At 34.9% G+C, this 72089-nt stretch overlaps 3 protein-coding genes across 3 annotated transcripts in view; all 3 read right to left on the bottom strand.

The window, feature by feature from the left end:
* Positions 1-1170: 1170 nt before the first annotated feature.
* LOC131638445 (uncharacterized) lies at positions 1171-2126 on the bottom strand (the record flags this gene model as incomplete). Its single annotated transcript, XM_058909007.1, has 3 exons — positions 1887-2126; positions 1603-1760; positions 1171-1500 (listed from the first exon to the last, which is right to left on the bottom strand). Coding segments are annotated over exons 1-3 (728 nt in total), but the record flags the coding sequence as incomplete, so codon positions are not given.
* Positions 2127-55611: 53485 nt separating this feature from the next.
* On the bottom strand, positions 55612-60087 carry LOC131638439 (thiamine-repressible mitochondrial transport protein THI74-like). The gene is made up of 3 exons (XM_058909004.1): positions 59042-60087; positions 58319-58739; positions 55612-56094 (listed from the first exon to the last, which is right to left on the bottom strand). Exons 1-3 carry the CDS (start codon positions 59609-59611, stop codon positions 55775-55777), a joined length of 1311 nt encoding a protein of 436 aa, XP_058764987.1. The 5' UTR covers positions 59612-60087; the 3' UTR covers positions 55612-55774.
* A 10971-nt stretch (positions 60088-71058) lies between these two features.
* Positions 71059-72089, bottom strand: part of LOC131638446 (putative receptor protein kinase ZmPK1) — a 2896-nt gene continuing 1865 nt past the window's right edge. The window contains exon 1 of the mRNA XM_058909008.1: positions 71059-72089. This exon is cut by the window's right edge and continues 1865 nt beyond it. Coding sequence (XP_058764991.1) covers positions 71529-72089 — 561 coding nt within the window. The 3' untranslated portion in view covers positions 71059-71528.

The raw sequence follows: 72089 nt of genomic DNA, 5'->3' as shown, positions 1-72089 counted from the left end.
TTGTTCTCATGCTCAAGATCAATGGCTGAGTATTTCTCTCCAACGACGATAAAGTGTTTATTCGTTTTTAAAATGTTTTCCCTTTTAAGCGGAACTACATTAGCTCTGAATTCTCCATTGCATCGAGGTATGTAGGCACAAAGCTTAACGCTTTGCCGAGCTTATTTTAAAAATAAAACAAACCGTTTTTAGCACACACACAACACAGATTTTCAAAAAGGTTCCTGTGGAGTACCACAGATATGAGGGGTGCTTTAAACCTTCCCCTCATATAAACAACACCCGTACCTAAGATCTCTTCTTTTTGTTTTAAAAAAACAAACTTTGGGTTTTATTCGTTCTTTTCCCTTTTCCTTTGGAAACAATAAAGCGCGGTGGCGACTTTCACTGAAATATTGATTCGAGTCAATCCTATGGCTTCGATATCAGATTTTCCCCGCTACACACAGGCGCATACTTCTGTCTTTCTTCTTCACCAAAAGAACAGGAGCTCCCCATGGAGAAACGCTGGGTTGGATAAAATGCTTAGCAAGAAGCTCTTCCAATTGACGCTTCAGTTCTCTGAGTTCAATAAGAGACATCCTATAAGGAGTGATGGAAACTGGGGCTGTTCCAGGAACAAGATCAATTGAGAATTCCGCTTCCCTTTCCGGAGGAAGAGAAGTGATATCCTCAGGAAATACATCAGGAAATTCGCACACCACCGGGATCTCCGACAATTCAGCTCTCACAGAAGGTTCTTTGGAAAGAACCAAAAGAAAGGATCTTTCTTGAGAAAAGAGATAATTAACCGTGCTGATTGTACCTTCTATCAACTTGGTAATTGCATCATCGGAAGAAGTCTCTTCAGCAGGAATGAATATGGCCTTCTCTTTGCAACCAATGTACACCGAGTTAAGAGACAACCAATCCATCCCTAGAATAACATCCAGCCTCTTGAGGGGTAAGCAAATTAGATCAATCGGGAAGTCACGACCATTAAAAGACACCGAACAATCTTTACAAATTAGTCGGGCTCCCACAGTATCATCCGTTGCCGAAGAAATAATCATAGGATTGGGTAATGGAGTAACTTCCAAACCAAGTCGGTAAACACACTCGGTAGAGACAAAAGAATGAGTGGCTCCACAATCAACTAAAACACATAAAGGTTGATTGTTAACATAGCACGTATCCGCAATGAGATTGCTGTTTCCCTTGGCCTTCCTCGAATCCAAAGTGTAAACACGACCTGCAGTCTTCTCAGGAATCCTCTTTTGTGGACACTGTGGAGCTATGTGGCCCTGCTCGCCACATCTAAAACAAATCACAGAAACAAACTTGCACTCCCCGGTATGCTTCCTTCCACACTTGCGACAATGGGGCGGTTGAGCCGACTGATCACCATAAACCTGCTTCTTCTTTGGTGGGGGATTACGGGGCCTCAAGTGTTGAGTAGATCTCCCTTGCTCCCTAAAGTTAGTCCTGTTCTGGTTCCTTTCTTCTTGAACCCTCTTCAAACTGTTTTCAGCAACATAGCATTGCCTCAAACATTCAGCATAGGTGGTGAACTCTCTTTGGGAAACACTATGAGCAATGTCGGCCCTCAAACCCATCATAAACTGATCAATCTTCCATAGTTCATCTAGAGCATAAACAGCTTGTCGGGAGTAATCAGCCAAGTCTTCAAATTTCTCTGCATATTCTGAAACAGACATGTCACCTTGCTTGAAGTTCTGGAATTCTCGCTCCTTCTGAGTCCTCACACTATTAGGGAAATACTTCTCCAAGAATGCTACTTTAAAGTGTTGCCAATCCTTAGGAATCTCTTGTGTGGTGAAATAAGTGGATGCAGTGTTCCACCACCTAAGAGCTGGTCCCTTCATCTTCTGAGTAGCAAAGATCACCTTCTCTTCTTCAGTACACTGAATGGCTTGGAACACCCTCTCCATACCAGCTAACCAATCATGAGCCAAAAGTGAATCAAGTCCGCCAACAAACTCTGGAGGATCCATCCTGAAGAAGGCACGAAAATCAGGTCCAGCTGCAGCTTGAGGAACAGGAGCTTGAGTAGGAGGCTGTTGTCCTTGCATGCCTTGCATCATTTGAGCCATCATCTGGTTTTGCTGCATCATCTGCTGCATCATCTGTTGCCAAGGCACGCCTGCACTTCCGGATGGTTGCTCGGGCTCCACATTCCTAGTTCTGGGCCTTCCGGGACCTCTGCGTTGCTCAGCCATCTCCCTGTCTGTCCTACGCATGGAATCAAGTTGATCAGGCTCAATACCATAAATAAGACATAAGGAATCATACTGATTATACACATATGAGGCAGAATTGTACTGCATTATGATGCGTCTTAGCAAAGTCGAGGATCGACCTGCTTTGATACCAACTGTAACACCCCACACATATTTGTCTAGAATAATATGCATAAAGTATTATAAATGGTTCATAAGACAACAAATACATAATGTTTTGCAGCGGAAAGTAGAAGTACATGAGTACATAAGCCGAATGTATCATGGCCAAAATACAAGTACATCATATCAGTACATATCCAAAATACAATAGATAGTAAGCACGATAAGAAATAAAAGAAATATCCAAGCATCGCCAAGAGATCTAATCCATCTTTCCCTTACTGCGATCTTGCCTCGAACCACCTGAAAAAATAAATAATTGGAATGGGATGAGATTACTAAATCTCAGTGAGTCCGCCTATCCTATTAGTCCGCTCGGATCTAAAAGGAACATACAAAAATAAACGAATCCACCATGGATTCGGGGTTATTCTCACTTCCGGTACAAGTACGGAGTAAACAAGGCGACTCGTCCACCATTGGACTTGTCTCAAGCAAATACACATTGTATAACAAACAAGTATGCAAACCCGCATCCATACACGGGGAATCCAGAAGTGTAACAACCTCGGCTAGATTATGGAATAAATGCATCCTCGATGAGTAACCTCCTGCTTATATGTCAAGGGACTTGTACAAGCACACTGCAAGACGGTTAAACGGTTCGCACAAGCCTAAATGGCCGCGAGATGACTTTTGCCTATATGGCATCATTGTTCCGTTAACCTTCTTCACGCTAGTGAGTTACGCCGAGTACAAACCGCCACCTTGACGCCTGAGCCCATCGGGCGAAAGCCTAGTATTAGTCTACGTGACTTTACTAGAGGTGAGTTACCACATTATGCATTAGCCTACATAGCCGCATAACCCCACCATACCGAGCACGCAAGTGTGTTAACGGCAAGTGAGTAAAACCCCGTACAGAAACTCACGAGCACACTGCAACGGTAGCTCAGATGCACACCATATCGAACAATACACATGAACGGGTTATTCCATTGGACTACACGGTCCGGGAGGGCTCATAGACTACACGGTCAGCGCAGCGTCCCAATCTAGCCTTCCGGCCACTTCGATTCAAGCATACAGAAATATGACATAAAGTCAAGGTCACAAACAAAACAATCAACCCGATCGTTTAACCCAAACGACGGTGTCTTCATATTTTCAGCACAGCACACAATAACATAACACAGTATTCGAGAATAATGAGGAAAACTCAAAATAACAGCATGATATTCATATGTTATCTGTGTCGCTCTTTACTGAAGGTATGTCAGATATATCAAAAAAATAATATTCAAACACCGAGGCTAATTTTCCTAGATAGTATACTTAATTAGCTTTCTAACGGTATATGGTACGCGTCGATCGGACGCACGAAACGGGAGATATGAATTTCCCCAATCTGCTGAATTTTCATTCTGCGCCCAGTGTAACCGGTTACACCAGGAACCGTAACCGGTTACGGTCACGCAAAATGCCCAGATTCTCAGTTTTTCAACAGCGTAACCGGTTACACCAAAACCCGTAACCGGTTACACTGAACCAGAACCATTTTTCTGCGTTTTTAGGGGTTCTATGACAGTTCCAAAGCTCTATAATTGATCCCCTGCACTACCAATACAGTTCCAACGAAAATGTAGCATACAACACACTTAGAAACTTCAGCATGCATGGATTATAACAGGATTAACATGTTTAGCAGTATTGATTCATATATTGATCACATTCCCTAAACCCCAATTGAAACCCTCACATGCAAACCCAAAGTATCTAACTAAGGACTCACCTTAGGAATGAAGAAGATGATGATGATGACAGAGTTGGAAGCAAGATGGAGATGATAGGAACAAGAATGGGGCAGAATCTGTTGCATGCAAGGATGAAGCTTGGACCAAGTTTGGAGACTTCTTTCTCTTCCTCTCCCTTTCCACGCTTCCTTCTTCTTCTCTCTCACAAAATTCTGGTTTTGGACCAAGGAAGGAATGAGGAACTTAAACAAGACTCTATTCTACTTAAGGGTGAAAATACCATTATACCCCTCCTATTGCCACTAATAGGTTTAGTTAGCACTAAAGACCAATTAGTAGAATATACATCATATTTATCCATCTTATTCTATACCAATTTTATTAGTAAACATAAAGATCGAATAAATATAATGTCGGGTATTACATATATATATATATATATATATATGAGGAGGGATCAAATTACACCCGAAGAGTTACACCACGAGTTACACTCGTTCAATAACTACATCTCGAAATAATATTTTTTAAATTCAACCGTTGGATTGAAACATAATATCATATAGATCATTCCTATAAAGCTTGAGCTTAATCTATAATGATTTACTATGTCATTGAATAACATCAAAATTAACGTTATATGAAAGCTCATTTTGACGTTAATCTTTGGATATCTTGATGATATAGTAAATCATTATAGATTAAGCTCAAACTTTATAGGTATGATCTATATGATATTATGTTTCAATCCAACAGTTGAATTTAAAAAATATTAATTCGAGATGTAGTTATTGAACGAGTGTAACTCGTGGTGTAACTCTTCGGGTGTAATTTGATCCCTCCTCTCTCTCTCTCTATATATATATATATATATATATATATATATATATATATATATATATATATATATATATATATATATATATATATATGAGGAGGGATCAAATTACACCAATATGTTACACTTATAGTTACACTCATTTATAATCTTTGATACTATTTTGATCTAATGGTTAGAAACAACTAGTGGGTGACTCAAGATTCTTACTTAAAATAGTTTTCTCCTATTTTTAGTAATAAATAATTTCCTCTCTAATAAATCATATTTCCCTATTTTCATACCTAAAATAGATTTTTCACATTTTTGTATAACTATCTAATTATACTTCATTTAAAAAAATCATAATGCTAAATATTTTTGAAAAAAATTTTAATTTTTTTTTAATTTTATTTAAATTTAATCATATTGAATTCACTTAATATAAATAATAAAGTTGTTTTATTTTTAAATATAATATATACAAATTCACAAAGTGTCTATAAAAAATATACAAAAACTAAATAATAATTAGCATAATAATTTTATTGTGAAAAAATATATATAATTGCATTTTAAATAATTGTGAAATTTTTTTCAAATAATGAATACACGTTTTTTTTTAATTAAAAAATTACATTTTTTTCTTAATAAATAATAAAAATAATGTATTATAATAAATAATAATAATAATTACGTAATTTATATTAATTTTTCTTAAAAATACGTGATTTTTAATATTTATTTGTAGGAAATGTTATTTTTTATTAAATAATGGTTTATCTCAATTTTAAACAAATGACAATTTTGATAATTAAGAAAAATTATATTCTACAAACTTATTTTAATTTTTAATTTTCAAATTATACATTTTTTAATATTAATAAATAATAAACGTTATATTGAAATAAAAAAAATTCTGACCTTCAATCAAATTTTGTTATTTTTATTTAAATAAAATTATATTATATATACTTTATATACACTATAAAAATTGTTATATTTTTAAATAGTGCGTTAAAATATAAAAACTATATAAACAGTAAATATAAAAACAAACAAGGATTAATGATTAACCCAAAAATATTATATAAAGTGAACAATGAAATTGATAATATTTTGTAATCATTTTTAAACATTTTAAAAAATATTATATATATTTTTTATTTTTACATATTTATGTGCTTATTATTCATTATTTATGCACATTTTGAGCATTATTTTTTATTCTATTTAAAATTGAAACAATTTTATTATTTACTTTAATTAATTGAATATAATTTTTTTAAAGAAAATAAAAACGTGAATTTTGTTTTAAAATAAGAATATGTTATTTTTTTATAAAGATTAATCTTGATTTTTTAGAAATATTTAAAATCACGTATTTTTTATAAAAATAAAATTTATTTATGTGTTAGAAAAAGTTGGAGAGATTTATTTAATTTTATAAGAATGAATTATGATTTGATAAGATAAAAATTATATATTACCAAAAGTAGGAAAAACTATTTTAAGTAAGAATCATGAGTCACTAACTTGTTGTTTGTAACACCCCATACATATATGTCTAGAATAATATGTAGTGATGCTATAAATGGTACAAGAAACATACATAAGCGGTAAAGACAAGAAATTAAAATCATATACAATTCAAGTTCCCAACTAAGATGTATACGATCGGCTTGTCTTCAACAATACACAGCGGAAAGATAACGTCTGACGAGGTCTTCCTTCCATTTGCTTGTCCACAGTCTTCAAAGCAATCCTTCAAGCAATTCGTCTACTTCTAACCTGTTCCTGAAAATATTAAGAGGATTGGGGTGAGATTACTAAATCTCAGTGAGTCCCCTTATCTTATGGGTTCGCTCGGTTCTACAAGGTGCATGCAATCAAACGGATTCACCGAGAATCCGGGTTTTCCTCACGGCTAGGTACAAATACAAACAAGGATACACCATCAATGGAAGTCCCATAACTATCCAATGAGGCAACAACAACAAACAGACTCACAGCCAACAACAAACAAGTACAGTTCCACGACTCACGACTTATGACGAACCACGCTGCTTACCCCAGGCAAGTCTTACTAGTGGCACTGCTCATCCCAGATAAGTCTTACTCGTCACGTAACACATGTAAGCCTGGAACCATACAACAATCAAGCAAATATGCAGACCCGTACCCATGTACGAGGAATCCAGGAGCAAGTTACAGCCCGCTCATTAGGCTACGCAATCCACACCCTCGGTGAGTTACACCCGTACATCGCATCAAGAGACTTGCACATGCTCACCGCAAGACCAATCAGATTCACTTCCTAAATGGATTCCATCCGAGATGAGTTACAGCCGCGACATTGCCTAAGTGGCGTCCGACCCCATCATTGTCTATACGCCGATGTGTTAACGGCTAGTGCAAATACGCCATCTTGACAATACGAGCCCACCGAGCGAAAGCCTAGTGACCTTGCCTATGTGGCATCACTAGAGATGAATCGAAGGTAATGTTGCCTACATGGCATTACCTCTCCACCATACCAAGCACGCAGATGCGTTAACGGCTAGTGGAGAAACGCCCTATAAGACCTCCACATGCACATCGCAATGGTAGCTCAGGTGTGTAGAACATACCGAGAACGCCAATGTGTTAACGGCTAGTGGAGAAACGCCCTGAAAGACCTCCACATGCACATTGCAACGGTATCAAGTGTTCTTGCAATTTACCCCCTAATAGCCTAGGCCTACTCCGATTCAAGCATATGCAAACACAACCAGGCCACACAAGCAAGAGTCTACGAACGTTCAACCGGAACGAACGAGAACAATAATAATCATGCCACAATATAATCCACACAATTGCATTTCTAAAGCATACATGCATACAATTTAGATAGTGATCATATCATGGTCTTATGCAATTAAAACACATATCAGAATGCCATACAAGTCATAAGAGGCCTTCGATTCCGATACGGAACGAAACTGCACTCATATGGGAGAAATACTAATTATGCATCAGACTAGTTCGCTACAGCGAACTGCCAGCGAAGCCCCGATTCGCTACAGTGAACGGTAGCGAGCTCCAGCGAATAAATCAACTCAACTCCCAGACTTATTCGCTATTAGTTCGCTACAGCGAACCATTCGCTACGGCGAGCCAAAGTTCGCTACTGCGAAGTTCTCAACTCAAGGAAAAGCCAGGATTCCTATAGTTCGTCTAAACTCCTAAAAATACGACCAAGGATTCAATACTCAGTTTAGGATAACATTATACATCCTAATATTTATGGTAACATCCTGGTCTAAGTTCAACACAAGGATAACATCTTATTGACATAGACTCAAGGCTAATTTGTGCTTATTCTAAAACCAAGCAACACCTAATCATGTGCCATAATTTATATCTGCGTCAAAAGCATGTTATCTAAGAAATATCTCATAGAACACTGAAAGACCTTTCCAACGCTTCTGACGGTGCTCCGTTTCGAGTTGTAGAACTCAAGTTATGGTCGTTTTAGTGAAAACACAATTATGCAGTCTGCAGGCATTCGCTGCAGCGAACACAGAGTTCGCTGTAGCGAACCTGACAGTGCAGAACACGGATTTTAGGTTCTAACAGCCATTCTTTGCATCTCAATCCATCCCAAATCAAACCCTAACATACAATGACGACCCAAGGCTCATACTAATCATCCAAAGCATAAGGAAGCATCATAAAACACATTATATCAAATGATTAAGCATGCAAGCATCAAACTCAATCCAACCCGACATGCAATAGTTCCCAAACTTCCTACCCAAGTTCTATCTAATGGAACTCACCTCAATCTTTGAAGATTCTGAATTGAAGAGGTTGAGAGGATGATAATGGTGTTCTCAAGGTCCTCCTTTGATCAAAACTCTACCTCCAATGTTGTCAAACCCGCATGCATGACTTCCCTAAAAATCAGCATCAGCCCCTCATCTTCAAATGCGTTTTTCTCCATGATAAAGAACATGCAAGAGGCGATCCATATATGCAAATTGTAGAGAAATTCGTAAGCTTTCCAACAAGACCAGAATCAACTCAATCGGAGTTACGAGTGAAGAGTTATTACCTGATTAGTGAGGGTTGTACCATAGTTGCGAAAATGAAGATGATGATCAAGATTTCTTCCTTTTCTCTCTTGCTCCCAAGTTCTTCCTCCTCTCTCTATGCTCTAATTCTGGTCCTTTAAGCCACACAAACCCTTTAAATGATATACTCTTCCTTTGGACCAATTTGCCCTCCAACTAAATGGTATTTACCATGATGCCATTTGGTTCAATTTTAACTAATTCCATTAGTTCCATTATGGTTCTTGCACTTAAGAAGGATTACCCTAAAGCCACTCTTGATTACTCTACTAATATCACATAATCACGCTTAGACCAATATGGGATATTACATTGTTTTTAACCATTGGATTAAAATAATATCAAAGGTTATAAATGAGTGTAATTATAAGTGTAACATATTGGTGTAATTTAATCCCTCCTCTATATATATATATATATATATATATATATATATATATATATATATATATATATATATATATATATATATATATATATATATTATGTTGAAGAATATATGAGCAGATGATGTAGTACACTTCACACAGAGACATAATTCTATGTCCTCCAAGCCCTGCGCTCATGGTTTTGTAGGGCGGAGGCAAGGTTTTAGAAACCGTGTGTCCATTTATAAAAATATTTGTAACTTATTTCCGTTTATAAAAATAATTTTATCAATAGTTGACTTTTTCCGTTTATAAAAATATTTGTAACCTATTCCTGTTTATAAAAACAATTTTTATCAACGGTAGACTTTTTTCCGTTGATAAAAATATTTGTAACGTAGTCCCATTTATAAAAATAATTGTATCAACGGTAGATTTTTCCAGTTTATAAAAATATTTGTAATTTATTTTCATTTCTAAAAATAATTGTATCAACAATTGCCTTTTTCCGTAAATATAAAAATATTTGTAACTTTTTTCCGTTTATAAATATAATTGTATCAACAATAGACTTTTCTAGTTTATAAAAATATATGTAACTTATTCTCGTTTATAAAAATAATTGTATCAATCATAGACTTTTTCCCATTTATAAAAATATTTATAACTTATTCCCGTTTATAAAAATAATTGTATAACAATTGACTTTTTTCTGTTTATAAAAATATTTATAACTTTTTCTGTTTTTACAAATATTTGTATTAATAGTTGACTTTTAACCATTAATAAAAATATTTATAACTTATTACCGTTTATAAAAATAAGTGTACAACACTAAACTTTTTCCTGTTTATAAAATTTTTTTGTAGCATATTCTCGTTTATATAATTGAATTAATTGATTAATATTTTAAATGTATCCCATAAAATTAAATATTAGTATTATTGATCAAATAATAATTAGAAATGTAGCATAAATGTCTAAATTCCATATAAATATTTTTTTTTCAAAATTTTATTTTTAATTGGTGTAAAACTCTTGGAATGCAAAGGTTTTGTTTTTGAAAACGTGAGATAATTTGTAAAGAAATAAATAAAAAATAGTATAATAATTATAAAATTCTATAGATTTTAATGACATAAATAAAATGTAGTATTTTAGAATCATTGGTATTGACAAGAAAATATAAAAACGTGATATTAGTACCTTGTAGAATGCAAAGTATCTTGTGGATAATAATTAGCATTGGAAAACAAAAAAGTTAGCAGTGTGGATTTATTTAACCGTGAAAAACTTTTAAAGATAGTATTATTATTATATATTAATTTTAAAAATATTATTTTTCCAATGCTTTATTTGTTTCGGTTAAGAAAACACATTGAAAGTATAATAGAGTTCGTTTCAATTTTTTTTTTTCAATTGAGAAAAGTACAAGCAGAATGAGAAATGTTTGTGCATGTTTACATCATGATTGGTTTTGCAGTCATAATTAATTTTATATTTAATAAATAGTAAGAAATAATTACCAGTTTGTAATGACAATTAGGAATATGAAAAATCTGAAATTAATGGATATTTGGTGTGAAAAATCTGAAAATAATGGATATTTGGTGTAAATATTAAATGTAATAATTATTAGGAAAAAATAATTCATTGCATATTGCATGTGGATAGTCTTCGATTCATTTTATACTGCAAGTGGTAGAAAATAATAAATTAAGAGGATTTTCTTACCTTTTGTAGTGTAATTATTTTAGTTAGATTATTAAGAAATAAAACATTCTAATAATTTAATTTATAATTAAAATTATTAATAATTTATTTATTGACAAAATTATATTTTTTACCATAAATTACATTAATTATCTATCATAAAATTATCAATTTAGTTGAACTAATTACAAATATTTCATTGGTGTAAAACTTAAATAAAAGGTATGATTATAAAATTGTTTTAATGATATAAATAAAAGGTTGTATTTTAGAACCATTGGTATTGATAGAAAATATAAAAAGTAGAATTAGAAACGTTTTGCAGATTTCCAATGAATTTTCAAAATAAAAATACGGCTACATGCTACTTCATGATTAGTTTTGCAGTCAAAATTAATTTAGTTAATTTTAATAGCATACTTTATTATATTAAAAAGTAAATTTCAGATAATGATGCTATAAATGCATAATTTCATTATAAACAAATATATATATATATATATATATATATATATATATATATATATATATATATATATATATATATATATATATATATATATATATATATATATATATATATATATATATATATATATATATATAAGATAAATTCTGAAAACTTATAAAAATTGGTGAGTCTATAAATAAAATTATGTCTATAAAAGAATTTTTGGCACATTTATTTGTTTGTTGTATGATTTTTCCTTTATCTCATTTATAGGCACATCTTTAAAGGAAATCAATGAATATTTTCTTTGTTAATAAGATTCTGCTAAGTAAAATATCACAATGAAATGAGAAAATTATTAAGTTTATAATTATATTATCTATAACACGAATGAAGCCAAATTCTAATGTCAACATTGATAACATAATTTTTACAAAATACTCTAGACAACTGCTAATTATAACTGCAAATATGAGAATAAAATATAATTTTTCCAGAGACTAAAAGAAAGCAGTTGTAACAATGTCATGGTGTCAATGACCAACTTTCCGTCGTCTATTTTAAATGGATTCTACAAAAGACATAAATACAATGTTAGAGATGTCAAGTGAATAATGTTACCCCTAATATTGAAATAGTATGTCTATATTGATCAATATTTATATAACAGTTGATATAGTTGTATTAAGTGGAAAAGCATATCGAGAAGAGTGGAGGACAACCGGAGAACGCCATGGATGAACCTCGAAAGCTATGGGTAGATGTTCTCAACAACAACCGAAAGCCTTCACACGGTATGAATCTTGATTTTATTGCTCCTAAAGTAGTAGAAGGGGTAACTGTGGTAGAAATTGAGGAAGAAGATATTGAATCTGAAATTAGGTATTGGGAGGATGCTCTTATCATGTATGTGTTAGGGGGAGAGTTAAGCATGAACATGGTAAAACAATTCATGATCAAGAACTGGAATACTGTTCAATTGCCTGACATACTCTACCATGATGATGGCTATTTCATCCTTAGATTTAAGACTTTTGATGAGAAAGAGGAGATCCTTATGAGTGGGCCTTACACTATCAAGAATATGGCTATGCTATTGAGGGATTGGACCCCTGAGTTTAACATGAAGACAGGTATGCTGAGAACCATTCCTGTGTGGGTGAAGTTGCCAAAACTGCCATTGAGATTATGGGGAGCAAAGAGTCTGAACAAAATAGGTAGTGCCATTGGTACACCTATAGTTACTGATGAGTGCACTGCCCATAAACTTAGAGCCTCTTATGCTAGAATGTTGATTGAGGTAGATGCAACAATACAAGTTCCTAAAGAGGTTACCATCAGGAATCATGAGGGAGCTCTGATGAAACAGCCAATTGAGTATGAATGGCTGCCCAAATTTTGTGGGAATTGTCAAACCTTTGGGCATAACTGTGCTACTAGACAGACTTCCCCAATCTGGAGGCCAAAGAAACAAGTAGAAGTAAATTAGCCTAATGAAACTACAACACATGAGCAGAGGGTGGAACAAGAGCATAGTGAGGCTGTGACAACACCAACAGCACCAGAAGTGATTGTGATAAATAATGCAGGGGAAGCTGTTTGGGAGACACCTAAAGCTAGAGGAGCTAATAATGGGAAAAAGATAACAACAAGTACTGTGAGCTGCAGCAATGGTTTTCAGGCACTAGAGAGTTTGGCTGACACTCTAGGGCAAGCAACCATTGATCCATGCTGATTTCATGGAACATTAGGGGGTTGAATAAAGCTGGCAAACAAAGAGAGATCTTCTCCCATCTCAATGATTTGAGGCCAGATATTTGCATTTTGATTGAAACTCGTGTGAAGCATCAGAAAGCCATCAAAATTAGGGATAACATGAGACTATATGACTGTTTTCTGGATAACTACCAACACCATGACAATGGGAGGATCTGGTTATGCTGGAATTCTACCAGCTACAAAATTCAGATGGTGAAGAGCTCTAGCCAATACATACACTGCAGAGTGGAGAGCATTGATGGTAAGGTGTGTTTTAATATGACTGTTGTTTATGCTATGAATACTATTGAGCAAAGGAAATTGTTGTGGAAAGCTATTGCTGCATTGCCTAGAGCCAATAGGCCTTGGTGTGTGGTAGGGGATTTCAACAATGTCCTCAAAAGAAATGACGGAATTGGAGGTAGAATGGTGGTGGCCCAGGAATTTCAAGACCTCCAAGATATGATGGATTTATGTGGGCTAAGTGAGATGGACAACACTGGTGACTACTACACGTGGCATAACAAGCAAGTGAATGATCCCATCTACACTAGAATTGATAGGGTGATTGGAAACCCTCTATGGTTTCAAGTGATGGATATGCATTTGAGACACCTTCCCCCAAGTGTCTCAGGTCATGTTATATTGCAGCTCACAACCCAGCATAGGATGAGGCCTCAGAAAAATCACTTCAAGTTTATTAACTGTACCACAGAGTTTGATGGGTTTCAGGAACTTGTGGTTGAAAGCTGGGCAACACCTATTGTAGGTAGTCCTCCTTATATCCTATGGCCGAAGCTGAAGAGACTCAGGAGGCCTTTAAGGAATTTGAGTAGACCCCTGAATGATGTTAAGAGGACCATTGTGGCTACTAGGAAGGATCTGGATGCCTTGCAACAGGATATGGGGAATGATCCAATGAACAAAGAACTGCTGCAGAAAGTGAAAGAAAAAACTGCAGAGATTTTACACTGGAATGAGATTGAGGAAAAAGTTCTGAGGCAAAAGGAAAAGGTGGACTGGATCAAGCTAGGGGATGAAAATAATCAGTATTTTCATGCTACCTTGAAGGCCAAAAATCATCAAAAAAGAATGTTCATATGTACGAATGATGGGTCTGAGATCACTGCTAATGATGAGATTGAAAAGGAAGTGTTGAAGCATTTTGGAGATCTCATGGGGAATGAGGATAGGACTCTGAACCAGATTGACATTAGAGTCATGAGAGAGGGCCCTCAACTATCTACTGCCCAGAGACAATTACTAATGCAGCCTATAAGTGAAAAGGAAATCTTTGAAGCTCTCCATGATATAGGGGATGCTAAAGCCCCTGGCCTAGATGGGTACAGTGCAAAATTTTACAAGACTTGTTGGAGCATTGTGAAAGATGATGTGGTGAACATAATTAGCTATTGGTTTAGACACAAGATTGTGTCTAAAGCTTTCAATAGTACTTTGGTGACCCTCCTCCCCAAGAAAGCCAATGCTAAGGATCTCAAAGACTATAGGCCCATAACATGTTGCACTGTTGTGTACAAAATCTACTCTAAAATCCTGACTACAATAATGGCTAGCATTATTGGATCTATCACCAGTCATAATCAGGCTGCCTTCATTCCAGGGAAACAAATCCACTCTCACATCTTGCTTGCTACTGAATTGATCAAGGGATGCACAAGGAAGCAGGGTACTCCAAGATGCCTTATTCAACTTGATCTCCAAAAAGCATATGATATGCTTAATTGGAAAGCCCTTGAAACCATTCTGCTGGAACTAGGTATTCCTGAGACTTTTGTCCATTGGATCATGCAAGGAGTTTCCACTGTGTCCTACAGATTTAGCATAAATGGTAATCACTCAAATCTTATGCAGGCCAAAAGAGGTGTTAGACAGGGAGATCCCATATCTACCTTCTTATTTGTTCTTGTGATGGAATACATGAGTAGACTGCTCAAGAAACTGCACTTAAATCCTGCTTTTAAGCATCACTCTAAGTGTAGGAAGCTGGATATCACACACCTTACTTTTGCTGATGACATCTTCTTGTTTGCTAGAGGTGACAAACACTCTATTGATGTGATGATGCAAACCATGGATACCTTTTACTCATCAATAGGGCTGAGGGTGAATCCTATGAAGTGCTACATCTATTTTGGAGCTGTGGACAATGATACTAAGCATGATATTCTGGCCAGTACAGGATTTAATGAAGGTATGCTGCCCTTTAGATATTTGGGAGTTCCAGTCACTAGCAAAAAACTCCACATGAATCATTATCTACCTCTGATTGAGAAAATCCTGAGTAAGATAAACCATTGGAGTGCTAAGCTGCTGAGCATAGCAGGCAGGATTCAATTGGTCAAAGTTGTAGCTACCTCCATTGCAAATTACTGGATGCAATGTTTTCCTGTCCCTAAAGTGGTTATCCAGAAAATCAACTCTGCCTTGAGAACCTTTATATGGACTGGAAGCTCAACTCCAATTAGGAAGAGTCTTGTAGCTTGGAGGAGTATAAGCAAACCTGTGAAGCAAGGGGGCCTTAACATCCTTAACCTGGATGTGTGGAACCAAATCACCATGATGAAACTTCTTTGGAATGTCTGTAAAAAACAAGATTGCTTGTGGGTCAAATGGCTGCATTCTTACTTCATAAAAAATCAGAACTTGTGGACTATGGAGGTGAGCTCTAATTCCTCTTGGATCATCAAGGGTATTATGAGCACCAGGAGATTGACTCAAGATGTGCAGAGATATTGGGACAGTAGTATTGAAACTGGCCATTTCACTATGGGGACTGTCTACAAGATGATGCATATGGGACAGGATCGGGTTAGTTGGTATGAGCTAATTGCTGGCAACAATGCAAGACCAAGGGTTGTCACTTGTCTTTGGATGGCATGCCACAGGAAGCTTGCAACTAAGGATCGATTGGCCAAGTGGGGTATGATACATGACAGGAAATGCAATTTATGTGATGAGTATGAAGACATTGGCCACCTATTCTTTATGTGTGAGAAGCTGAATTAGGTGTGGAAGGAAATCCTGCAATGGATTCAAGTTGCTCATCTTCCTCTTCCTTGGGATAGAGAGCTCCAATGGCTGCAAAACTATTGCAAGGGCAAAGGAAAATGTGTATGGATGATGAAGGTTGCTATTGCTGAAACCATTTACCATTGCTAGAGCTGGAGAAATGCAGTGTGTTTTGATAAGCATTTTGATAGTGAACATATTGTACATAATATCATAGAAACTATAATTCATAGATATTGGCAAAAGAAAAAAATATAGGGACTACACTGCTCAATTGATGTTGTGATAGTGTAGTTTAGGTTGGACCTTGGTCACTTGTACTTAATTGCCTTTTTGAATTAATCTACATATTTTATTGATTCAAAAAATCGAATTTTTGTATTTTTAGGATAAATCAAGTTTTTTCCCTCATTTTGTGAATGACATATATATTGGTTATTTAATCAACTTTTATTAAAAAAAAAATCAATTTTATTGCATTTAAAAAACGTTTCAGTATTTTCAAAAACACGATTTTACTGTATATTTGGAAAAGCTCGACTTTATAGTAATTTAAAAAAAAAACTCAATTTTTTTGTAATTTCCAAAAACTCGATTTTACTGTATTTAAAAAAACAATTTTATTGTATTTAAAAAAGATTTTTACTATATTTTCAAGAAACACAATATTACTGTATTTTTGGAAAAACTCGATTTTACAGTAATTTTTAGAAAAAATCCAAGTTTACTGTAATTTCATAAAACTCCATTTTACTGTAATTAAAAAATGATTTTACTGTATTTCCTGAAAAAACTCGATTTTAGTGTATTTTCAAAAACCTAATTTAATTATATTTTCAAAAAAAACTTGATTTTACCTTATTTTAAAAAAAAATCAAATTTGTTGTATTTTCAGAAAATGTGATTTCGCTATATTTTCAAAAAAAACTCGATTTTACTGTGTTTTTAGAAAAATGATTTAAATATATTTTTCCAAAAATGCAGTAAAATCGAGTTTAATGAAAATATAGTAAAATTGAGTTTTTGAAAATATAGTAAAATCGAGTTTTTTTGAAAATACAATAAAATCGAGTTTTTCAAAATTATAGTAAAATCGAGTTTTTCTAAAATTACTGTAAATCGAGTTTTTTTCGAAAATACAATCAAATCAAGTTTTTTGAAACTACAGTAAAATTGAGTTTTTAAAAAATTACACTAAAATCGAGTTTTTCCAAAAAATACAGTATAGTCGATTTTTTTGAAAATACAGTTAAATCGAGATTCTCCAAAAATACAGTAAAATCGAGGTTTGTGAAAATACAGTAAAATCGAGTTTTTTTGAAAATACAGTAAAATCGAGTTTTAAGAAAATACAGTAAAATCAATTCTTTTTTGAAAATACAGTATAATTGAGTTTTTTAATTTTCGAAAAAATGAATTTTTTATTTTTGGTAAAAATTCGACGTTTTTATTTTCAAAAAAATCGACTTTTTTATTTTCCGTAAAAACTCGACTTTTGTAATTTTCACAAAAAATAATTTTTTTTTATTTTAAGAAAAAATCAATTTTTTATTTAATGTTTGAAGTGTAACTATTTTTTCAGTATTTTTAAATTTTGAGATTGTGAGCAAAAATATTTACACAGGAAGAATACAATGAGATGTGTAGATGTGTTTTTTTAGAAACATATATTGTATTATTAATTTTTATTTAATGTCATTTATCATTATTATAATTATTATGGATAGTATTGAATAGTAAAATTTTGTTCACAATTTTTCTATTTTTATGTTTGCAATTATTTTCATATTTTCATATTTATGGAAGAAGTGTTTATAACGATAAAAATAAATAAAAAACTAAAATTTTAACGGGTCAAATTCATCATTGATCCATATATATTTATCTATATAATATAAGTAAATATACTTAAATGTAACACGAAAAAAATGTGTTATTTTTTAATTATTTAAGTTATTTATGCGCTTAAATAATTAATAATCAGTATATGAATTAAATGGCAATAGTATTATATGTTTATATAAACAATTCATAATTATACGCACAACTATCCAGAATATAATTAATGCTAACTCAAGGATTATCATATTTTTTGTATAATTAAAGAAAATATAAGTAAATATATTTAAAATAAAGTATGAATCCAAACACTAGATAAATGTGTTATTTTTTAATTATTTATGTTATTAATATTTTTCTTTTGAAATTATTTTTGATTTAAGATACAATATCTATTAAGATGATATATGAAAAATTGAACTATATCTTATTGATGTAAAACAGATTTGATAAAATAATTTTGTTTTTATTTTAAAAATATATCTTTCTTTAAAAAAAAAAATAAACTACTTTGTGTCATACCCCAATTTTTGACCTAAGATACCACCTCATACCATTTGCATATGCATCATTTGCATCTCTAACAAATTGCATAGCTTGTGTTTGCTACTTGTGCTTAGCAGGGTTTAATCAAGAAATCACTCATCAGTACAAGTAACAATCAATTAGGGTTTTGTTCTCCCTTCATCTCCAAAGAACTATCTTCATCAACAATCAACATTTGGTCCTCAGAGATTCACTTCAACAAACTCAACAGCTTTGAATCGACTGAATTAGGGTTTTGACTGAAGATAGCATACTCTTGACTTTTGCTCAGAATTTGACCTGATGGCTTGGGACATGACCTCAAGACCCCAAGTGCATCATTTTGACCTAATCCATTGGCTCAGAACATCTCCTACACAAAGATTGATCAGACAAATCCTCAGATCAGGGTTTTTTGAACTATCAGGGACTAAAATCAGGGATCACATTTGGGAAACCCTAAAAACCCCCAGGAAGTCAATCAAAGGTTTCAATCATCCTCAAATAATCCCTATGACAATATACAATGGAAATTACATCTCAATTCAAGACCTACAGGCATCAATTTCATCAGGTCGACAATTAGGGTTTTTGACCTAATTCACTGAGCAACTGACTTTTTAATCAGGACATGGTGCCACAACTCAAATCATGGTTCAATATCCTCTAATGCTTCAATATGATCCATTCATACTATTCATTTGGTGAGGATAGCCTGTTTCATTTGAAATCTCCAGAAACGCGATTCGTCTGAAAAGGTCAACTGTACAAGATCACCATTGACTTTTGGGGAATTTTGGTCAACCATGACTTTTGAAGTTTTGAATCATCAATATATGATATGAGAAGTCATTTGATCAAGGAAAATCAAGAAAATCAATCAAGAATCAAAAAGTCAAAAGTTTGACTTTTCATACTTAGAAAAATTTCTAAGTGTTTTTCATGGTTTTTTCCAAACTTTGGAAGGGAATAACTCAAAATTTCACCTACAAACTGAAAAAAACTTCCAACATGAAAGTTGTAGATTTTGATCCAATAAACAACTTTGACACATATAAATTTTTTCCATAAGATCAACCATTTAAGAGATATGGAGCTTCAAAGTTGGTACTTTTTGAAAACTTCACTTGAAATCTCATTTTCTTCAAAGTTCATGGATCTTTTTCACCCATTTCCTTAAAGGTCTTGAAGAAACTTCCAACTAGGGTTTTGAAGTATGTAATATGAGCTTTCCAAAATGTCCAAGAGCATGAAAAAATATGGAGTGTAGCCATGGTTTTGAATTTTGCAATTAGAGGTCATTATGCTTAAAGTTACACACCATTTTCACCAAGTTTCAACACTATATAGTCTATAATCCATACAATGACCTCTTGCAACTCCAAACGGCAAGATTCTTATCATAAAAGATTGGATAGGAGAGAATATATTGTCACTTGAGATTTCTAACCATGGTTAACATTTTTAACCTAATGCATTTAATGAAAAATATTCTCTTTATCTCTTAAGCCAAAAACCATCATTACAATCTCAACTTGCCAAGGCTCATGATCCAATTTCGTGGCCTATAAATAAGAGATGGAAATCACATCCAAGAGCACACCAAAACTTGTCCAAGAACTTGTTTTCTCATTCTTTCTTCATTTACAAGTTTCTTAGTTTTCAAAAGAGGTTAGAATCTCAAATTGCAAATCATTCAAGTTCTAACCAAAGGTGTCATTCAAACATCTTCTAAACATCATTTAGAAGTTGTTCATCACTTTAAACCACCATAAAATCAAGCCAAAGTCAGTTTGCCCACAAAAAATCCATACTTGCAAAGTTTGAGCCAAAACTTCCAAACTTGAAATTTACCCGAGCTTGTCCAAATCTATCACTTCAAACACTTTCCATACATCAATTAGAAGTGATCCAAACACCTGGAACGTTTCTGGATGTGGAGAAACACCATGGCCGTTTTCAGTTTGGAGTCAAAACAGGTGGAGGTCTGTAGAATGATTCAGGAGGTTTCAAGCAAGTTTAAAAGCATCAACATGATCCTTGAACATTCCTGAAGCTAACCAGATCAATTCCAAGCATCAAAACCTCAAGAACAATCGTTCAGAACTCACGGTGTACACACCTCTAACTCAACTTCGATTTTGCTTTTATACACGTTTTTAATCCATTTCAATTGCATATTTATGTTTGTTATGATGCATGGAACGTTTCTGGGTGGTTTAATTTGTGTTTAGTCACGAGGACAGAGATATGCCATTTTGGTTTTTTTAGGGTTTCGTTTTAGGTCTTTTTGCTACAGGTGGAATTGGCCAAAAAAGAGATCACCATTGGATTCAGGAGGCAAAACCAAGTCGTACCCTAGCCTTGTCTTGGATTTATTGTTGTTATCTTGCGTTTTTGAAATTTCAGGTGCTATGGCTACGAAGGTTCGACCGTGGGTAAAAGCCCATCTAAAACGACGGCCAGAGGTTGGGGATGATGGCGTGTCACCACGCCGTTGGCTGAATTCAAAATGGCGCGCGCGTTTTGTTTAAAGACTGAATGGATTCCGTGTGTTTGGTCCCACGTACATACCACGTGCTCTCTCAACCATCAGCCATCAGATCTCATTTAAACTCTCATCCAACGTTCAGAAACACGCCAGTCCACCATAGACCTTCAGCCTCGCCACACAGGATCCTGGTTTAAGTATTTTCTTAATTAATTTAATTTTCTTTGCATAATTAATTAAAAATACTTTCAAAAATCCAAAAATCATTTTAATTTCACTTTTAGGTTGATAAAATATTTAATTAATTTTTGACATGAAAATATTTTATTTTTCTTCATAATTAATTTATTTTGTTAATTAATTAGTAATTGTGTGATTATTTACTATTAATTAATATCAACCAATCAAAAAAAACCCAAAAAATTATTTTTCTTTTATTATTAAATTGATAAAATATTAATTTAATTTTTGGACCAAAAATATTTTAGTTTTCTTCATAATTAAAATATTTTGTTAATCAATTAGTATTCATGTGAATATTTGCTTTTTAAATTATTATTCAACCTATAAAAAAATCCAAAAAAATATTTTCTCTTTATATTTAGGTTTATAGTTGTATAATATAATTTTAGACATAAAAAGAATTATTTTTTATTGTTAAGTTTAATTATTTGTATAATTATTTGTTTAATTAGCATTATTAATTGACTTAACTTCATTCAAAAAAACACAAAAAATATCTTCTCTCAGATTATTTTCTTTTGAATTTGATATTGTCATATAATCTTTGTGTAAGTTTCATTTTGATTACTGTTACACATATCATTTGAATTTTCTAACTTCATCCGGGACTTCGAGATTATTTCTCTGTTGTTCTCTGTTTTGTTTGGTCTCCCATTTGCTGTAGGAGTTCTTGAACAATTACTGGAAGATCATAAAATGCTGAAAGCTGTGAGCTTATCCGACATTCTTTTCTGCTGGTCAGGATGCTTAACATCTGGATCAAGGTAACACCTCAAACTCAGAAATCCATTTTCTCACTCTTCGAGGTAAGCCTATAACTCAATCAACTGTTTTCACAACAGTAATCAAGTCGCTTTCAAATCATCCATTGTTTTTCAAAACAGTGGGGCCTCTCGAATATTAGAGAGTATAAGACCCACTCTTTTTTTCCTTTTTACAGTTTTTCTTTGTACAGAAAACTTTTTCAAAACAATACTTTTCAAACTGTTTTTAAAACAATAAATCTCACATCTTTTTTTTAAAACCATCCACCCTGTTTTATGAAAATAAAACAGGGGCCTCTCGAATATTAGAGAGTGTAAGTCCCATTTCTTTTCTTTTTTGTACAGTTTTTCTTCAAACAGAATAAACTTCTTTCAAAACAAACTTTCAAACAGTTGTACAAAAGCGAAACGACGCGTCTGTAAATAAAACGATCAACCATGTTTTGTAAATATACCACGGGCCTCCACGTAGGTATAAGTCCCAAGCCCTTTTGTACATACCCATTCTAGTACATGAAATTAGGTATTTCATTGTACACACACTGTTTTGTACATATCTCGATCAATTTGATTTTTAACTTTGAATAACAAACCAAAATGAAGGTTTCTTTAAATCTTCCCAAAAATACCATGGGCCTCCATGTAGGTATAAGTCCCAAGCCCTTTTGTAAATACCTGTTTACATAGCTTTGAATAAATTCAAGTGGACCTCTCCCCGAGTAAGAGTCCCGAGCCCTGTGTATACAAATGGATCATGCTTACAGGTATATTTCCTTCATAAACTCCATTATATACACACACTTTGTCATATATAACTGTTCATATAACTGTTCATATTTGTTCATGTACTTGTGCATATTTGTTTGTACTTGTTCATACTTGTGATTGTGTTATATACTTGTTCAACTTAGTACAACACTAGGTTCCCCATAGCCTCCTATTGGGCTTCGTGCAAAGAATCTCCACTAGTTTAGGTTAGGACATAGAGTATGGTTTCCCGGTGAAATCGCTCTAAGAGCTCAGACCAACTATACCATGCCTCCCCTTGGGCTTTGTACAAACGAGTGACCCTCCCATAGCCTCCTCTTGGGCTTACAATGCAAGGACCCTGGATTGTCCCTCCCATAGCCTCCTCTTGGGCTTACAATGCAAGGACCCTCGGATAGCCTCCTCTTGGGCTTCGTACAAGGACCCACGGGCTTCTTATAAGCATCCCCAATATCCAAATCAAATACCCTAGGAGATTAGACATTTTTCATCTCTATGCTAGGAGTATCTCTTTTATATCATCACAAACAATCAATCAATCAAATTCCTTTTTGCCACAAGGCTGGCTAATCAATCAAACCTTTTTGCCACAAGGCTGGCTAATCAATCAAACCGTTTTGCCACCATACTGGCTGATTAATCAAAGTTTTTTGTCACAAGGCTGACTTCATTGAAACTTTTGCCACGAGGCTGGCTGATTAATCAAAACTTTTTGTCACAAAGCTGACTTCATTAAAAGTTTTTGCCACAAGGCTGGTTAAACAAAAACATCTTTATCATTCTAAGCACCCTAAGTGGCATGGCCCCGGGCTTATAATGAAAAGATTTTCAAACAAAATTAAACAGATGTATGTGATGATATAGATTAGATACATCGAACATTTAGATGACATTTGTCTCTTTTCCTTTGCTTCCACTAGCATAAGTGGGAACTACGATTGCTCTGACTTTCTCAACATCCCTTTGAGAATACGTAGGCACAAGGTCGATCCTTGGCGAGCAAAATAAAACAAAAAAAACCATTCAAACCTTAGCACCCGTAGATCCCGAGCTACAGATGCTCTGATTCCCTCTAAGGGATATGTATGCAGAGGATCGCGATGATCTTTGCGAGCATAATCAAACAAACACCTTAGGTCCCACCTATTTCACAAGAACCTCTCAAGAATGGAATAAACAAAACAAAGAAACCTATAGAGTACTATAGATACGTTGGGTGCTAATACCTTCCCTTCGTATAACCAACCCTCTTACCCAAGATCTCTCCCCCACTTTTAAGGTTATTGCAACTTTTTTCCTTTTCCTCTTTTGGAAACAATAAAAAGTTTGGTCCGTACAAAAGAAAAATCATTTTTTGAGCACTCGAGCCCAAAGAAGGCATCAGGTGTCTCATCCCAAAAAAAAGACAACGATTTTTCCCCGCGACAGAAAAATGGCGACTTCACTGGGGATCATCTTTTTTATTGTTTCCAAAAAAAAAAAAAAAAAAAAAAAAGGTTATTTCTATTTGTTTTATTTTTATTATGTTCTTGTTTGGTTCTTTGGTTCTGTTACTTGTGTGGGTTCTGTTACAAGTGATACATTATGGACAAATCCTAACCCGGATTAAGTACACATAAGAATTAGGTGGAGGGTATAGTCATGTGCAGGCGCACGTGAGAATCCTTCCGCTCAGTGGAGGTTCCTTGTTTGTAATATATGTTTAGCGAGTTAATTGCGAAGACATTGTTGCTTTCATTGAACTGTAGAAGCTGAGAGACCGTAGAACCCCAACCCATCCTGGCCTTATTAGGTTGTGGTGCAGAAACTATTCAGGTGAAGACTTGGATTAGTTGTCATGCGGAGAACCACACTTAGACGAGTTTTTCTTGAGAATATTACTGGCTCATGAGTTTAATTGTGGAAAGCCGGTAATATCCGAAAGAAAAATGTAGACTCTGACGTATCAGTAGAACATGTTGTGCAGGTGATTAACTAGAACTATCCCATTCTTGGTTCTCTGACCTCATGCTCGTGACGCTGGACCTTTGAACCTGTGTGTACCATGTATTTGTGTTGCCATTACCATGTCTGTATTACCATGTATGTGCTACCATGTTTGCTTTACCATGTTTGAATATGTGGCATCCATGCATCCATGCATTCATACATCCATAAAAAAATAAAAAAAAATCTTTTTCCATAAAAACATGATTTTTCCAAACAATTAGAGAATTTTATTTGCAAACATTATAGGATTAGATTATGGAGTGGGTAAAAAGGCATACCAAGAGGTACGGTTTCAAAGAGCCTAATGTGGAAAGACTGAAAGAGTTAGCATCTTTTGTACAAGATCCTTCTTATTTTAGGAAAAGCCATGGAAAGCTTTTGCCTATTTTGAACACTCATGTTGATGAAGGGCTTCTCAAAACTCTGGTTCAGTTTTATGATCCCGTCTACCGGTGTTTTACCTTTCCAGACTATCAGTTGGTACCAACCTTGGAAGAATATGCCAATCTTTTGGGTATTCCTGTGTCTGACAAAATACCTTTCAATGGTTTGGAAGCCATTCCTAAGTCACCAGTCATTGCAACAGGAACTCACTTGAAGAAATCTGAAGTAGAGAGTAATTGGACTACCAAAGGAAACCTTCCAGGTTTGCCTTCACAGTTTCTAATAAAGAAAGCCTTTGATTTCATCGAAACTGGTAGCATGATAGCTTTTGAAGCTGTACTAGCCTTGCTCATCTATGGGTTGGTTCTGTTTCCCAATATCGACGACTTCGTTGATATCAATGCCATAAAGGTCTTTTTGAATGGAAATCCCGTTCCGACTCTGCTTGGTGACATGTATTTCTCCGTCCATCATAGGAATCACCAAGGTGGTGGAATTATTGTATGTTGTGCACCTCTGTTGTTTAAATGGATTGTTTCACACTTACCTAAGTCTCCCATTTTCACGGAAAACCGGGAAGGTTTGCGATGGTCTCAAAGACTTATGTCTCTTACTAATAATGATATTCAGTGGTATACCTTGGCTCGCTGCGGTACAGAAACCATTGAAAGCTGTGGAGAATTCGCCAACGTACCCCTCATTGGTACACAAGGAGGAATTAACTACAATCCAGTCCTAGCCCGACGACAACTCGGGTATGCAAATTCAACTAAACCCATTGGACCTACAGTGGAAAGTTACTTTTATCAGGAAGGAAATGATCCTCAGGGGTTGAAAACAAAAATGGTGAAAGCCTGGTACGACATCCGATGGAAAGAAAAAGGTGAGACAAAGAACTGTATCGCTACGAGCGCCTACACCTGTTGGGTAAAGAGAAGAGCAAGGGAGTTTCAAATGCCTTATGATTATGAAAAACCCATGTTCCCTGTGGTGTCTCAACGACCCAACATTCCCGCTATGGAGGAATACCAAGACACTTTGACCAAGATGAGGATGGAGAAAGACGCTTGGAAAGAAAAGTTTCGAAGAACTGATGTGGAAAATAGAAAGTTGAAGAAACAAGTGAAAGAACACGAAGAAACTCTCTATTATCAGGATGGATGGCTCATGAACAAAGATGAGAAGATCCGTCGGAAAGATGCCGCAATCAGAAGATACATCAAAGAAAGCAAGAAAAAGCTTGAAGGCTCAACTAGCAACGCTCCGATACCTGACAATTGGAAGAATGTGGTTGACAAGCTGAGAGCTGAAAAGGCCGAGTTGAAAGCTCGCTATGGGAAAGAAATCATGAAGCTCAAGCTGCACAATGCATTTGGTTCTTCGTCTGATGAAGATGCTTAGGATTGTTTAGCTTTTTTATTTATCATTTGCTTTTGTAAGGAGCTACGCTCCAATGTTGTAACATTTCCCATTATTGTAATAAAAAATGAATGAATAAAAGAATAGTTTGTGTTCAAATGTTTGCAAAGGAAATAATCTTTAAAATGTTTGGAAAAATCATAAAACTTCTTTTTGCATACATCATTCTGCATATCGAGTCTGTATAGAGTCTTATCTTTTGGATCTTTCTCCAATAGATCGTCAAGCTGTCGCGTCTCAAAGTGTCTCGACCACGCTCGCAATCAGATCACAGATACAATACTCGTTCAAACAGAAGAAGAGTAATGGAACACTCTGAACAAGAGAATATTGAGCTTCGTGGTACGGTGACCACCCTTCAGGAAAAGTTGGAAAGTCTCACTACTCTGGTTGACTCCTTAATGACCGCACAAAATCAGCCGCCGCCACCCAACAGTCAAGCAACGGTAACATCTGAAGTCACTACTCCAGTTTCTACAGTTGCATTCGGTATTCCATCTTTCTCCATGCCAGAAGGTTGGGGCACGCCTTTCAGCTTTGGTACAGGTTTTCGCCATAATTTCTCTGGGGTTCAAACAGCTACAACTGAAGCGCCTGCTGCACAAAGTTCACAGTTTACTCCAAATCAGGGGGTAACTTTTTCTCAAGTCACTATGGCACTTTCTCAGCCCACTATGACAGTTCCGACTCCTACGTTTCACACTGTTCCTTATGATGGCAATGAGATTTATCATGATCAAGGTGATAGCACAAATCAGCGTAATCTTGTAGGAGATCTCCAAGAGCAGTTCAACAAGATTCAGCTGGAAGTCAAAGCTATTCGTGGAAAAGATTTGTTTGGAAAGAATGCCCAGGAGCTATGTTTGGTTCCCAGTGTACAAATACCGGCCAAGTTCAAGGTCCCAGACTTTGAGAAATACAAAGGAAGTTCTTGCCCACAAAGTCATCTTGTGATGTATGCCAGGAAGATGTCTACTTATGCAGATAATCATCAGTTGCTTATCCATTACTTTCAAGACAGTTTGACTGGTGCCGCACTGAAGTGGTACACAGGCTTGGATAGCACTAATATTCGAACATTCAACGACCTAGGTGAGGCCTTTGTCCGACAATACAAGTATAACTCGGATATGGCTCCGGACAGAGATCAGCTTCGATCCATGGCTCAGAAAGACCATGAAACTTTCAAAGAGTATGCCCAACGATGGAGAGAAACTGCTGCTCAGATTAATCCACCGTTAAAAGAAAAAGAGATGACAAAGATCTTCTTGAATACTCTCAGTCCGTTTTATTATGAACGCATGATTGCTAGTGCTCCAAGTGATTTCACCGAAATGGTAAACATGGGGATGCGTCTAGAAGAAGGAGTCCGAACCGGACGTCTAACTAAAGAAGGTGGATCTTCAAGCGGAACCAAAAAGTTTGGAAGTGGTTTCCAAAAGAAGAAAGAACAAAGTGTTGACATGGTATCCCAAGGGAAGCCAAGAGGAAATGTTAATCGTCAACGACAGGTAGTTGCTATCGCACCAGCCGTTAATACAACACCGAATCCGGGATTTACTCCGCAGTTTCAACAACAACAGCCTCGACAACAGGCTCAGCAGTTCAGCAATAATCAGAATCGTGTACAAAGAGCTCCACAGTTTGATCCGATTCCAATGACCTACACAGAATTGTACCCTGCTTTGATTGAAAGAGGTCTTGTTCAAGCTAAAGCACCACCACCAGTACCTGAGAGACTCCCATGGTGGTACAAAGCTGAGGTTTCATGCCCTTATCATCAAGGGGCACCTGGCCATGATCTTGAGCATTGCATAGCTTTGAAACATGAAGTTCAGAGGTTGGTAAGATCTAATCTCCTCTCTTTCAGAAATTTGAATCCAAATGTGCAAGCAAATCCGCTGCCCAATCATGGAGGGCATGTTGTAAACATGGTGTATGGATGTCCTGGTCCGTATCGAGTCTATAATATCAATCACTCAAGAGCCAATTTGGTACAAATGCACGCTACTCTCTGTCGAGGGCAGAATTTTCGCCAGCATCACTATGGTTCCTGTAGCATATGTTGTGTAGATCCTCACGGATGTTCGATTGTGAGAAGAGATCTCCAAGTACTGTTGGATAATGGTACTATTCAGATCTATAGAAATAGGAATGAAAATGAAGTTAACATGATAGGATGCTATCCGCATGAGCTTTTAGTCTCAGATATCAACTCGGAAATGCCTACAGTTAACGTCATCGTTCCTCATTTCAACATGCCTGAGCGCCTGGAAGTTACCTATAACAAGCCGAAGGTCCCTGTTGCTCCTTTGATCATTTGTCTACCTAGACCTGTTCCTTATGACTCTGACAAGGCAGTTCCATACAACTACAATGCTACCATGATAAAGAATGGACAAGAAGTTCCTTTACCTACTCTTTCATCTGTTGTGAACATCGCTGATGTGAGTCGAGTAACAAGAAGTGGACGTGTGTATACTCCACTACCTTCAAAGCAGCCTGTTGCTCCTGCAACCGGACAAAATCCTGCCAATGTTCCAGTAGGAAATCCTGTGGAAACTCCTGTCAGTAATACAAACACTGATGTTGGTCAGTCTAGTGGAACCAATGTGAATCCTGACTTTGACGAAATTTTGAAGCTTATCAAAAGAAGTGAATATAAGATTGTGGATCAGCTTATGCAGACTCCTTCAAAAATCTCAATACTTTCATTGCTGTTGAATTCTGAAGCCCACAGGGAAGCCCTTATGAGAGTTTTGGATCAGGCTTTTGTAGATCATGATGTGACTGTTGATCACTTTGATGGGATAATAGCCAACATAACAGCTTGCAACAATTTAAGCTTCTGTGATGAAGAACTCCCCGAGGAGGGTAGAAATCACAATCTTGCTTTACACATTTCTATGAACTGTCAGTCAGACTCTTTGTCCAACGTATTGGTAGACACCGGATCTTCCTTGAATGTGATGCCAAAGACGACTCTTGCTCGTTTGTCTTACCAAGGAATGCCTATGAAGTTCAGTGGTGTAGTTGTCAAAGCATTTGATGGATCGCGAAAATCTGTTATCGGCGAAGTCAACCTTCCCATGACAATTGGTCCACATACATTTCAAATCACCTTCCAGGTCATCGACATTCAAGCTGCTTATAGCTGTCTGTTAGGACGACCATGGATCCATGAAGCAGGGGCAGTAACTTCTACGCTCCATCAAAAGTTAAAATTTGTAACAAATGGAAAATTGGTAACAATAAGTGGAGAACAAGCCTTGATGGTGAGTCATTTATCCAATTTCTCTTTCATTGGTGCTGATGATGTGGAAGGAACTCAGTTCCAAGGTCTCTCTTTAGAAAACGAATCTTCCAAAAAGAAAGCATCGATCTCTTCTTACAAAGAGGCGGTAAAAGTAGTGAAAGATGGAACTACCACTGGCTGGGGGCAAGTTGTGATCCCTACCAAGAATGAAACTAGAGCAGGTCTCGGATGTTCACCAACATTCTCAAACTGCACCAAGAAGGATGAAACCCTTCGTCCGATCAAAGAAACATTCATTAGTGGAGGATTCCTTAACCCAATTCCTCAAGAGGTTAATGTCCTTATCGAAGAATGTATCGAAGAAGGTCTACCTGATCCTGAAGAAGAATGGAAATGTTATCTCAATGACTCAGGATACATATCTCAGGAAGAACCACATCCTCCTTCAGAGAAATCCAAAGGCAAAGAAATTGAGCCTGTTCCTGCAGAAATCTGGGACACCTTGGGACAACCAAGTGGAAAATTTGATTATATGGTGAAATATACAACACCTGAAAGTTACAAGATTGCGATTGAGGATATTCAACCAACTGGATGGGGAGATTCCTTTGAATATAATGGTCAACCAGAAGAGGTTTATCAGCCCTGTCAATTTTCTCAGCAGCCTGAAATTACTGAAAATTTCAACTTCAATGCATCTGCCAAGATTGATAATCCTGATGATGGTTATTATCACATAAATGCCATTTTTGAAGATGAAGGGGAAGATGATCCCGCAGTTGACTTAGAAAGTGTCGCTGACAATGAGTCTCTTCATCCTGAAGACTGGGAAATACATCCTGAAAATTCTGAAGATTGTGACTCGTCTTATGCTCTTCAAGAAGTAGAAGAAGACCGTTTCAACTCTACAAAGAACAAGGTTGACAAACCAGGACCTTCAAATCCTGCTCGACCAGCGGTCAATGTCAATACTGAAGATCACTCTGGGGAGGATTTTCCTGAATACATAATACACAGAGGAGTTCGTTGCTACTGGAAAGCTGTCGACGTTCCGAATGTTGTTCGCCGCTCAAAGTAATCACTTCGCTGTTATTTTGACCTCCTGCCTTGCCCAAAGCAGAGAGATGTTTTATAGGGCTTTGCTTTTAAATGTTCCGCCCAAATAACTTTGTGTATAGGGCTTTGTTTTAAAAGTTTCCCTCTTTGTCCCGCCCAAGACAAATGAGTTTGTGTTTAGGGCTTTGTTTCAAAAATGAATCATAAATAAAGTGTCATTTTGAATTCCCTACATTATGTGTTTTTATTTTTGCTTTTTCTGGAAATGGTAATCCTAAAAAACCAAAATAAAAAACTTTTCAAAAAATCTGCATACACTCCTGCATTCATAAATTTTCTGAAATAGATATAAATCACATGTGCAGATTTACTATTGATAAACCCATTGAATGCAATAACCCTATGCCCTCTCCCAACTTTGAGTTTCCTGTGTTCGAAGCCGAAGAAGAGGAAGAAGAGGAGATCCCAGACGAGATTTCTCGATTACTTAAGCACGAGGAAAGAGCCATTCTGCCTCACAAAGAGCCTTTAGAAAAGATCAACTTGGGTTCTGAAGAAGACAAAAAAGAAGTGACCATTGGATCACTGCTTGATGCTGATGTCAAGAGTAAGTTGACAGACCTCCTCAAAGAATATGTTGACGTGTTTGCCTGGTCCTACCAAGACATGCCTGGGTTGGATACCAATATTGTTCAGCATTACTTGCCATTGAAGCCAGAATGTCCGCCAGTTAAGCAGAAATTGCGAAGGACTCACCCTGATATGGCTAATAAGATCAAAGTGGAAGCTCAAAAGCAACTCGACGCAGGTTTTCTTGTCACCTCAGAGTATCCTCAATGGTTGGCCAACATAGTGCCAGTTCCAAAGAAAGATGGCAAAGTCAGAATGTGTGTTGACTACCGTGACTTGAACAAGGCCAGTCCAAAAGATGACTTTCCATTACCACATATTGACATGTTGGTTGATAACACCGCTAAGTTCAACGTCTTTTCTTTCATGGACGGGTTCTCCGGTTATAATCAGATCAAGATGGCTCCTGAAGACATGGAGAAGACATCTTTCATCACCCCATGGGGTACCTTTTGCTACAAAGTGATGCCGTTCGGATTAAAGAATGCAGGCGCAACTTACCAAAGAGCAATGACTACTCTCTTTCATGACATGATGCATAAAGAAATCGAAGTTTATGTGGACGACATGATAGCCAAGTCCAGCACAGAAGAAGAACACATTGAATACCTTTTGAAGTTGTTTCAACGATTAAAGAAATATCAGCTTCGCTTGAATCCTAACAAATGTACTTTTGGGGTTAGATCTGGAAAACTCTTGGGGTTCATTGTCAGCCAAAGAGGTATTGAAGTAGATCCCGACAAAGTCAGAGCTATTCAAGAGATGCCTGCACCAAAAACTGAAAAGCAAGTAAGAGGATTTCTCGGACGATTGAACTATATCTCCAGATTTATCTCTCAAATGACTGCTACTTGTGGGCCAATTTTCAAGCTTCTCCGCAAAGATCAAGGGGTTGTATGGACTGAAGATTGCCAGAAAGCGTTCGACAGTATCAAGGAGTACCTGTTAGAACCACCAATATTGATTCCTCCAGTTGAAGGAAGACCACTAATCATGTACCTTACCGTGTTGGAAGAATCCATGGGTTGTATGCTTGGGCAACAAGATGAAACTGGTAAGAAGGAGCATGCCATCTATTACCTGAGTAAGAAATTCACAGACTGTGAGTCTCGTTACTCCATGCTCGAAAAAACATGTTGTGCTTTGGCTTGGGCTTCAAAACGTCTCCGCCAATACATGATCAACAATACTACTTGGTTAATCTCCAAAATGGATCCGATCAAATATGTCTTTGAAAAGCCTGCCTTAACAGGAAGGATTGCCCGATGGCAAATGCTGTTATCTGAGTATGACATTGAATACCGTGCTCAAAAAGCGGTCAAAGGAAGCATTCTCGCCGATCATTTGGCGCATCAACCAATTAATGAATATCAATCTCTCAAGGTGGACTTTCCTGATGAAGATGTCTTGTACTTGAAGATGAAAGATTGTGATGAACCGTTACCTGAAGAAGGTCCTGAACCTGGATCAAGATGGGGCCTAATTTTTGATGGAGCAGTAAACGCTTTTGGCAATGGAATTGGGGCAATCATCATCACTCCCAAGGGTACTCATATCCCGTTCTCCGCCAGATTGCTATTTGAGTGCACCAACAACATCGCAGAATATGAAGCTTGTATCATGGGTCTCGAAGAAGCCATTGACTTAAGGATCAAAATCCTAGACATATATGGAGATTCAGCCCTCGTGATCAATCAAATCAAAGACAAGTGGGAAACTTACCACCCTGGCTTGATTCCTTACAGAGATTATGCAAGACGTCTGTTGACTTTCTTCAACAAGGTTGAATTGCATCATATACCTCGAGATCAGAATCGAATGGCAGACGCCTTGGCTACTCTATCTTCCATGTTCAAAGTCAGTCACTGGAATGATGTGCCTAAAGTCAGGATCACGCGCCTTGAAAGGCCCGCTTATGTGTTTGCAACTGAAGCAGTCATCGATGATAAACCGTGGTTCCACGACATCAAACGCTTCCTTCAAACTCAAGAGTACCCGCTTGGGGCATCAAACAAAGATAAGAAAACTCTAAGGAGACTTTCTGGCAGTTTCTTCCTGAACGGAGATGTGCTATACAAAAGAAATTTCGACATGGTTTTGCTCAGATGCGTGGATAGACACGAAGCAGACATGTTAATGCATGAAGTGCATGAAGGGTCCTTTGGAACTCATTCAAATGGGCATGCAATGTCCAAAAAGATCTTAAGAGCAGGATACTATTGGTTGACAATGGAATCTGATTGTTACAAACACGTGAAGAGATGTCACAAGTGCCAGATCTACGCAGATAAGATCCATGTGCCACCGACTCTACTCAACGTTCTCTCATCTCCGTGGCCTTTTTCCATGTGGGGTATCGACATGATCGGAATGATCGAACCGAAAGCTTCAAACGGTCATCGTTTCATCTTGGTAGCAATTGATTACTTCACCAAATGGGTCGAAGCAGCGTCTTATGCCAATGTTACAAGACAAGTGGTTGTGAGGTTTATCAAGAACAACATCATTTGCCGATATGGTATTCCCAGCAAGATCATTACTGACAATGGTTCGAACTTGAATAACAAGATGATGAAAGAATTGTGTGAGGAATTCAAGATTGAGCATCATAACTCTTCTCCTTACAGACCAAAAATGAACGGCGCCGTTGAAGCTGCTAACAAGAACATTAAGAAGATCGTCCAGAAAATGGTCGTCACTTACAAAGACTGGCATGAAAAGCTGCCATTTGCTTTACATGGATACCGTACTTCAGTGCGTACTTCAACAGGGGCAACTCCCTTTTCTCTAGTATACGGCATGGAAGCTGTGCTCCCCGTAGAAGTTGAAATCCCATCAATGAGAGTCCTCATGGAGACTAAGTTATCAGAAGCTGAATGGTGTCAAAACAGATACGATCAGTTGAACTTAATCGAAGAAAAACGTATGACTGCTCTATGCCATGGACAGTTATACCAAGCAAGGATGAAACAAGCCTTCAACAAAAAGGTTCGACCTCGTGAATTTCGAGAAGGCGACCTCGTGCTTAAAAAGATCTTGTCTTTTCAACCAGATTCTAGGGGCAAATGGTCTCCTAATTACGAAGGCCCGTATGTTGTCAAAAGAACATTTTCTGGCGGCGCCATGACTCTTGCAACCATGGATGGTGATGAACTCCCATATCCTGTGAATGCTGATGCAGTCAAGAAATACTTTGTCTAAAAAGAACAAAAGAACAGCTCGGTAAGTCGAAAACCCGCAAAGGGCGACTTAGGCAAAAATGAGCGTCTCGGTGGATTGAAAACCCGAAAGGGCGGTCCAGGCAAAAATTAGAGACAATAAACAAAAAAATTCATCCCGGTAGATTGAAAACCTGAAAAGGCAATCTAGGCAAAAATTAGGGATTTATGACAAAGTAACTGCATTAGTCCGTACTTCGTCACCTGAAGAGTCTGTACCTCATCAAAGGATCTACGATCAAATCATCGCCAATCAGAAGCGATAAGCACAATCGGAACTCAAAGTTGTTAGGGGGAATAGTGGTTATTGCTTCCAATGTAGCCTTTTCCGCATAATTACCATTTCCAACTTTTGTAAATACTCCATGGAATCACGCCTTTAGCGGATTTCCATCCTATTAAATAAATTTGAGCCTTGTGCCCATTTTGTTTGCAATCTTTAATTTCTTTCAGCTTGCAAAATGACGCTTTAATTGTGTTATTCACTTTTGAAAAAAGAAAAAATAAGTTTTAAATGAATTTACTTCACTTTTCTTTTTCAAAATAAAAGCGAAATTTTCCTTTGAGTTGTGAACAACGGAAGGAACATCAGCAGTCGTCTCCATAGGATGAACAAAAGGATTCTCCCTGGAAATTGTCGAGACAACGGTATTCTTGTCCCAGAAAAGAATTCTTGAAACAATTACCCCTCGAGGTAAAGAAGCTCTTCTATCCCCAGTGAAGAAGCTCTTCTATCCCCAGTGAAGAAGGTCTTTATCCCTAGTGACGAAGATTTCCAATCTCCAGTGAAGAAGCTCTTCCATCTAAGAAAAGATGCTCATCTTCCCCAGAGAAGTCTAAAGCACGCAGCACCATCACCCGTGTTATCTACACCGTGTTGAAGAACATTTGCCAAGTATCTGGTTGTATTGCGACGTCGGTCCCTCTCCAGTATACTTCTTTGTCTGTCAGTATTGTCAGCATGCATGCTACATTCATGACATTCATCATTCATACATATTTGCATCATTTATGCATTCTTGCATTTTTCAATACTTACTTGTTCAGGATATATCTATCCTTAAGAAAAAAAAAAAAAAAGGAAAAAAGAAAAGAAACAAGTATGGGCGTGTCATCTCTCCAAGTAGGTTGTCACCCATAAGCAGAAAAGAACATCTTCTTTTTCCAGTTCCCCACTGAGATCATTCCTCGTGGAAGAAGGTTTCTTTAGTTTCTCCTTTCAAAACAAAGGAGAAAATCCCCATTTGAGTTCATTCCTCATGGGTACAAAGTCTTGTTTGACTGTTTCTTTCCAATTCATTCTTGGTTAGAACTTTGTCTTTACCAAAGAATTCAAATTCCGATTCTCCAAATAGAGTCGTGAAAAACAGACAATAAGCAATAGCCTTATCATCTGAGCAGCTTATGTCTCTTTTAAAAGCTTTTTCCTCTCAAGGAAATCAATCATGAAGACCATTTGACAATCAGGGCCTTATTATTGTTCACAAGGCTGAATAACCAGTAATTTCCCTAGCAAAGTCTCCAGGATCATTTTATCACTCGGCTGATAATTGATCACGTCTTCAAAAACCACTATCACAAAGCTGGTAGTCGGTACCCTTTTGTTCTGGTTATATTATTAACATGTCTATCACAAGGCTGATAGTCGGTAATATTAACCGAACCTTTGAAATTCTCTTTACCTTGTCAAGTCTATCACCATGCTGATAGTCGGTAACGCAATTTCATACCTTTCACCTTCGCATTATTAAACAAGTCTATCCCCATGCTGATAGTCGATAATGTCGATAGGTAAGCTTTTCTTACAAAGCTATCATTCTTCGGTGAAGCATACACTTGCTTTCCCGAAAAAAAAAATGGATTCTCTTCCTAAAAACGGATTGAGGCATCCTTCCCAATCTCTTTTCCCCAGCGGAGTCAGTTTTGATATCCCTCGGTAAAGATATCTTTGCGTCATTCGCAATTTTGGTATCTTAGGTCCAAAATTTGCGTCTTCTGATATTTAAGTCTCTTCTACCCTATCAAAATAAAGATTTTCAATCTTCATATCTCAGGTTGAAGAAACTTAAATAGGGGCATCTGTCATACCCCAATTTTTGACCTAAGATACCACCTCATACCATTTGCATATGCATCATTTGCATCTCTAACAAATTGCATAGCTTGTGTTTGCTACTTGTGCTTAGCAGGGTTTAATCAAGAAATCACTCATCAGTACAAGTAACAATCAATTAGGGTTTTGTTCTCCCTTCATCTCCAAAGAACTATCTTCATCAACAATCAACATTTGGTCCTCAGAGATTCACTTCAACAAACTCAACAGCTTTGAATCGACTGAATTAGGGTTTTGACTGAAGATAGCATACTCTTGACTTTTGCTCAGAATTTGACCTGATGGCTTGGGACATGACCTCAAGACCCCAAGTGCATCATTTTGACCTAATCCATTGGCTCAGAACATCTCCTACACAAAGATTGATCAGACAAATCCTCAGATCAGGGTTTTTTGAACTATCAGGGACTAAAATCAGGGATCACATTTGGGAAACCCTAAAAACCCCCAGGAAGTCAATCAAAGGTTTCAATCATCCTCAAATAATCCCTATGACAATATACAATGGAAATTACATCTCAATTCAAGACCTACAGGCATCAATTTCATCAGGTCGACAATTAGGGTTTTTGACCTAATTCACTGAGCAACTGACTTTTTAATCAGGACATGGTGCCACAACTCAAATCATGGTTCAATATCCTCTAATGCTTCAATATGATCCATTCATACTATTCATTTGGTGAGGATAGCCTGTTTCATTTGAAATCTCCAGAAACGCGATTCGTCTGAAAAGGTCAACTGTACAAGATCACCATTGACTTTTGGGGAATTTTGGTCAACCATGACTTTTGAAGTTTTGAATCATCAATATATGATATGAGAAGTCATTTGATCAAGGAAAATCAAGAAAATCAATCAAGAATCAAAAAGTCAAAAGTTTGACTTTTCATACTTAGAAAAATTTCTAAGTGTTTTTCATGGTTTTTTCCAAACTTTGGAAGGGAATAACTCAAAATTTCACCTACAAACTGAAAAAAACTTCCAACATGAAAGTTGTAGATTTTGATCCAATAAACAACTTTGACACATATAAATTTTTTCCATAAGATCAACCATTTAAGAGATATGGAGCTTCAAAGTTGGTACTTTTTGAAAACTTCACTTGAAATCTCATTTTCTTCAAAGTTCATGGATCTTTTTCACCCATTTCCTTAAAGGTCTTGAAGAAACTTCCAACTAGGGTTTTGAAGTATGTAATATGAGCTTTCCAAAATGTCCAAGAGCATGAAAAAATATGGAGTGTAGCCATGGTTTTGAATTTTGCAATTAGAGGTCATTATGCTTAAAGTTACACACCATTTTCACCAAGTTTCAACACTATATAGTCTATAATCCATACAATGACCTCTTGCAACTCCAAAGGGCAAGATTCTTATCATAAAAGATTGGATAGGAGAGAATATATTGTCACTTGAGATTTCTAACCATGGTTAACATTTTTAACCTAATGCATTTAATGAAAAATATTCTCTTTATCTCTTAAGCCAAAAACCATCATTACAATCTCAACTTGCCAAGGCTCATGATCCAATTTCGTGGCCTATAAATAAGAGATGGAAATCACATCCAAGAGCACACCAAAACTTGTCCAAGAACTTGTTTTCTCATTCTTTCTTCATTTACAAGTTTCTTAGTTTTCAAAAGAGGTTAGAATCTCAAATTGCAAATCATTCAAGTTCTAACCAAAGGTGTCATTCAAACATCTTCTAAACATCATTTAGAAGTTGTTCATCACTTTAAACCACCATAAAATCAAGCCAAAGTCAGTTTGCCCACAAAAAATCCATACTTGCAAAGTTTGAGCCAAAACTTCCAAACTTGAAATTTACCCGAGCTTGTCCAAATCTACCACTTCAAACACTTTCCATACATCAATTAGAAGTGATCCAAACACCTGGAACGTTTCTGGATGTGGAGAAACACCATGGCCGTTTTCAGTTTGGAGTCAAAACAGGTGGAGGTCTGTAGAATGATTCAGGAGGTTTCAAGCAAGTTTAAAAGCATCAACATGATCCTTGAACATTCCTGAAGCTAACCAGATCAATTCCAAGCATCAAAACCTCAAGAACAATCGTTCAGAACTCACGGTGTACACACCTCTAACTCAACTTCGATTTTGCTTTTATACACGTTTTTAATCCATTTCAATTGCATATTTATGTTTGTTATGATGCATGGAACGTTTCTGGGTGGTTTAATTTGTGTTTAGTCACGAGGACAGAGATATGCCATTTTGGTTTTTTTAGGGTTTCGTTTTAGGTCTTTTTGCTACAGGTGGAATTGGCCAAAAAAGAGATCACCATTGGATTCAGGAGGCAAAACCAAGTCGTACCCTAGCCTTGTCTTGGATTTATTGTTGTTATCTTGCGTTTTTGAAATTTCAGGTGCTATGGCTACGAAGGTTCGACCGTGGGTAAAAGCCCATCTAAAACGACGGCCAGAGGTTGGGGATGATGGCGTGTCACCACGCCGTTGGCTGAATTCAAAATGGCGCGCGCGTTTTGTTTAAAGACTGAATGGATTCCGTGTGTTTGGTCCCACGTACATACCACGTGCTCTCTCAACCATCAGCCATCAGATCTCATTTAAACTCTCATCCAACGTTCAGAAACACGCCAGTCCACCATAGACCTTCAGCCTCGCCACACAGGATCCTGGTTTAAGTATTTTCTTAATTAATTTAATTTTCTTTGCATAATTAATTAAAAATACTTTCAAAAATCCAAAAATCATTTTAATTTCACTTTTAGGTTGATAAAATATTTAATTAATTTTTGACATGAAAATATTTTATTTTTCTTCATAATTAATTTATTTTGTTAATTAATTAGTAATTGTGTGATTATTTACTATTAATTAATATCAACCAATAAAAAAAACCCAAAAAATTATTTTTCTTTTATTATTAAATTGATAAAATATTAATTTAATTTTTGGACCAAAAATATTTTAGTTTTCTTCATAATTAAAATATTTTGTTAATCAATTAGTATTCATGTGAATATTTGCTTTTTAAATTATTATTCAACCTATAAAAAAATCCAAAAAAATATTTTCTTTTTATATTTAGGTTTATAGTTGTATAATATAATTTTAGACATAAAAAGAATTATTTTTTATTGTTAAGTTTAATTATTTGTATAATTATTTGTTTAATTAGCATTATTAATTGACTTAACTTCATTCAAAAAAACACAAAAAATATCTTCTCTCAGATTATTTTCTTTTGAATTTGATATTGTCATATAATCTTTGTGTAAGTTTCATTTTGATTACTGTTACACATATCATTTGAATTTTCTAACTTCATCCGGGACTTCGAGATTATTTCTCTGTTGTTCTCTGTTTTGTTTGGTCTCCCATTTGCTGTAGGAGTTCTTGAACAATTACTGGAAGATCATAAAATGCTGAAAGCTGTGAGCTTATCCGACATTCTTTTCTGCTGGTCAGGATGCTTAACATCTGGATCAAGGTAACACCTCAAACTCAGAAATCCATTTTCTCACTCTTCGAGGTAAGCCTAAAACTCAATCAACTGTTTTCACAACAGTAATCAAGTCGCTTTCAAATCATCCATTGTTTTTCAAAACAGTGGGGCCTCTCGAATATTAGAGAGTATAAGACCCACTCTTTTTTTCCTTTTTACAGTTTTTCTTTGTACAGAAAACTTTTTCAAAACAATACTTTTCAAACTGTTTTTAAAACAATAAATCTCACATCTTTTTTTTAAAACCATCCACCCTGTTTTATGAAAATAAAACAGGGGCCTCTCGAATATTAGAGAGTGTAAGTCCCATTTCTTTTCTTTTTTGTACAGTTTTTCTTCAAACAGAATAAACTTCTTTCAAAACAAACTTTCAAACAGTTGTACAAAAGCGAAACGACGCGTCTGTAAATAAAACGATCAACCATGTTTTGTAAATATACCACGGGCCTCCACGTAGGTATAAGTCCCAAGCCCTTTTGTACATACCCATTCTAGTACATGAAATTAGGTATTTCATTGTACACACACTGTTTTGTACATATCTCGATCAATTTGATTTTTAACTTTGAATAACAAACCAAAATGAAGGTTTCTTTAAATCTTCCCAAAAATACCATGGGCCTCCATGTAGGTATAAGTCCCAAGCCCTTTTGTAAATACCTGTTTACATAGCTTTGAATAAATTCAAGTGGACCTCTCCCCGAGTAAGAGTCCCGAGCCCTGTGTATACAAATGGATCATGCTTACAGGTATATTTCCTTCATAAACTCCATTATATACACACACTTTGTCATATATAACTGTTCATATAACTGTTCATATTTGTTCATGTACTTGTGCATATTTGTTTGTACTTGTTCATACTTGTGATTGTGTTATATACTTGTTCAACTTAGTACAACACTAGCTTCCCCATAGCCTCCTATTGGGCTTCGTGCAAAGAATCTCCACTAGTTTAGGTTAGGACATAGAGTATGGTTTCCCGGTGAAATCGCTCTAAGAGCTCAGACCAACTATACCATGTCTCCCCTTGGGCTTTGTACAAACGAGTGACCCTCCCATAGCCTCCTCTTGGGCTTACAATGCAAGGACCCTGGATTGTCCCTCCCATAGCCTCCTCTTGGGCTTACAATGCAAGGACCCTCGGATAGCCTCCTCTTGGGCTTCGTACAAGGACCCACGGGCTTCTTATAAGCATCCCCAATATCCAAATCAAATACCCTAGGAGATTAGACATTTTTCATCTCTATGCTAGGAGTATCTCTTTTATATCATCACAAACAATCAATCAATCAAATTCCTTTTTGCCACAAGGCTGGGTAATCAATCAAACCTTTTTGCCACAAGGCTGGCTAATCAATCAAACCGTTTTGCCACCATACTGGCTGATTAATCAAAGTTTTTTGTCACAAGGCTGACTTCATTGAAACTTTTGCCACGAGGCTGGCTGATTAATCAAAACTTTTTGTCACAAAGCTGACTTCATTAAAAGTTTTTGCCACAAGGCTGGTTAAACAAAAACATCTTTATCATTCTAAGCACCCTAAGTGGCATGGCCCCGGGCTTATAATGAAAAGATTTTCAAACAAAATTAAACAGATGTATGTGATGATATAGATTAGATACATCGAACATTTAGATGACATTTGTCTCTTTTCCTTTGCTTCCACTAGCATAAGTGGGAACTACGATTGCTCTGACTTTCTCAACATCCCTTTGAGAATACGTAGGCACAAGGTCGATCCTTGGCGAGCAAAATAAAACAAAAAAAACCATTCAAACCTTAGCACCCGTAGATCCCGAGCTACAGATGCTCTGATTCCCTCTAAGGGATATGTATGCAGAGGATCGCGATGATCTTTGCGAGCATAATCAAACAAACACCTTAGGTCCCACCTATTTCACAAGAACCTCTCAAGAATGGAATAAACAAAACAAAGAAACCTATAGAGTACTATAGATACGTTGGGTGCTAATACCTTCCCTTCGTATAACCAACCCTCTTACCCAAGATCTCTCCCCCACTTTTAAGGTTATTGCAACTTTTTTCCTTTTCCTCTTTTGGAAACAATAAAAAGTTTGGTCCGTACAAAAGAAAAATCATTTTTTGAGCACTCGAGCCCAAAGAAGGCATCAGGTGTCTCATCCCAAAAAAAAGACAACGATTTTTCCCCGCGACACTTTGGTAAAATAAATTTGTTTTTATTATTATATTTTTATTATATTTTAAAAACAAAAGCGTGTACCACATCAATACCAGTGCGAACACATGGGTATCAGGCTAGAAAGACATTAAATTCTTTAAATCAAAATATTTTTACGAATATTTTTTAATTAGTTATATTTATGATCTATATATAAATTAAAATATCTCTTTCTTTTAAAAATAATTAACTCTTTTGGTAAAATATTTTTTTTTCATTCTTACTATATTTTAAGAACAAATACGTGTAACACACTCATACCCGTACGAGCACGCATGATCTCTTGATTTATAGAGAGAGACATTACCACTAGGCTAGACAAGTTGCAGGGGTGGCCCTGAGCACGGGCTCGCGGGACGGGAGTTCAGGGCCTCATAATTTTAGGGGCACCAAATTTTTTTATACCCCCTATATATATATATATATATATATATATATATATATATATATATATATATATATATATATATATATATATATATATATATATATATATATATTAAAAGAAATTTTCTAATATTAAAATACTTACTAGAATTTTATTTTTGAAAAATACTCATTAGCAAAATTATAGGGACACTACAAAGTCAAAATTAATAAAAGAATATAATTTCTCATAGATAAAATATAGAGTAGAATAAAATCAACTAATTCCCCTAAAATAAAATCAATTAATTTTATATCTATAGTTTTAGCAACTAAAGAGTTCAATTGAGACACTAAAATAAAAATAATGATATAGAGAATATTTTATATTATTGATAATGTTATTTGATAGGTTAGAGATCATCTAACTGTGCCAATTTTGAATTCAAGTTGTATTAATAAATTTTGAAAAGCTTTTATAAAATATTTTTTAGGGCAATTAAGTGAGATAAGTGAGATAAGTAGTATAATTCAAACTGCTAACATATTTATACTATATTTATACAATATTTTTTTGTGTTACAACATATTTATACTGTATTTTCTAATTCGACAAACATTGAAAAATTCTTATAGACAATGTGAAATGTGAAATGTTTAACTATTAAACCATTGTCACAAACATGTTGGAAAAGTCGAGTGAATAAGTGTATATGCAATTAAATCTCAAACCTCAGATGTAAGAGAAGCAGTACTTCAACTAGCAGAACAAGATAATAATGCCAAAATTAAGAAGGAAGTCAAATCTTTAGCAACTCATGGAACATGGAAATAGCAAAAGTTTGCAAAAAAAACACGCGTATTGATGTGGTTATAAAAGTAGTAAAAGGTTTGATCAAATAATTGAAAAAATATAGAGAATCTGTATTTGTAAATGCTAAGACTAGTGCTAAAAAGATTGGAAATGAAATGGAGATCGAAAGTTATTAGAGAATTTTTAACAATTGAATCAAAATCAAGCTATATGATATTGAGTTTTTTAAATACTTTTAATTGTTTTCCTAATGCACACATAGCTTATAGAATAATATTGACTATTCCTATCAGTGTTGCATCTACTGAAAGAAGTTTTTATAAAATTATTAAATTCTTATTTGAGATCTACTATGTCACAAGATAGATTAAATAGTCTTGCTTTGATTTCAATTGAAAATAATTTTTGAAGAATCTTGATTATGAACAAATTATTAATGATTTTGAAACAAAAAATGCGATGAGGATGATATTTAAATAATTTTAAAGGTTTGGTCAATTTTTTATAGGAAAAAAGATCGGATCAAGAAGAAGATGAATAAGTCTCTTTATAGTGATTTATGTTTTGATGTAGTATAAACATTGATTGAAAGATTCATTATTGTATTCTTTTTGCACAATGTCAAATGAAAAGTATTTTTATCCATATGTATTTATTGTTAAATTTTTTTTTGAAGCATCATTCTTTCGATTCGCCCAGGGCACATAAATTCAAAGGACCGACCCTGCAAGTTGTTTTGATTTATTTCTGAATTGAAATGTATCAATTACATACTCCATGTTTTCCTTATTTCATATTTTCATTATATTTTTTGTGTGTAAATTATTGTATATATTAAATAATTCTGAATTAATAATAGTTTTTATTAAATATTTTGTGAATTAACAATAGTATATATTAAATAATTTTGAATTAATAATAGTTTTTTTAATATTTTGTGAATTTATAATAGTATGTATTAAATAATTCTGAATTAACAATAGTTTTTATAATAATATTTTGTGAACTAATAATAGTTTTTATTAAATATTTTGTAAATTAATAATAATATAATATGAAATAATGGTCTATATTAATTATTTAAAATTATTTTAATTCACAAAGAACATTATTTCTAATTTATTAAATACTTCTAATTCACTAGAAACGTTATTTCAAATTTAAAAAATATTTTTTCATTATAAAGAATATTATTTATAATTTATAAAATATTTTAAAATTCATATTTATGTTATTTAACTTCGTATTAATTTTTTAAAACATTATTTCCAGTTTATATAGAGTCTAAAAATATACTATAGGTTATTTTTTAATGTTTACGTATTTATATACTATAGGTTCATTATATACTTTAGGTTCTAATGTTTATTCTAAAAATATACTATAGGTTCATTTTTGATATACTATAGGTTCATTTATATTATTTAAATTCGTATTAATTCACATTTTTAAAACATTCTTCCAATATATAACGTGGATATTATTTATATAAATTTATTATTATTAATTTCAGCTTATTATAAATAAATTCAATATCAAAATTATTGATTCACAAATTATTTAATATATATTATTATTAATTCATAAAATATTTAATAATAACTATTATTAATTCAAAATTATTTAATATATACAATAATTTACACACAAAAAATAATGGAAATATGAAATAGGGAAAACATGAAGTATGTAATTCATACATTTCAATTTAGAAATAAATTAAAACAACTTGTCTAGACTCATACGACAGAATCTTCATTTGACAATTTACAGGGAGTGATTTCAAACACGATTTTTTTTTTTAAAATTATTTATGTTAATATTATTTTTATTTTGAAATTATTTTTAATTTAAGATTTAATATTTTTCAAAATAATATATGAAAAATTGAAATATTTATTATTGACATAAAACAATTTTGTTTTTATTTTAAAAATAATAAACTCTTTTGGTTAAATAATTTTGTTTTTCTTATTTACATTTTTATTATATTTTAAAAATAAAAATGTGCGTACCACACGAGTACCCGTGCGAATGCACGGATATCCCCTAGTTACTATGAAATAGTTTACGTAATTTTAACTAAGTGAGGATCTTGGAATTCCAAACATTTTGGATTTCCAACTATCTGTATATGTTGTTTCATATTTTTTTTTATTTACTGACTTAACAAAAGTTTCATCATTATAAATCTAAATTCATTTTCTTTTTAATTTTTTTAATTACATAGCTCTAATAATTATAATTTTGTCATAGCCATTACTATTTAAGACTACAAAAGAAAACAAATTCAAAAAAGGATCCAAAAGAACTACTATCAAAACTTTTTGTACAGAGAAGCAACTCTTAACACAGTAACACACAAAACAATGAGATAACTGAAATGAGTAAGAAAATAAAATCGAAGGAGAGGCCAATTTGTGTGCTAATTTGTTGGCAAATGAAGGGCTTTCGGTAGATGGGTACCAGTCCTTCATTAATATTCCGCAAAGGTTATTGTCTAGCGTGATTTCCAACAAGTTCGGGCGGCCTAACTTTAGAGTTACCTCTTTTGAGTGAGGGTTTGGTCTGGTCCCCCCTCCTTTTGTAATCATTTCTTCTTGTTTTATGATATTTAACTTTATATAAAAAAATATAAAAAAACCAAACAATAGAGATGGCAAAATAGTAAAAGGAGAAATAGGCGAGAGTTTCAATAACTGAATTACATACTTGTGAAAATTAGGATTACAAAGAAAATATATATAACACATAAATTAACTAAATTACTCTTAGTTCAACTATAACAAAAACTCATTGTACACATTATCTAACATGATACATAACCAAAACGTTACAACCAACACTTGTATTGGGAACCCCAAGTCATACATTAGTTAATTAAAGATAGAGCCTTAAAAAAAGTCTATAAATAGTTACGCATCTCATTTTACATGTAAGTTTTATAAATTTGAATTTAACTCAACCATAATTCTTAAGATAATATCAAGAGTCTATTGATCACGTTGACCACCATTTATTTTACACATTAACTCAATAGTGTTGACTTAGGCATAATCACAATTCTAAAAATCTTCATCCTTCAATTTAACCTATGTGACACTATAAGAAAAATCGGAAGATAAATTGCAATGGTCCTAATTTTTTCAATATGGCTGCTGGCTTTTGATTCCACAATTTTTTTTAATTAGAGAGTTTTAGATTTTGTTCGAGATTGTGGAGAAAAGGAAATGAGAGGACTTTGAAAATAAAGAATAGAGTAAAAACAATGGAGGGATTAAGGTAGAGAAAGTTTTAGGGGTTTTATTATACTCATAATACAAAAACCTCCTAAGTTTGAATTATATTGGATGAAGGATTTTGAGGACTTACATGTCAATGGAATAGATTATAGAATATTGGCTATTATTAGCAGAATGATGACATAGATGATTTCCTCATTATTACAAAATATTGTTTATCGTTAGTTGTAATTAGGTAATTATTTTAGCATCTCCTTAATTAAGGAAATAGATTGTATACACTATATATATATATATATATATATATATATATATATATATATATATATATATATATATATATATATATATATATATATATATGAGGAGGGTTATATTGACTCCAAGAGTAAGTTATAATAACTTACTCCACATAATGACCATTAAATCTTTTCAATCTAATGGTTAAAAATAATAAGTCATTAAATGTGGAAAGAGAAAACTATTCCTTATTAATTTTAACCATCAGATTGAAAAGAATTAATGGTCAAGATGTTGAGTAAGTTATTATAACTTACTCTTGGAGTCAATTAGGGGTGGGAATAGGCCAGGCCGGCCTACAGGGGCCTATAGCCTAGCCTACTTAAGGCCAGGTCAGGCCAGGCCTATTTGATAAAAAGGCTAGGCTTGGGCTTTTTTAAAAGCCTATTTAATAAAATAGGCCAGGCCCAGGCCATTAAAAAAGCCTATAAAGCCTTGTAGGCCGACCTATATTTTCATATATATTAAAATTAGTCTAAATAGGTTGGTCTATATATGGATATATATTAGAAAAAGTGTTAAATAGATTGGTCTATATATGTATATATATTAGGAAAAAAAAGCTAAATAGGTTGGTCTAAATGTTCATATATATGCGACCTATAAGGCTTCTTAAGTAATATGAATTAATTGAAAATATTAATAAGAAAAAGGCTTTTAAATAGGCTTTCAGGCCAGGCCAGGCTTTTAAAAAGGCCAGACCAGGCTGAAAAAACGAGCCTATAGTAGGCCATAGGCCAGACTCAGGCCTTGTAAGTTTATCGTAGGCCAGGCCCAGGCCTTATAAAGCCTAGCCTAGCCTAGCCTATTCCCACCCCTAGAGTCAATATAACTCTCCTCATATATATATATATATATATATATATATATATATATATAGAGAGAGAGAGAGAGGAATAATATAGCAGAAAAACACACATTTTTACGATACATTTTTGTGTTTGACATGGTATCAATCCAGGTTTCGATCCTACCCTAACTCAGTCTTAGTCTCTTGTCTTTCTCAAGTCTGTCCAGATCTAGTTTCATGTACTTTCTTGTCATTTTCTCGGCCTCATGTCTACCGATAAGTATGACAAAAATGATATTTTATTCATTCGCCTGAATGACAAGAACTATCCAGCTTGGGCATTTCAGTTCCAGATTTTTGTCATTGGTAAGGATCTTTGGGGTCATGTTGATGGCACCAAACCTACTCCTGACAAAGAGAAGCAGAAGGAAGAACATGCCAAATGGATAGTCAAAGATGCTCAAGTCATTGTGGATCATAGGCTCTGTTGATACCATTGTTCTCAATCTTCGGCCATTTAACACTGCAGCAAAGATGTAGGCCTATCTAAAGAAAGTATACATCCAAAATAACGCAGCTCGTGGATTCCAGCTAGAACACGACATTACCATTTCTCAACAGGATAGTCTATCAATTTATGAATTTTATTCTCATTTTATCAATCTTTGGGATGAATACACTGACATTGTCTATGAAGATTTGTCAACTACCGATCAAATTGCAGTGCAAAAAGTTCACGAAACTACTCAAAAAGATCAATTTCTTATGAACCTAAGATCTGATTTTGAAGGTATCCGGTCGAATCTTACAAATAGAGCCACAGTCTCCACAACAACAATGGAACAACATAAATCGTCTATTATTCCAGTTGCATACGCTTTACAAGGCAAGCCTAGAGGACAAGATATGAGTGATGTCCAATGTTTTTGCTGCAAAGGACTTGGACATTCTGCATTACACTGTCCTAACAAGTTATGTAACTATTGCAAAAAAGAAGGTTGCATCATTAAGGAATGCCCTATAAGACCACCAAAGAAAATTGTACCCGCTTTTACTGTCTCTGTTGGTTCCTCTTCTGTAACTGGTTGTATGGATCAAATTGCTTCCACCAACGTCCAGAACATGACTCCTAAAATGGTTCAACAAATGATAATTTCATCTTTTTCAGCTTTATGAATTTCAGGTAAACCTTATCTTCCCTATTCTCCTTGGTATTTTGACTCTGGGGCCTCCAATCATATGACCAACAATGTTGATACTCTTACAAATGTTACAAGATATTCTGGTGATCTTCAAATTCACATGGCTGATGGGAATAATTTACCTATCACAGAAATTGGTGATATTTCCTCCTCTTTAACCAATGTTTATGTTTCCTCTAGTCTCACTCGTAATCTTATTTATGTCGGACAATTAGTTTATAATAATTGCCAAGTTGAATTCTCAAAATCTGGTTGTCTTGTGCAGGATCAACACTCAGGGAAACTGATCGCGAAGGGGCCTAAAGTTGGACGTCTTTTTCCTCTTTATTTATATTTGTCTCCATGCTCTTTATTACATTTTGTTTCTTGCAATTCTGCTATTGTTGATTTTCAAATATGGCATAAGCGTCTTGGTCACCCAAATTCGTATGTACTTCATGATTTAGTGAAATCTGGTGTTCTTGATAATAAAAATTCTCCTTCTTTAAGTGCTGTTCAATTTGATTGCAATTCTTGTAAACTTGGTAAAAGTAAAATTCTACCATTTCCGATCCATCGGTCAAATATAAATCAACCTTTTGATATGATTCGTAGTGATTTATGGGGGATATCACTTGTTATATCTCATGCGAATTACAAATATTTTATCACTTTTATTGACAACTATAGTCGTTTCACACGGGTCTATTTTATGCGCTCTAAAAATGAAGCATTTTCTGCTTTCAAAAAATTTCTAGCTTATGTTCAAACCTGATTTTCTTCCAAAATCAAAATTTTGCACTCTGACAATGGGAGGAATTCACATCTCATTTATTCCAAGATTTCTTGCAGGTTAATGGTATTTTATCTCAGAGGTCATGTCCTTCGACACCTTAACAAAATGGGGTAGCTGAAAGAAAAAATCAACATCTTCTTGATGTCGTTCATACTCTCATGTTGGAATCCTTTGCGCCACCATGATTTTGGTGTGAAGCTCTCCCCACCTTATTAATCGGTTACCGTCTCAATCTTTAAATAATGATTCTCATATCTCACGACTTTTTGGTCACACGCCCATTTATTCCAATCTACACACTTTTGGTTATGTGTGCTATGTTCTCTTCTCCCACAGGAACACAATAAGCTCACATCTCAATCTGTTAAATGTGCTTTTCTTGGTTACTCAACCAACCAAAAAGGTTTTCTATGCTATGATCCTAATCTATGTAGGATTCGGGTTTCTAGAAAATTCATATTTCAATAAAATACTTTTTTTGCAACTCATCAAGATATTCTCCCTTCTACATGCAAGTTTATTTTGCCATTATTTTCTAATGTTTCTGCAGGAGAATCAACACCTAAACCTCTATTGGTTTACCAAAGACGTCCAATTGTTTTACCCAATATTAGGCTTCCTCTTGATCAATCTATGACTGCTGGTCCAGTACTTAATCCAGAACCAGCCCCCCTATGTCGCAGTACTTGCGTTGGTAAACCTCTGGAAAAATATGGTTTTTCTTCCCATTTCTCTTTAACAGCTACTTTAGCATATGTTCCTATTCCTTCTTCCTATAAGCAGGCCATGGAACACAACTCATGGCGAGAAGCTATTGAAGCAGAACTTCTAGCACAAGAAGAAAATCAGACATGGGATGTTGTTTCTTATCCTCCATCTGTTAAACCTCTTGGCAGTAAATTTGTGTTCACTATAAAAGCTTCGCTCAGATGGATCAATAGATCGTTACAAGGCTAGGCTGGTTGTTCTTGGAAATAAGAAAGAATTTGGTTTTGACTATGAGGATACTTTTGCACTCGTGGCAAAGATAACTAATGTTCGCATTATTCTTTCCATTGCAGCATCCAAATATTGGCACCTACACCAGATGGATGTAAAGAATGCATTTCTACACAATGACCTCAATGAAGAAGTTTACATCAAACTCCCTACAGGTATGCCGTGTCCATCATCTAATGTTGATTGCAAACTGAAGCGTTCTTTATATGGATTGAAACAGGCCCCAAGAGTATGGTTTGAAAATTTTAGAACAACATTCCTTGGCTTTTCATTCACACAAATTTAGTATGATCCCTCCCTTTTTATACAAAACACCTCCAAGGGAATTTTGTTACTCTTTGTATATGTGGATGATATTGTAGTCATTGGATCTGATCAAGAGTCTATCTCAACAATCAAGAAATTATTGTAGTCCAATTTTCACATGAAAGATCTTGGCCAACTAACTTACTTCTTGGGATTAGAAGTGCAATATCAACAAGAAAGCATTTTTGTTACCCAACACAAATATGTTCATGATCTGATTAAGCTCGGTGGTCTTACCAATGTAATTATGGTTGACAACCCCATGGAAGTAAATGTGAAATATCGATAGGATGAAGGTAAACTTTGACAAGACCCGACTGTTTATAGAAAACTTGTGGGAAGTCTTATCTACCTAACCATTACACGACCAGACATCTCGTTTGCTGTCCACACAGTAAGCAAATTCATGCAATCCTCTCGGCACTTGCATTTTCAGCAGTCCACCGTATTAGTAAATACCTCGTCGGCACCTCCAATCGTGGTATATTCTTCTCTGTTGGTGCATCTCCACAACTCCAAGCCTATAGAGATGCTGATTGGGCTGGATGTCCGGACACTAGGAAATCTACTACTGGCTGGTGTATGTTTTTAGGCAATGCACCAATTTCATGGAAATGTAAGAAATAAGACTCGATCTCTAAGTCATCCATTGAATTAGAATATCGCGCCATGTCTGCAGCATGCTCTTAGATTATTTGGTTGTGTGGTCTTTTGTTAGAGATTGGTATTTCACAAACACAACCAACTTTGTTGAATGCTGACAATACAAGTGCCATACAAATTGCAGCAAATCCTATTTACCATGAACAAACAAAACACATAGAAGATGATTGTCACTCCATCCGGGAAGCTTACGATTGTAGAGTTATCACTCTACATCATGTATCCACTTTTGTTCAAATTGCAGACATATTCACCAAACCTTTGACACGTCAGCGTCATAATTTCCTTGTTAGCAAATTAATATTGATAGATTTACCAACATCAATTTGAGGGGGATGTCAATTGAATTATTTACAGCATATTAGCTATTATTAGCAAAATAATGACATAGATGATTTCCTCATTATTACAAAATATTATTTATCATTAGTTGTAATTATGTAATTATTTTAGCATCTCCTTAATTAAGAAAATTGATTGTATACAGGAATAATACAGCAGAAAAAACACACAGTTATACTATACATTTTTGTGTTTAACATTACATAAATTCTTCAATTATAAAATATATTGTTATAACATTTTACAAATTAAAAATATATTGATTAAAAATATATTGATAAGAAATATTCATTTATCATTACATGCAAAATTATTTTTTAAAAAAATATTAAAATTTTCAAATTGATGTACAACCCTCTCTTTCCCTCCCCTCCTAACTAGGGATGGAAATAGGCTAGGCTAGGTTTTAGGAGGCCTGAGGCTGGCCTACGATAAACCTAAAAGGCCTAAGCCTAGCCTATGGCCTATCTATAGCTGTCCAAACGGGCTACCCGGCCCTAAACGGGCCGGCCCTAGCGGGCCTCGGGCTTTTTCGAGCCGGGCCCAAAAATCCCATTTTTATATGGGCTCCGTTTTAACTACCCAGGCCCAGCCCTGTTCGGGCCTCGGGCTTTTTCGGGCCGGGCCCAAAAAGCCCATTTCCAAAAAATATATTAAATATTCTCTTTAATTTAAAAAAATAAATTATATTAAGCTTAATTTTTAAAAAAAAATTAAAATTTGTTTTTATATTTCACTATTATAAAATATATTTTAAAGAAATACAAAAATTTGAATTTTTTAATTAGTATTAAATATTAAATTTTATTAATTAAATATTAAATTTTACTATTTATCGGGCCCATGGACTACCCGGAGCCCATACGGGCTGGCCCATTTAGGGCCGGGCTTTTTCGGGCCGGACTCAAAAAGGCCCGAAACAAAATGGGCTCAAAAAATTAGGCCCAAGCCCTAACATTTTCCGGGCCCTACGGGCCGGCCCATGGGCTTCGGCCCATTTTGACGGCTCTAGGCCTATCATAGGCTCAGTTTTTTTGCTTGACTGACCTTTTTAAAAACCTAGCCAGGCCTGAAAGCCTATGTAAAAGCCTGTATCTCATTAAAAATTTCAATTAATCTATATTACTTAAGAAGCCTTATAGGTCGGCCTATATATACATATATAAGCCGACCAATTTAGCCTTTGTTCTAATATATACATACATAGGCTAGCCTATTTAGCCTTTTTTTCTAATATATATCCATACATGAACTAACCTATTCAGCATATCTCTAATATATATATATATATATATATATATATATATATATATATATATATGTCGACCTATAAGGCTTCATAGGCTTTTTTTTAATAGCCAAAGTCTGACCTATTTAATAAGAGAATTTCTTTAAAGACCCCCAACCTTCTTGAAAACCCGCGGCGAAAATACCAAAATGCCGCTATATTTCGGAAATACATCTCCGAAATCACTTTTTTCTGAAAAAAAGTTGATTTCGGAAGTGCACTTCCGAAAAACACCAAAAAAAAGGTGTTTTCGGAGATGCATTTCCGAATTCACCCCCTTGAAATATTTCGGAGATGCACTTCCGAAATATTGTTCGATACATAAAACAAGGTGAATCATATTTGGGATATTAATATTCAAAATATCTATTTAATATAATAAAGTAAAAGGAATATTAATTATTTTATAATATAATATATATAGTAACATTTAATTCATCGATTAATTTACCAATGACATATTTGGGTTATTAAGATTATTTTATTTTACGACGTATTTTTGGTTTTTGGTTGAATGTACGGTTTATCACCTTTATTTTATTTAGTTTGTGTTTTAATTTGTGTGTTAATATATATTAGCATTTAATTGATCGATTAATTTACCAATAACATATTTAGAATATTAATATTCTTTTATTTTACGATGTATTTTTGGTTAAATGTACGGTTTATCACCTTTATTAAATCTTTATTTTATTTAGTTTTTGTTTTTGGTTAAATGTACGGTTTATCACCTTTATTAAATATTTATTTTATTTAGTTTGTGTTTTAATTTGTGTGTTAATATATATAGTAGCATTTAATTGATCGATTAATTTACCAATGACATATTTAAAATGTTAATATTCTTTTATTTTATGATGTATTTTTGCTTTTTGGTTGAATGTACGGTTTATCATCTTTATTTTATTTAGTTTGTGTTTTAATTTGTGTTAATAAAATTTGATACGTCAAATTTAGAATATTGGGATATTTCAGATATGCATATCTGAATTAATCAATATAAAAATAACTGATAGTTAAATCCAACGCTAATTTTGAATTTTCAGTGCTTTCGGAGATGCATCTCCGAAAACACCACAAAATGAGTGTTTTCGGAAGTGCATTTTCGAATTCTGAAAAAAAAATTTAAAAAAATTACGTCGGAAATGCATTTTCAAAGTAGGGGTATTTTTGGTTTTTCGCTGGAGGTTCTCTCCATAGGGGAGTCTCCAAAAAAATTCTCTTTAATAAAATAGCCCTAACTCTAAGCCTGACATTTTTATTAAATATGTCTGATCTGACCTTATGTAAGCTAGGCTATAGGTCCCTGAAGACCAACCTGACCTATTCCCACCCCTACTCTAACTCCCATACAAAACTTTAGTATACAAAACTTTAGTTAGTGTGTCATGGATAATTCCTTTCATTTAACCCTTTCCACTTTTATATGCTTTAAATTGTAACTGTATTTGTTGTAGTTTCATATGAAAATTTATTGACAATTGAAATCAACAACGCCCATTGGAAATAATATGAAAATATTATTGTGTAGTTAGCCTCCATTCTCAAGCATCTAACAACAAAGGTTGTTGACAACATTAAGGCATATGCAGCTAGCATAACTGCCAAGAATTATTAGGAGATGAGCATGTTCCTATAACTTGAACTTTTTAAGAAACATAACAAAATTAACCATGAAACTTATTTATGGTCAAATTTTTTAATATGTCATTTATTGGTCAATTTGTGATTTTATTCTTTATATGTGAAAATAATCATTGTAGAGTTGACTACAATTCATCATATTTATCATTTATCAATGGATTGAGCTTATTTTCATTAATATCTATGCACTCTTGTAACGATCTATTTTTGTATAGTACATTTCTGTTATTGCAACAAATTTGGTACTAACGAAAAATATTGCACTTGAACTAATAACTAAAAAGAATACAATGTACATACATGCTACAGTACAGCAGCAGAATCTTGTGTTACATGCAAGGCATGTTCTTCATCCCTTACACTCACATCCTCATTTTTCAATTCCACAGCACTAGATTCTGTTGATTTGCTAAAAGTATCGGCCGGAATATTGATTCCTGCAAAGCCAATCATAACGGCTACTGCTCCAAGGTAATCCATGATGGGAGGAGAATTTCCAGTGAAGGTATCGACAATGGCAGCCAATGGGACTTGAATTGTGAGTCCAGCTGTAGCTACTGTGGTTGATGTAAGAAGAACAGCCTTGGCCCATAAGTAATCACTCAGCACATTGTCCAGTAATCCTAGTTTTGATAGCAAATAAAAAATGTACAAGTCAAATAATGTAGAATGAGAAAAGGATCCATGGATTAAAAGGTTAGGGCGTATTTGTTTGAGAAAACTGACACAAATTTCCGTTCTTTTGAACGTTTCATGTATAAAAGAAAAACCAAGATGAAAATAAAGCGACAGTTTTGTAATGAAAAGCAAAAACAGGAATGATTTGGGAATAATTTACAACTCTTTGAAGTTCCAAGTGCAAATGTAGAGTTGTATCAGCATATAAAGCGCTTTTTTGGAAATAGCGATAAAGTGCTTGCTTAATAGATTTAGCTCAATTATCACTGGGGGTTAGGTTATTGCAGTAACATGCCAATAAAAGAAAAAACTTCATTGTCTGCAAACAAAGGTCTGTACAACATGACACTAACAATGGGAGGCCTGACAGTCAACAGTGAAGTCTAATGATACAGATGACCTTTCGGTTTCTCGTCGCCACCGCAATAAGAATGTCATAAGTGAAGTAATGCTAGTTTTGTTTTCTAGGTTTGATAATTCTACTATAAGGTGGATGGATTTTTAAGAAACTTTAAGCCAATCTTCGGCCAAGTTCTTTGACACGTGTTCAGCTAATGATGGTGCTAAGTATCTCACATAACTCGGCCGTACAATACAGATGAGAATGTTCCCTCAGAAAATCATATTACAATTTTCGAATACTAAATAAAAAATGGATTTAATTGATATGTTTTGACTGTGTAAAGATTTTATATAATATCAATCAAAGATATCAGTGAGATCATTTAAAATATTTAACTTTAATCATATCTACCTTAGAAGTCATACATATGATGGTTTGTATTGGTTAGCAGTGTAATTTACACTAACGATGCATCAATATTAATCTTAATGCATGACAAAAACGTTGACTTCTTTTCTCTTTTCACACTTCCATTCTCATTAAAAGGGGTAGGGATGGCAAAACGGGTCCGGTCCGTCGGACAAGCCTGTTTTACCCGCTTTTTTCCACAGGCGGGACAAGGTTTTAGATTCACTCCCTCTAATATGTTTGCTCCGCCCCGCTCCGTTTTTTTGAACATTAACAAGAATTTTTGCAACTTTTAGCCTTTAGAGGTGAAAGACCTACTGTCCGCCCCACCCTCATTTTTTCGTGGGACCGACCAAGGTTTTAAATCCGCACCCTCAACTATGCTGCCCCGCCTCGCCCCGTTTCTTATATTCTAGCACTAGCCAGTCAGAGTGGCAGAGTGTTAATTATTTATTGTAACGTAACAGTAGGCTAGCAAAGCAAAGTTGAGACATAGCACATGGTAGGAAGCTGTAATTTATCCATAAGAATTCCTGATTTTACGCATCCTATAACAATTTATAGAAAGCTACAATGCTGGGATCATTTTCAAGGCTTCCTCTTATTTTTGTATCAGTAAGTTTTCATTATTTAATGAAGAAATTTGACAATGAGCCATTAATAATCTTCTTCCCCTTCTGTTTCAATCTACAGAAGCTTAATGCTTTGAAGTTAAAAAGACTGTACCAAATGTAATATACGAATTTCCTCTCAGATTAATTTTCATTATGTTTATAAGAACCATTATCAACCCTATTGTGGCTCATTATTTATCAATTAACCTGCTATTCACAGACACATGCAATTATACACTATACATATATAAATAACCAAGATCAAAAAGAGATTCGGTTTCTTCTAAAGTGAAATTCAGGAAAAGTGATGAGTTATAACTATATTGACTGGAAAACTAATGCTTGAGATTGTAATACAATGCAAACACCTACCTATTTGTTTAAATCCCCTACTTGATTTTCCAATCAAAAGTTATACCTCTTCAGTTTTCTGCATTTTCCCTCATTGTAAGAGCTTTAAGCTCATCCACTTACGGTAAATTATACACAGTTCTTACCTAAATTCTCAGGTTTTTATCAGAAGCACCTGCGAGACTGTTTGCGTGAGCTTATGAAAACAGCTTATGATATGCCCATAAGTTGTTTTCAGCTTATATCTATAAGCTCTCTAGATATGAAAACAGATTATACCTTATTTGAAAATAGTTTGATTTTCCATCTGAATAATATAACCTATGACCATTACTACCGTTTGTTTGATCTACTCTTAGAAAATAACAAATTTCATTTCTAAAGAAAGATGCACAAAGAACTTATCCACTTCATCAAATACCAAAGAAAATGTAAAAGATAGTGAATACAAACCTTTGCCAATAATCAGACCAAGCTGCTTCAAAGTAAGCATATGAAAAGGTTCAGTCTTGGTGAAATTGAGTATAAGGGCAACTGGAAGAAAAAGCAAAACATTGAAAAGCCCAAGAAATCCAAGAAACTGAGCCATACTGGCTTCACCGTTCTTTCCATCGTCGTCATTTAATTTCTTGCGAATAAGGGTGATATACACTGCATATAGTCCTGCTGAAGATAGAGCAAAAATGTCTCCAAGAAGAGGATTTGATGCAACTGTTCTTAAACCAGATTTTGAATCACCAAGACTTACAACTATTGTTCCTCCCATGCAAAGAAGAACACTACAGAGCTTTAACCATGTAAACCTCTCACCCAAAAAAGCTAGGGAAACCAAGAAGGTAAAAAGACTGGATGCACTGCTTAAGATTGTATTTGACTGCATATGATATGAAAAAATAACTAACTTAGAGGTGTTTTTATTTTGCTACATAATTCAACAATAATTTGGATAGTGAATGCAGTTCAAATACATGCTTAATCATGTTTAAAAGATGATTAATGAATACAACAAGGTGTTGCAACTCATTAACCATCCACTAAACACAATTAACCACGATTTGGAATGTCATTAACCATGATCCTCACATATATATTTGAACACAAATTGTGGTTAATAGAATCATGTATGCTATTTAAACCAAATAATGAAGTAATGACAAATAATCTAAATTCACTTACGGTAACTGTAGTATACTTCAACGACAGGTTAAAAGTGAGTTGAGCAAAAAACCAAAACGGGCATATCAACAAACTAACTTTAGCGACTCTGCAACGTGTCCATCGCCCTTTCTCATCCAACCCTCTTCGATCAACATTTTCAATCAAAGAAACCTGACCAACCAATCCTCCTACTACATTACCAGAAGGAACCAATTCAGAACCGTCGCTCCTATCTTCAACCACGTCCACCGCTTCAACAACCAATTCACCGCTCGCTTCGTTATCTCTAAGAAGTATAGTTTGTTCCGACTCCCCTAACCTCCGTTCTAAATTTGTTTTCCTCTTATCACTCTTCCAAAACCATAAACCTCCGTAAGAATCCTCAAAATACCTCCCGATTTCAACAATCGGAAGCAACACCACGAACAAAGAATTGCATATGTAAGTAACAAGGAACGGCGATACACCATCATCTACAACAGATTGCACTACAAAACTAGCAGCTATCCATATTATTGCAACAGCTATTATATATATCAAACCTAAACCCCATTTCCATGCTTTACTATCCGCACCTTTTGAACCCATATCTATGCACCCTTGTCAAAATTCCATAGATTAATAGTGAAACTCAAAATCTAGTATACCCAGAAATCAAAACCCTTTCTAATTGAAAAATCATCAATACCCATTTCGCTATTCTAGAAAATAATCACCTACAAGCTAGAAAAAGTGATAAATTGGATCAAAATCTTAGATTCTGAAGGAGAAAATCAGAATCTGATACAGTACGATGTACCTGTAGGGTAATCAATGAAGTTGGATCAAAAGGGGATAGGAATCAATATTGAGGGAAATAGAATTGTTCTAGGTGGAAATTGAATTCGAGAGGCAAGGCAATTTCTCTTGGTAAATGCTATCCGCACCCTTCAAGAAAAGATTGAATCGTGATTGGCTTGCGGTGCATGCACCGAATTCATAATCGGGGCTTTTTGTCTTTTACGTTGAATTTGGATACAATTTTTTTCTGCCGTGTAGGCTAGGGTAGATTTAGGGTATTTCTTACTAGCACTCTTTCGTGGAAAAATAAAAATATCTTTAGATTTCATAAAATGTAATTTTGGACGCACATGATTCACTTAGAATTCATTTATTTATTTTTGAACTACGTCCCAATTCTATGAATACCTTCTTAGAGTGTGGGAAAAAGTATTCAGTTATAGCTTCAATATTCAATTATAGCTTTAATGTCTTTCCTATATACAATGAGAGATTACTTATATATCAAGTAATCACGTAACTAATTTATGGCTAATTTAAAATTAATTAAACTAATGTCCAATTAGGTTCTAACACACTCCCCAAATTTGAAAACATCAAAAACTCATATTACAATACATTTATTGGATCAATACACTAACGTTACATGAACTCAAAAATGTTGAAACTGCATAAGCATTTAGAAGCTGACACTTTCAGAAGCTGCACAAGCTTTCAGAGGCTAGGACATTCAGAAGCTCTATTCATAAGCTGCATTCATAAGTTGCACAAGCTTTCAGAGGCTAGGACATTCAGAAGCTACATTCATAAGCTACATTCAGAAGCTACATTCAGAAGTTGCATTCATAAGCTACATTCAGAAGGTGAATTTTAAGAAGTTGCACAAACACCGAGTCTTGTTCTAATGTAGTTGAAGGACTCGAGCTTTAAAGGTTTTGTCAGCACATTTGTAAGTTGTTCTCCTGTGCTGCAATGAGCCTTCTCATTCTTTCCATCTTTAGCTAAATCTCTAAGGAAATAGAATCTAACATCTATGTGTTTACATCTTCCATGCATGACAAAATTCTATGACAACTTGATTGTGGAATTATTATCACACTGTATGATTGTGCCTTGATGTTGATTTTGGCAAGGTGTTGGAGGATGCTTTGAAGCCAAAATCTTTGATAAGCACATGAGGCTGCTGCAACAAACTCTACTTCAGTGCTTGACATTGTTACTATGGGCTGCTTCTTTAAGGACCATGATACGAGGCCTAATCCAAGCTTGAAGTCATACTTTATCTATCATCATTATCCCCTGCATAATCAGAGCCTGACCATCCTTGCAGTATTGCTTCATGATCACTTTGTACAAAATTCCTAGATTTGCAGTTCCTTTCAAATACCTCAGGATCCTTTTTGTTGCTGCCAAGTGAGCTTTAGTTGGTCTCTTCATATACCTTGCCACCAGTCAATCAGAATATGCAAGATCATGCCTAGTAGTAAGTAGATACATCAAACTCCCCTCCATAAGTTGACTTATGACAATGCCACATAATGTTTCTCGCCTCTTCACCTACAACACACCTACGAATCAAACCATCAGCACTAATTTTAAACAGATAGAGCTCGTCCCACAATTAGTGATTAGCCTCTTTGTAAAAAAATATTTCTTTTGTTGCCTGATGTACTCCTTAGGGACCTTTTTTATAGCTTTGTAATTGGCCATATCAGCAAACCAAGGTCTTTCGCTGATTTCCAACAAGTGCTCATCCAAAAACTCTTTAGTAATGTTATTTTTCTTCTGAGTCACTTCCTTATTTTTCAACCAGGATAAATGGTCAACTACCACATTTTCAGAACCTTTTTTATCCTTGATTTCTAAGTTGAACTCTTGTAGAAACAATATCCATATGAGTAACTTTGGCTTAGAATATCATTTGTTGAAGTGATATTTCAATGGTGCATGATCTATAAAAATAACAAATTTCAAAACCAATTAGATAATGCCTAAAAATTTTCCAATGTGAATGCTACAACTAGTTATTCTTTTTTGGTGTTGGTGTAATTCACCATATTTTCTTTTAAAACTTTACTAGCATAGTAGATTGCAAAAAAAAATTCTCGTGGCATTGACAGAGAACTGTCCTACCAGGTAATCGCTCACATCACTCATCATTTCAAAGAAAAGTTCTCAATTTGGGGAAACGATTACGGATGCAATAACTAACTTGTCTTTATTAATAGAAAAGTTTTCAAACATTCAACACCAAAATCAAAATCATTTTTGAAATTCTATTCTTAAGGGGATAGATGTTGGAACAACTGATCCAACAAGTTATACCAATCTGACAACAGTAACAACACTAATAACTTAATGCAAAAAGCAATAAAATAACACACGAGATTGGTAACCCAGTTCTGTGAAACCACACTTACGTTTACAGGGCACTATACCCATGAAAGGAAATTCACTACTTCGAATTAGTGTACTTAGTCTTATAGGAACATCAACCCCTGTGATGTTCAATGTCTCTTCCTAATCCTAGTGAATTTCTATTTAGGACTCCCCCTAAATACGAGAACCCCTATCACTTTCTCTCACTCACGAACCCCCTAGTGATCAACTTCAATAACAACTCTATTGATCATTAAATTTACAAATCAACTAAGACAAACCAACAGCTTTGCCAAGTTACTAAAACATAGAGTGGTGTACAACAGAGATTCAACATTAATCCTTATGATGACATTAGAGTAGAATACAAGAAACAAAATACTCATAAAACCTAGCACAAAGAACATAGTTTTTGCGCATAAAACTCACTCTTAAACATGAGAATCGAGTCTCCTTATAAAGCAACGTCTTTTGGGATTTTTTGCTTAGATATCTGAATTAAATTCGTCCATAATAATAGCTGAAGTAATTGGATATGATATGCTCCATAAAAATATCCAACAAAAGATATGATTTTTTATATTTCAAATTCAAATTTAAATATCCATTTAAATATGGTTTGATCTTCTCTAGTTGTCAAAAAATCAAACAAACATTGCTAACAAATCTGCAACAAAATCTGATTGAATCATAATCAGAAATTTTGCACCAAACAACATCTATCTTATCCTGCTGACAAGGACCAAATGTTGTACTACACACATGTTGAAGCATCGTGTTCAACATGTTGCACCAGTACATCCAAATCAACTCTTCTCCAAGAATTCTAGATCTTCTTGTAGAGTGAATCTTTGATAGATTAATTAAAACCAATAGTAGAATACCTTCTGTCTGTTGTAAGAGACCAGATGTTGCAGCACACATGTTGGAACATTGTGTTCAACATGTGTCCATTTTATACCAAAAATAGCTTGAACATTCTCCATGTTGTTTTGCATAATGCAACCAATCCAAAAGGACTAACAATCTCCCCCTTTTGGCAATTTTTGGCAAAAAAAACTCTTCAAGAAGATAAAAACTTAGTAATAAGAAATCCCATACTCAGAATAAACAATAGCAGCAATAGAAGAACAACTATCAAAGCATACATCAACAGCAGAAGTAACACAAATCAGTAGCAGGACGATGATAGTTGCTACACATCAGTTAGTTGATACATAATACTCTAATAAAGTTAACATGCAATCATTCATGACAGGTATGTCATGCCTGCACACACAGTTAGTAGTAAGTAGTCAAAGATTATAAACTACTACTAACACACAACCAAATCTGTGGACACAGATCTGGGCCAGATCGTTTAGCGTGTGTGCTTTCCATAAAATACTAAAAAAACCATAATAGTGGTTAATACTAGTTAGTACTAAACACATCAGAGATCAACAAATATCACCTTCTATGAAATCAGTAGTTAGTAGTCAGAAAAACTACCACCTACACACTATTACACACCATTAAGCAGTCAGAAAACTACCCTTTACACATTATTACACACCATTACGCCACCTTTTTGTCATAGTTTGGCAAAGATATTCCTCAGAAATATTGGCCAGTCATCACAGAGGTTAGTATGTTAACACATACACACATCATATCAGGAGTATACAAACATCTCGACAGATGTTGAACCCGATTCTAGAGCATAAAGAACTCTCAAAATACAACAAAGTTGCCATCAAAATTTATTTATTATAAAAAAAGAAAAATATTGATAAAATCCTAAAAGAACAAAATATGCTCGTTGCAATCAAATTCAAGTTCGTGGGTTAGTTATGCAAAGAGAAGGTATTAGCACCCCTCACATTCGTTGTACTCAACCGGAACCATTTAGTAAGCTTTGCGAATATGAGTGTTAGCTTAATGCTATTTAGTTTCTTTTAATTATTGTGTGTTAAGAAAGAAATAAAGAACTAAAAATATATTTTTTTATTAGGGTGCTTGACGAGACGTTGAATGTCGCTCCTATATGTATTCTCTGGCGGGAAGAGGAGTTCAAAGTTACGCAGTTCTTAGTAGAAAACCACATATATGTTGGTTGATTTTAGTGAATAATATTTAAGTCGCATTCTAGCGGTTAAACGTTGCTTGTATGCTCGCGCGTGAGAGGTTTAAGCATTTGTTTGTATCGTGGTAAAATAGATAAAATATCATTTATTTATTGATCCGCTGTCGCACACAGATCAAAAACGAGTTTTTGTAAAAACTGTAGTAACGGTAACGACAACTCGAATATCGTTCTCACAAGGATTCTTGATTTTATTAACTAACACTAAAAACGATAATGGGGGTTTGTTTTAGAATCAATTTATAAAACAGAGTAAATTAAGTGATTATCAAAATAAGCTAAACGACTAATCCTACTGATTCGGGTTCCGACTTATCATCGGTTATGATAACACCATTCCCTAAACGGCTTCGATCCTATTCGATTATGAGATTAATCAGACAAGCGCTTATCAAAATCATACGAGTTATGTTCCTGTTTACCGAATTAAGCAAACGGTTAAGAATATGACGAGTTAACGAATTAAGCAAACGATAACACGCAATTAAATTTAGGAACATGCATACAATCGAATTTAATCAATTCTATCCTATGAACAACAATCGAATTAAGCAAACAATTGTAATCAAATTAAGCAAATGATTTCATAGAAAAGAATTGAATAGGAATCAAATTTAAATTAGTATTAGAATAACCTCAAAGCAATGGAACCCATAAGCAGCAGGATTTGCCTTCAGGAATTAGTTCTTCATTCTAATCATGAAACCAAAAGTAAAATTTGTGGCAAAAAAAAGGTCTCTAGTATTCTAGCGGCTGCTAACCCTTATAAAACAAAATAATGTTTTCTTCTCTACTAACTCAAACTGGGTCAAAAACATAAACCAAGCCCATAAAATCATGACCCAATAACAAATTATTCTAATGACTGAAATTTCAACGAAATTCTGGGAACTATGCCTTTCGAATTTGCCTTTGACTCCAACATGAAAGATGTAGCTCTTTCTCTTAGCTTTCCGGCGATTATTAGAACGCGTCGATCCGATTCCTGGAGCTCCAGTTATAATCATTTTAGTGCAGACTGCTAATGCTGAAAATAGAGTGCGAAAATCAAATAAGTGCAAAAATAAACTGATTTATAAAAACACATTAAAATAGAAAAAAAAACCAAGGTAAAGTATGGAAATGCATAAGTATAAACATAGAGGAATGTGCATCAAAATGCACTGATCATTTATGAAAAAATTTAAGTCGCGCAGGGGCGAAAAAATGATAGTTTAATTGGTTGAGATTGTTTTTTAGGTGAAAGATGAGTATTCGAACAACAAGCTAAGTACGACTAGCATTCAAATACTCGGAGAAAAAAGATATTACATCCAAACTAATCCTCTTTTATCCAAGCCGATTATGAAATTTGTGAGACGAATTAAGCCATAAGTATTTAACGGAATACAAGTATTCGAACAACAAGCTAAGTACGACTATCATTCAAATACTTAAGGGAAATAGATGATATTACTTACAAACCAATCCTTTTTTATCAAATTAAGACCGAACCAAATTCGATTAGTTATCATATGACAAATAGGCATGCCCTCCCCATTTACACCCTCCTCGCAAAATCCCAAAAAAAAATGGGGTGGACTTTGCTGAGGGTGCAAGCCTAAAACTTTGTCCTGCCCCGAAAAAAAATGATTGTGGGGCGAGGCGGGTGTTGCATTTTTTAAGTCTAAAAATTGCAAATGTTCATGTTAATGCTCGCTCCCGAAAAAAATGGGATAGACATACGGACTTAAAACCTTGTTCCATCCTATAAAAAAATGTGGAAAAAAACAGAATATCTGACGGTTCGGGCCTATTTTACCACCCGTACGGTGACCCATAAGAATAAGGCAATCTAATGAAATTATATAGTTCCTAGAACCATAAGAATAAGGCAATATAATGGAATTATATAGTTTCTAGAACCATTAGAATCCACAAGTGGAAACCTCTTCACGAGTCTTGGGGGTATATGTAGCCGTCACTAAGAGAATTAGCTTTATTCAAATGTACCATTTATATATTTTTAAATATTATTTTATCAATCATAATTTGATATTTAATATTTTATAAACTTAACGAGGATGACAATGGACACGAGATATTATTTTAATGAATTTCCATAAATAAAATAAAAAAGATTGAGAGCTATGGGTCGAGGGCGTCCGAAAAAGACAGTGCCTCCGCCACACAAAAATACTCTTTCTCCGGTGAAGATTGTTGAGAATTATGGTCACGCTGATCACACTGGTCACACTGATGAACAAATTAACCTAGCTAGCTCAAGTAAGTGCGATGAGAACATTCTTGAAGAGAAGCCTATCCCGGTTGAAACCTCAAAGATTGCTGAAACCCTAGCGTCCAAGGCTGAAGAAGGGAGGAAGTTATGGGTTGATGTTATGAATGATAATAGGAACCCTGCTAAGGGTAGGCAGATGAAGTTCATTGCACCAAAAGTTATCAATGGAGAGATTGAGGTGGAAACTGAGGTTGAGGATATCATTGATGAGCTGAAATTTTGGCAATCGTCCCTTGTTCTCTATGCCTTGGGTGGAGAACTTAGCATGAATGCAGTTAAGACCTTTAAGACGAAGAGCTGGAATTTTGTTCAACTTCCAGATATGTACTACCATGAAGAGGGATACTTCATCCTTCGATTCAAGTCGTTTAAGGAACGAGATAATGTGTTGATGAAAGGACCCTATACGACACGTAGTATGCCCATTCTGATTCGAGAATGGAGGCCAGATTTTAACCTCAAAGACGACCTTCTGCATACTTTACCTATATGGGTGAAACTACCTCACCTTCCTCTATACCTTTGGGGAGATGTTAGACTTAACAAGATTGGAAGTGCCTTAGGTACTCCAATTGTCACCGATGAATGCACTGCAAACCGGCTCAGAGTTTCATATGCTAGGATCTTGGTTGAAATGGATATCACTAAGGAATTTCCTAAAACCATTACGATTCGTGACAAGGATGGTGAAAAGATGCTGCAAGGAATAGAATATGAATGGAGACCACTTTATTGTGGAAAATGCCAGAAAGTGGGGCACAATTGTGAAAAGATTAAGACAAAAGTTATGCAGTGGAAGCCTAAACCTAAGCCACCAGAAGCAACTACTATTCAGAGCCTGCTAAAGAGAAAGAGGGCATCCCTAAAACTTCCACTGGAAAAATAGAGGAAGCTCATGAACAATGGATTAAAGTAAACAATTCAAGAAAGGATAGAGGTAAGAGACTTATGCTTGATAATCCTGTAGCTACTGTGTTATGTGACAATGGTTTTGATGCTCTTGGGATTTTGAATGATCTGCAAGAGCTTCAAAAAACAGGTCAATGATAGTTTCTTGGAATGTTAGGGGGTGTAATAAAATGGCTAAGCTAAGGGAGATTAGCTCCCGTCTCCTTGAGCTTAGTGCTGACATAAACATTTTGATTGAAACTAGAATTAAAGCTAGTCAAGCAGCTTCTGTTAGAAATAAGCTTAACATGGGAGGGAAATATGTTGATAACTACAACTTCCATAATAATGGTAGGATAGGGTTGTGGTGGAATCCTCACAATATAGATATAAAATTCATTACTGGTTCTAACTAAATGTTGCATTGTGTAGTTTATGATACTCAGGGTAATTTCAAATTTTTCATCACTGCCATATATGCCTTGAACAAACTGGATCAAAGGAGGAAACTATGGCAAGACTTAAACAATTTGCATCCACAAGGGCCTTGGTGCCTCATAGGCGACTTTAATAATGTCCTCAAGTCTCAATATAGGATTGGGGGGAACATTGTCACTGAAGCTGAGTACTCTGATCTGCAGGCCTTCATGGATAACAATCAACTTGCTGATATTGATATTAATGGTGATTATTTTACTTGGTCGAATAACCATTTGGTTGATACTATTTACTCAAGAATAGATAGGCTCATAGCTAATCATGACTGGTTCCACATGTATATGGATCTCACTTTGCAGAACCAGCCTCATTTTGTATTTGATTATTCTCTCTTGTTTGTTGCTAATCACTTGAGACCTAATAAGAAGCACATGAGATTCAGATTCATCAATAGCACCACTGAAGTGACAGGTTACAATTATTTGATTAAAAACAATTGGAATGCTAGTACCAGTGGCAGACCCATGTTTATTCTTTGGACAAAGTTGAAAAGGCTCCAGCTAATCTTGTATAAGCTGCACAGACCCCTAACTCTTGCCAAACAGAATCCCATTCATGCTAGAAATCAGCTTATTCAAGCTCAAAATATCTTGGCTAGTGATAGGATGAACAGTTATATGATTAATGAAGTGAAGAAGTGTACTAAAAACCTTATAAAATGGAACAATATTGAGTTAGACATCCTGAAGCAAAGATCTAAAATTAGCTGGATTAAGAGTGGTGATGAAAATTCCTCTCTCTTTCATGCTTCTGTTTAGGCAAAACAGGATCAAAGGGCTATGAATAGACTTTAAAAGGAGGATGAATCTATTATTACAAGTCAAGTTGAGATTGAGAAGGAGGTCTTAGAATTCTATAGTGAGCTTATGGGAAAGAATGATGATGAATTTTTTGCATTGATCTTGAAGCAATGATAAAGGGCCCTCAGCTTAATAATACTCGGAGGGAAAGCCTTGTGAAACCTATTAGTGATGAAGAGATATTCTCTAGTCTCAAGGGCATTGATGATACTTCAGCACCAGGCTTGGATGGGTTCAACTCAAAGTTCTTTAAGCATAGCTGGGACATTGTAAAATCTGATGTAATAGCTGCTATTCATGAGTTTTTTGAAAAAGGGAAATTGCTTAAAGCTTTCAACTGCACCATTGTGTCTCTTATTCCTAAAAGCAATGCTGCCAAGAGTGTGAAAGAGTTCAGACCTATTTCTGTGTGCTCTACATTCTACAAGATTATTTCTAGAATTATGACTAAGAGACTTGGATGTGTCATTGGTAGCATAATTAGCCCAAATCAGGCTGCTTTCATTCCTGGGCAGCAAATTCACAATCATATTCTTCTTGCCTATGAGCTCATCAAAGGCTAAAGTAGATGTAGTGGTCCCCCCAGGTGCAGGTTGCAAATTGATATGCAGAAAGCTTATGACATGATAAGTTGGAGAGCTTTACATTGTATGATGCGGGAGCTTGGAATTCCTGGCCAATTCATTAAGTGGATTTTGATAGGTGTCTCTATTGTGTCCTACAGGTTTCAAGTTAATGGTTATCTCTCCTCCTTGTTGATGGCTAGACGAGGTATTCGACAAGGTGACCCTTTGTCCCTTTATCTTTTCACCTTCATTATGGAATGCCTCCAGCGTTTTCTCCACAAAATGCAATGCAATCCAGACTTTAAACATCACTCGAAATGTGAGAGGCTGGACTTGACCAACTTGATGTTTGTTGATGATATTCTCCTTTATGCTAGAGGTGATGCCCTTTCTGTTGAACTTATGCTCAAAGCTTTCAAAGCCTTTGCTGAATCCACAGGTATGAAAATTAACTCTAGTAAAAGTAACATCTATTTTGGTAATGTGGATAGTTGTACCAAAAACATCATTCTTAATATGTCTGGTTTCAAAGAAGGATGCCTTCCTTTTAGATACTTAGAAGTTCCTCTTACCTGTAAAAAGCTAGCCAATTGTCACTACATGGGGCTGGTCGATAAAATTATTTGTCGAATTCGTCATTGGACAGCTATATTTCTTAGCTATGCGGGCAGACTGCAGCTCATTAAAAGTATCACCTTTGCCATGGCCAATTATGGGCTTATGTGCTTTCCTTTACCAAAATCAGTTATTAGAAAAATTGACTCTATATGTCGATCTTTTTTGTGGTGTGGATCTGACACTATCAGTAGGAAAAGTCTTATTGCTTGGTCTAAAGTTTGTAAACCTATTAAGCAAGGTGGCTTAGGTATTATTAATTTGTCCACGTGGAATCAGTGTGCAATGCTGAAATTGTTATGGAACATTTGTAACAAGAGTGATAGCCTTTGGGTGAAGTGGATACATGCCTACTATCTCAAAAACAATGGCATAATGGAGGTTAATATCAAAGGGAATAGCACCTGGATTATGAGAAATATTCTGGCACAGAGAGAATATATTTCCTACATTGCAGCTGATTGGAATTCAATGCTTGAACAAGGTAAATTTTGTATGAAGCTTGTTTATGATAACATGAAGATCGGTGCTATTGTTAGCTGGTACAAGCTATTGATGTATAAATATATTAGGCCTAGGGAGAAATTGATTTTCTGGCTTGCGTGTCACAATCGACTGACAACAAAAAGCAGATTGGTGAAAATGGGAATGCTGAAGGAAAGTAACTGTATTTTTTGCAGCAAAGAAGAAACCATTCAACACCTCTTCTTTGAATGTGATGAGGTAAGGAAGATTTGGTGTACTGTCCTTAAGTGGATTCAAGTGTATCGTTATCCTAAGAGATGGGATGAAGAGCTACATAAACTATCTACGGGGCTTGGATCTTTCGCAATAGTCATTGTTTTGGAAAGCAGTGTGATAGTTCCTCCATTATTGATAAAATTGTGTTTAGAGGATGTCATAGTTCAATTCTAAAGCCTCGTATTGTTAGATTAATGTTGTTGTAGGTTTCTGTGTTTGTTTTATTGATTTTTGGATTGGCTGGATCCTAGCGATCGCCGTGTACTCACTTGTTTTTTTGGATTTATCAAATTTATTTCTTCCAAAAAAAATTTTATAAAAATACTAGTTAGTTTTTTAATATTTTAAATATTCATAAATTGTCTCAATTTTACAATATCTACCACCATATACATTAACTACAAACAACTATCTAACATGGAGTTTTGTCAGTTGGATATAATAGAAAATTTTAAAAAAAAAGTCAAATAAATAATACAATGATGTTACCCCTTTATATGAGAAGTCAAAATTTGATGCAAGTGGTAGATAGATGATAGAATAGATTGATTGGTATATTGAAAAAATAATGGCCATACATGTTATACCGTTCTTTGTCAAGCTATACATGACTGTTTATCTAGATCGTAGGAGACAAATAATCATCTCCAAGATTTATGGTATTGGTGGTAGGTTTCAATAACTAAACTTCACATTTTTTAATAGACACAATCTCAAAATAATTCACTTTTAATTCACATATATATTTTATTTGGAAAGTAAATACATTCTTCACATATCTCTAACTATAATATTTTGAAAATGGTAATGACTATATGAAATGTACTATCACACATCACTGACCATCAGTTCCATGGTATTGAAGCATCTCAACAACTCTACTCATAGTAGGCCTTGAATCTCTTTCATCCACAACACAATCCAAAGCAACTTTAGCCAACATCTCCATCTTACTTTTATCATAACCTAATCCAATTTCATCATCAACAATTTCCTCCAACCAACCAACACTACTCCCTTTTTTATCTCTCACCCAAGTAACCAACCTCCCAACACTTTCCTTTTCACCATTCAATACTTTGAAACCTGTTGTCGGACTCTTACCTGTTATCATCTCCAACACAACAATTCCATAGCTATAAACATCAACTTTAGATGTTATTGGCAAGTTGAAAATCCATTCAGGTGCCATGTAACCTCTTGTTCCTCGAATCGTAGAGACGCTTAAGTTGTTGAGATTGTTTCTATTTTGTAGCTTAGACAATCCGAAATCCGCTAACTTGGGTTGGAAGTTAGAATCAAGAAGTATGTTTTGTGGCTTTATATCACAATGTAAAATCCACTCCAAACATTCTTCATGTAGATATGCTAAAACTCTTGCTATTGCTAAAGCAAT

The sequence above is a fragment of the Vicia villosa genome, unplaced genomic scaffold (genome assembly GCF_029867415.1).
Source record: "Vicia villosa cultivar HV-30 ecotype Madison, WI unplaced genomic scaffold, Vvil1.0 ctg.002314F_1_1, whole genome shotgun sequence".
NCBI classification, from domain to species: domain Eukaryota; kingdom Viridiplantae; phylum Streptophyta; class Magnoliopsida; order Fabales; family Fabaceae; genus Vicia; species Vicia villosa.
The sequence above is the reverse complement of the archived record's forward strand: the minus strand, read 5'-3'. Positions and strand labels throughout refer to the sequence as shown.

Excerpts from the sequence above, each read along its gene's own strand:
- LOC131638439 (XM_058909004.1), bottom strand. The coding sequence starts at position 59,611 with ATGGGTTCAAAAGGTGCGGATAGTAAAGCATGGAAATGGGGTTTAGGT. Across the intron at positions 58,740-59,041 it reads TGAAGTATACTACAGTTACC|TCAAATACAATCTTAAGCAG; the intron begins GTAAGTGAATTT and ends TATCATATGCAG. Across the intron at positions 56,095-58,318 it reads TGGTCTGATTATTGGCAAAG|GATTACTGGACAATGTGCTG; the intron begins GTTTGTATTCAC and ends TATCAAAACTAG.